At 44.8% G+C, this 66,375-nt stretch overlaps 2 protein-coding genes across 4 annotated transcripts; one reads left to right on the plus strand and one right to left on the minus strand.

The window, feature by feature from the left end:
• The first annotated feature begins 18,957 nt into the window (after positions 1-18,957).
• On the plus strand, positions 18,958-36,697 carry LOC136486851 (putative disease resistance protein At3g14460). Of its 3 annotated transcripts, none has more exons than XM_066483889.1 (6): positions 18,958-19,406; positions 25,803-26,909; positions 31,623-31,673; positions 31,788-34,778; positions 34,956-35,074; positions 36,143-36,696. In XM_066483889.1, exons 1-6 carry the CDS (start codon positions 19,086-19,088, stop codon positions 36,549-36,551), a joined length of 4,998 nt encoding a protein of 1,665 aa, XP_066339986.1. In that variant the 5' UTR covers positions 18,958-19,085; the 3' UTR covers positions 36,552-36,696. The 3 variants fall into 3 exon arrangements, with proteins under 3 accessions (XP_066339986.1, XP_066339985.1, XP_066339987.1); XM_066483890.1 differs by adding an exon at positions 25,459-25,535 and having other exon boundaries at positions 19,375-19,406; positions 31,623-34,778; positions 36,143-36,697; XM_066483888.1 differs by having other exon boundaries at positions 31,623-34,778; positions 36,143-36,697.
• Positions 36,698-37,441: 744 nt separating this feature from the next.
• LOC136485036 (uncharacterized) lies at positions 37,442-38,529 on the minus strand. Its single transcript, XM_066481982.1, has 3 exons — positions 38,055-38,529; positions 37,841-37,940; positions 37,442-37,741 (listed from the first exon to the last, which is right to left on the minus strand). Exons 1-3 carry the CDS (start codon positions 38,387-38,389, stop codon positions 37,718-37,720), a joined length of 459 nt encoding a protein of 152 aa, XP_066338079.1. The 5' UTR covers positions 38,390-38,529; the 3' UTR covers positions 37,442-37,717.
• Positions 38,530-66,375: the final 27,846 nt, after the last annotated feature.

The following is a 66,375-nucleotide window of genomic DNA, read 5'->3' on the forward strand; positions in this document are numbered from 1 at the left end:
GAGCATCATGGCTCTCCCCACCGTGCTCATTGACCCGACCACTCTCACCTTGGCCCTCGCTAAGACCATGGCCCGCCCTAGCACTGGTGCTCCCACGTCCGGACCTCAGATTCATCTATAAGAGATAGGAACCAACCACTTAGGACAACCTCCCAGGTCAGAAGCAAGGGATTAGAGAATGACAAGACATTTATTAAAGCATTCTTTTTGTTATCATATCAATTTACTAATCCAATTATACGTGTAGGGGGATTTAGTTTTTAGCAAAATTCCATTATCATGATGCATGCATCGGCCTTTATGTTCACTCAAGCCGGAATATAGCGGCATTCGTAAGATTTCGGCACATCGCACACTCACTTTCCATATGCTAAGCGATTTCTTACGCAACGTAAGTCAGTGTACCTGCAGAAAACTAATTAGATAAAACCAGTGCCGCTATCCTAGATAAACCATATTGCTAGGGCTTATACTTATTTACATAACTTTAGCATCCTACTTTTCGCAAAACTTTTGTTGGTCCAATTTTTAAGTTTTTTTAAAAGAGTGATGAAACTCGTAACCCATTATTGGCTCTGGTACCAACTGTGGCAGAACTGCCAGAAATAACATACTTACGGAGGCGCTCGTTTCCCACCATACACTAAGCACCCCGAAAGCAAGCTACAACGGGCGGTATCCGTCGGGCACACCCCGTCCACATTTTCCCCCAAGGATCCAATAATGAGAACGAGTTACAATACTTAATACATTTCATACATCTAGGGTTCTTAGAAATTTATTATTACATTGCCAAATGTCAGAGTGCGGAATATTAAACAGCGGAATAACAATAAACATCTAGCGATAAGGATGAGGATCCGTCTGTGCCCACCAGAAGAATCCTTCACACAATGATACTCCTTAAGCATTACCTGCAACAGGGGCAATAAACCCTGAGTACACAATGTACTCGCAAGACTTATCCGACTAGTGGGAATAGTTTCCCAACTCCAAGGGATATGCAAAGCTTTATGGTTTGCTAGTTTCCTTTTTGCATAAAGCAATACTAATAGTGAGTCCTTATTTATGTTATTATTTACAGCCATATTAATTCATTATCTAGCCATTCTATGTAAGCACCTATTCTACTTTCAAGCAAAGGTTGAGCAATCAGTTCTATTTCATCATCTTCCAGCTTTTAGTTCTTACTACGATGCTAAACCATAGACAAGCCGTACCGGATCGCCCAGCGATTCGTGAATCAATGCCCCTAGCTGGGTACTCCAAAAACACACACCCCACTTAAACCTCAGGCACAAGGAGGACCAACCAATCACCCTCCTATCCTGGGGTCTAGGTCCCCGTCCAAACTTGGACTCCAAGCCCCCACTCCTAAGTCCCGGACTTAGTGCGGTGCAAGGACCTCCACCATCCCTGCCTCCAATCAGTCGGTCCGGAAAGAGCCAGAACCCACGATAAGAGAGCAACAAGTCTTCCCTGTGCCCATACCCAAGTATGTGCTCAGGATAATAAATATGTGACTTACCTAGAGCCTTATGCAACGGCCGGTCCTTAACCGACACAGACAGGGAAAAAGTGTAACCAACCTATGCCTTGTTGGCCGCGTGCAGCCACGAGCGCTTGCATGCGTGAGTGCAACATTGGTGGTGCGGGTGCGTGCCAGGGCGTGGCAATAGTGGGGCTAGTGCTCGCGCCAGGGGTAGGCTAGAGCCACGCGCCAAGCCGAACCGAAGCCTGGTGACCGCGGCCAAACGCAGCCACCGTTCCGGAACATGTCGTGCACGCTTTTTAAAGTTGCTTGAAATTCCAACACGATGATCCAATTGCTAAACCAACAATTTTACGTTCGAGACGATGTATCAAGCTACTAAAACTAACCTTAAGACCATGCCATCCCCTGTAAAAATTGTCGAACTTAGCTTCGTCGAACCATCTACCGACTTACGAAAATTGACTAAGTTCTTATCGGTTTCGCGTCGAATTCGATTTTGAAGTTATCAACTATGCTAGTTAGTGACTCCTGCTCTCGACCGCAAGTATTTCATCACCTCCTATGAAGTTGGTACTACAAACTTTATTAAAGTGCCGGATATGCGTTCTATAGCTTTTTTGTTCAATAAAAATTCATCTAGAACCCTAAGTGACACAACGCGACATGAAATATAACATTCGTTTTGCATTTCTGATGAACGTTTCAAGTGACATGAATTTATTTACACTCTATAATTCATACATTATCATGTAAACATGATGCATATGAAATGTAGCAAAAATTATACAATGTAACACCGAGGGTGTTACAGCCGGTCCAAATACCTAACGACAGGGCAGAAGAGAGATTCAATCTCCGACCAGAAGGCCTGGCCTAGAAGGAATGTCACTCGTTTCGGACCTCGGCCCGCCTCTCCGACCGGAAGGCCTGGCCAAGGAGGAACGTCACTCACTTCTGACCCCGGCCCGCCTCTCCGACCGGAAGGCCTGGTCAAGGAGGAACATCGCTCGCTTCTGACTCTGGCCCGCCTCTCCGACCGGGGATGCACCGAACCTCTGCTTACAGCTCTTTTCTGACCAGCACGGTCAGAGCCGACTAGGAAACAACTGAACGGGGACGCCCGCTCGGTAAGGACCCAGAGCAGGCGGAGCAATTAAGGTAGGGCGCTTAAGTCAACCGCAATACCAAAGATCGTACCCTGTACACCTGCAGTACAGTACCGACATGGCATATCAGAAGGGTGCCCTGCAACCTTCCAGGCATGTCAGAACCCAAGCAGTGTTGTGGGCGCCGACGTTTGTCCTACAGTGTTGTAGGCGCCATCAATTCCCATACCAGGTGAACACGATAAAAAACCCCCACATGCCTCTAGGCATCAACAGTGTTGTGGGCGTCGTCATTTGCCATACATGGTGAATGCGGTAAAACCTCCCACATCCGTTTGACATCAACAATGTTATGGGCGCCTACAATCACCTTGTACCCGACGGCGTGGGCAACAAGACTTACTAACATGCATACTCTCTCTCTCTCTCACTTGTAAGGCCGCCCCCTTCATCTATTAAAGGGGATGCGCTCTCAGACAACCAACGATCAATCTCACAGAGCACACGCTCAAATACTTAGCACACATAGGAGCTCCCGTCACTCTCGGCCCTTCAGTCCAGAGTCCGACTGGGCCGCTTGCACCTCCACCTTTCTCCCTTCCGTTGGTAACCCCACAGCAAACTTCGAACACCTGGGCTTAGGAATAAAGTCATCGACCGACTCAAACTGGACGTAGAGCATGTTGCCTGAACCAGTATAAACCCTGTGTCATTGAGTGCTAGGTCACATCGGATCACAACGTACGGCAAAACTACAAATATTTATGTGTTGGTCACTTTCTGCACCGACAATAATCCACTTGTTTAGGTCAGTATTTAATGATTTTATTTGAGAAAACTAGGCCATTTATTATTTTCCAAATAGCCCAACCCACACCAGCTAACACATAATTTTGTGGCGGTAGTCACTGCTCTCTCCTGCTATCCCCAGCCACATTTCCTGGAAATTTTTAAGAGAAGTAGGAGAAGTGTTCCAACCCAAATCGCTCACCCAACATCAAGCTAGCTATAACACTGCAACTGGACATCTAAAGTGTAGGTGGTCCACTGTTTCCTCCTTGCCATAACATTTTACATACCTAGAGCCATCCCAATTTCTTCCTCGAAGCAACTGGACATCAAAAGTGTAGGTGGTCCACTGTTTCCTCTTTGCCACAACATTTTCCATACCTAGAGGCATCCCAATTTCTTCGTCGAAGCAACTGGAGATCTAAAGTGTAGGAGGTCCAATGTTTAATCTTTGCCACAACATTTTCCATACCTAGAGCCATCCAAATTTCTTCGTCGAAGCAACTAGACATCTGAAGTGTAGGTGGTCCACTGTTTCCTATTTGCCACAACAATTTCCATACCTAGAGCCATCCGAATTTCTTCGTCAAAGCAACTGGACATCTAAAGTGTTGGTGGTCCACTGTTTCACCTTTGCCACAACATTTTCCATACCTAGAGCCATCCCAATTTCTTCGTTGAAGCAACTAGACATCTAAAGTGTAGGTGGTCCACTATTTCCTCTTTACCGCAACATTTTCCATACATAGAGCCATCCCAATTTCTTCGTCGACAGGATCCTATCATGTCATGCTATCTAAAGGAAAATTTGCGCTCTCAGTGGAATTCTCATTAACCAGATATCCATCATGCACATATCAATAACACCCCCTCCCGGTTTATATGTATCTATGCAGACTACTCTTTGACGTGGAAATGGCGGATTTCACAAATTTCCATGTTACAAAATCCTTTTATGAGATTAGATTGATCTCTTCCAATTTTTCCATCATGCCACCCCATTGCCCATTCCACCCTTTCTCTCTTATCTCCACAAAATTCCTTCTGTAGTGGCCAGCTTCCACCACAGCTTCCTTGCGAGAACTGCGAGCCGCCTTTGCTATTACTCCATACACTACTACACAAATCTTATAGGAGATGGCCGCCTCTGTGAAAAGGTCACAGTAAATCACAAACTACCAAGGCGGTTGATATGCCCGCCTAGGTTAATCAATAAAAAAACAAAAAAAATCCAGCGAGTCCGTCGATGAGGCCCGTTGAGCCCATCGCCGAGCCCGTTGAGCCCATCCGCGCGTGCGTTGTCGCTGCCCACCGGATTTGCGTGTGCGCCACCACCGCTCGCCGGATCCAGATGTCCCTGAGTTGGATCCGCCTCACTAGTGCCTAATCTGCCATGCTCGAGCAGGATCCGTCGCTCCCATGCCGGATCCGCCGCTTCCGTGGCGCTCCCGTGCCGGATCCGCTGCTTCCATGCCACAGCCCGCCGTAGGAGGCCCCGTAGCCTCACCCGCGCTGCACCTCGCCGGGGGGGCCGCACCGCTTCGCCGGGGATCCCGCTCGCCGAGCCACCGCCAGGGCTCCAACGCTTGTCGGACCTCCAAATCTGCGCTCGCCGGGGCTCGGGAGAGGGAGGCACAGGAGAGGGAGGGAGAGGTGCCGCCGCTTAGGCTTGGGCTCCACGGGAGAGGGAGGTAGAGGCACCGCCGCTCGGGCTATTGAGAGGAAGGGGAGGTGCTGTGTGAGATTCAGAGAGAGAGATGAGTGAAATGGCTTCGCCTGGGCCTCTTGGACCTCGGTCTTTTTTTTCTGAGGTGGGCTTTTCAGGAGGCCCGCCTCTGAAAATGGCCTTCATTTTTGGAGGCGGGCCTCCGTAAATCGATTTTAGGAGGTGGTTATTTTTTGACCGCCTTCACAAATTGATTTTACGAGACGGGCAATCGTGACCGCCTCCGTAAATGAAAACGTCCATCTCCGAAAATCCCCAGGCATTTTATGATACGGTTGGATTTATGACCGCCTCGGTTAATAAAAGTGCACCGCCTCGCAAAATCATTTGTGTAATAGTGATACACGCATCTTCGTGATATTGTATCCGGCAGGGGCCCGGGTCATCGAGTTACTATTATTTTGATTAAGAGACAAAGAAGGAAAGAACTTAAACTCCGGTGTACCTAACCATACAGGCAACTAACGATCTCTAGCCTTGGCGATTTGACGAGTTCTTTTTGAGCGCGTGCACCATTATTCTGCTGGCAGGTACGCAGCTATTGTGCTCACAAACGCATACAAGGTTTACGGTCGAATCTACTGTACCATCTGGAAAACTAGCTATGTGCTATTATTCCAGCTTATTAACTAGGAAGTTGCTAGTTGCGTGTGACAAGTAGTCTCCCCCGATCAACATCACAATAAGTTGATTGGAGCTCTATATATAGAGCAATCAAATAGAGCCATTATACCTCTTAGTGTGATCACATTCAGGATAAATAACCGTACTATTAAGAGGAGTGAAATGCGTATCGAAATGCGGTTGTCAAAGTGCCACTAGATGCTCTAACTCATTGCATATGCATTTAGGATCTAGTGGAATGCTAACACCCTTGAAAACATTTGTGAAAATATGCTAACACATGTGCACAAGGTGATACACTTGGTGGTTGGCACATTGGAGCAAGGGTGAAGAAGTTAGAAGTGAAAACGAGTTGGTCGCGAAGACGCTGGCGTCGGTCAACTGACCGGACGCTGGGTATGAAAGCACCGGACGCTGGCAGCGTGCATCCAGTCGAACTGGTCGGTCGGCACAGTACCTAGGGTATTGCACCGGACGCTGGTCTGTGTCCGGTCAAGGTGGACCGGACGCGTCTGGTCGAAGAAATACGCCTCGGGGAGCTTACTGGAAACGACCGGACGCTGAGGCTCCAGCGTCCGGTCAGTTTTGCCGGTGCGTCCGGTCAGTTTCGTAGCCGTTGGAATCTGACAAACATCGTTTGAAGCAAGTGATGCGTGGCGTCCATCAGGTGACCGGACGCTGAGTCCAGGGTCCGGTTAGTATGACCAGAGCGTCCGGTCAGAGCGCGTTTTGCCCAGTGAAGGGGTATAACGGCTCTATTTGATTGGAGCTCTATATATAGCCCCATGGCAGGCTCAAGGGTAATTCTTTGCACATTTTCATTGACATAGCAACCTTGTGAGCTTAGCCAAAGCCCTCCCACTCATCTCCATCATTAATCCATCATCATTGAGAGATTGGGAGAGAATCCAAGTGCATTGCTTGAGTGATTGCATCTAGAGGCACTTGGCATTCGTGTTGTGCTACGGATTTTGCTTGTTTCTCTTGGTGGTTGCCACCACGTAGACAGTTGGAGCAGCGGTGGAGGATTGGCACGAGTTGGTGATTGTTCGTGGCCATCTTCGGTGATTGTAAGGGGAGTTGTACCTTCCCCGGTGGAGCGCCGAGAGAAGATCAAGGATGATGATGTCTCTCATAGATTCTTGATGTGCTTACCTCCAAGATTTGAGATGTTGAGATTACTCATCATAAGAGGAGGATTGAAGGACATTACCCCCAACCAAGTACTAGGTGATGTCATGACACAAGAGACATACTGTGTGGAAAGGGAGGGGGATGACAAGGATGACAAGAAGGAAGAAGAGGACAAGAAGAAGAAGAATATAGCATTCAAGACTAGCTCATCATCATCAAAGAACAAGGGCAAGTCCAAGAAAGAATCAAGTGATGATGAAGATCTTAGTGATATTGATGATGAAGCTATGGCTCTCTTTGTGCGCAAAATGGGTAAGTTCATGAAGAAGAAGGGCTATGGTGCAAGGAAGAGAAGAGATCACATCAAGAGCAAAGAATATGTGAGAAGATGCTACAATTGCAAGAGCCCCGATCATGTTGTAGCTAATTGTCCTTACAATAGTGACAATGATGAAGATGAGAAGAACAAACACAAGAAGGACAAGAAAGAAAAGAAGGAGAAGAAGGAGAAGAGAATGGCCTTCCAAAAGAAGAAGAAGGGTAGAGGCTATGTGGTCACATGGGATAGTGATGGCTCTTCGGATAGTGATAGCTCTAGTGATAATGACAAGAAATCCATCAAGAGAGCACTAGCAAGCATCGCCATTAACAACAAGTCCTCCATCTTCGACACTCCATCGATGTGCCTCATGGCAAAACCTACCAAGGTAAAATATGATGTGAGTGATGATGATGAATGTGAAAGTGATGCTTGTAGGAGTGATGATGATGAGGAGGAGTACTCCAAGGAGGAGCTCATGGACATGTGCGAGCAAGTGCATACTTGCTTTGAGATGAAGAGAAAGGAGTGCAAGGAATTGAACAAGAAAGTTAAATTTCTTGAGCAATCCCTTGATGAGCTCAATGCCACTCATGAGAGGCTAATGGAAGCCCATGAGAAGCTTGGCAAAGCTCACTCTAAGCTTGAAAAGGCTCACTTCTCTCTCATTGAGCAAGTCAAAGTAGAGGAAGCCAAGAAGGAGCAAGTGATCATATCATGTGATGTGGGACTAACATGTGATCTTATTGATGAATCTATTTTTATTGCTCCTACTAACACTTCTTGTAGCACTACCACTTCCACTCCATCTATAGATGATGCATCACTTATAGTGGAAAATAAGAACCTCAAGAAGGAGGTGAATGAGCTTACTCATGCCTTAGGCAATGCCTATGGTGGAGAAGCCCACTTGCTAAAGTGCTTAGATAGCCAAAGGTTTTCTCTCAACAAAGAGGGATTAGGCTATACCCCCAAGAAAGGCAAGGCGGCCTTTGTCACTCCCAAAGCTAGGTTTGTGAAGGGCAATAGTCGGTTTTGCAATAGATGCAAGCAAGTTGGGCATATAGAGCACAATTGCAAGACTAACAAGAACAAGCTACCTAATATATCCTCAATCAAATTTGATTCTTGTTACATGCTTTATAAGGGTGCCAATGGTGTGAAGGCTAAGTTCATTGGTACACCAATTGTGGGCCCAAAGAAGAAGGCCATTTGGGTACCAAAGACCTTGGTGACTAACCTACAAGGACCCAAGCAAGTTTGGGTACCTAAAAAGAATTGATCTTCTTTTGTAAGTAAATTATAAAGCCGGAGGAAGGCATTGGGTGCTTGATAGTGGGTGCACACAACACATGATCGGTGATCCAAGAATGTTCAATTCAATCAATGAAAGCAAGAGCAATGGGATTGATAGTATCACATTTGGTGACAATGGCAAAGGCAAGGTCAAAGGGCTTGGTAAGATTGCAATATCCAATGATTTGAGCATTTCTAATGTGCTACTAGTAGAGAGCTTGAACTTCAACCTATTGTCGGTAGCTCAATTGTGTGATCTTGGTTTCAAGTGCATATTTAGTGTGGATGATGTAGAGATCATAAGTGTAGATGGCTCTAACTTGATATTCAAAGGATATAGATATGAGAATCTATACTTAGTTGATTTTAATGCTAGAGAAGCTCAATTGTCAACTTGTTTGATCACTAAGTCTAGCATGGGTTGGTTATGGCATAGAAGGCTTGGTCATGTTGGAATGAAACAATTAAACAAGTTGATTAAGCATGACTTAGTTAGAGGCTTGAAAGATGTCACTTTTGAGAAAGATAAGCTATGTAGTTCATGTCAAGCCGGAAAGCAAGTTGGTAACACACATCCTAAGAAGAGCATGATGAGCACATCTAAGGCATTTGAGTTGATGCACATGGACTTGTTTGGACCAACCACATACACTAGCATTAGAGGAAACAAATATGGATTTGTGATTGTGGGTGATTTCACTAGATACATATGGGTATTCTTTCTTGTTGACAAGAGTGATGTGTTTGCAATATTCAAATCATTTGTCAAGGGCATTCACAATGAATTTGAAACAACCATCAAGAAAGTTAGAAGTGATAATGGTAATGAATTCAAGAACACTAGAATTGATGAGTTATGTGATGAATTTGGAATTAGACATCAATTCTCGGCCAAGTACACTCCTCAATCAAATGGGCTAGTTGAAAGAAAGAATAGAACCTTGATTGATATGGCAAGATCAATGTTGAGTGAGTACAATGTGAGTCATTCATTTTGGGCTGAAGCAATCAACACGGCTTGCTATTATAGCAACCGACTCTATTGTCACCTCATGATGGAGAAGACACCTTATGAGCTGTTGAATGGAAGAAAGCCAAACATTGCATACTTTCGGGTTTTTGGTTGTAAATGCTACATATTGAAGAAAGGCACTAGATTAAGCAAGTTTGAAAAGAAATGTGATGAAGTTTTCTTGCTTGGTTACTCCACTACTAGCAAAGCTTATAGAGTTTGGAATTTGGCTAGTGGTACTCTTGAGGAGGTTCATGATGTAGAGTTTGATGAAACTAATGGTTCCCAAGAGGAAGATGAGAATCTAGATGATGTGAGAGGCACTCCATTGATCAATACAATGAAGCACATGGACATTGGTAATATAAGGCCTAGAGAGGTGATAGATGTTGAAGATGACAAGAATCAAGTACTCTCTAACTTAAAAGTGCAAGCTAGTGGTTCTCATGATCAAATCCAAGCAAGTACTAGTCATGACAAAGTGCAAAATCAACAAGTGGCTAGTTCATCATCTCAACCAAGTGATCAATCTAATGCAAGCAATCAAGTGCAAGTGCTCCAACCAACCAATGTTGCAAGAGATCATCCTTTGGATACTATCATTGGTGATATTTCAAGAGGTGTGCAAACTAGATCAAGATTGGCTTCATTTTGTGAGCACTTCTCATTTGTGTCATCCATTGAACCAAAGAAAATAGATGAAGCTTTGAGGGATGTTGATTGGGTCAATGCTATGCATAAAGAGCTAAACAACTTTACAAGAAACCAAGTATGGGAGTTGGTAGAGAGGCCTAAGGATCATAATGTGATTGGAACCAAGTGGGTCTTTCGGAACAAGCAAGATCAAGATGGGATAGTAATAAGGAACAAAGCAAGATTAGTGGCTCAAGGTTACACTCAAGTTGAAGGTCTTGACTTTGGAGAAACATATGCCCTGGTTGCAAGATTGGAAGCAATTAGGATCTTGTTAGCCTATGCTTGTGCCCACAACATCAAGTTGTACCAAATGGATTTGAAAAGTGCATTTCTCAATGGGTACATCAATGAGCTTGTGTATGTTGAGCAACCTCCCGGTTTTGAAGATGCAAAGAAACCCAGCCATGTTTACAAGTTGAGAAAGGCTTTGTATGGATTGAAACAAGCACCTAGAGCATGGTATGAGAGATTGAGGGATTTCCTACTCTCTAAGGGATTCAAGATGGGAAAGGTTGACACCACTCTCTTCACCAAGAAGCTTGGCAATGACTTGTTTGTAATGCAAATCTATGTTGATGATATCATCTTTGGATCAACAAATCAAGAATTTTGTGAGGAGTTTGGCAAAATGATGGCAAGTGAGTTTGAGATGTCCATGATTGGAGAGCTTAGCTACTTCCTTGGTCTTCAAATCAAGCAAATAAAGAATGGCACATTTATGAGTCAAGGCAAGTACATCAAGGACATGCTCAAGAAGTTTAAAATGGATGAGAGTAAAGCTATTAGTACACCAATGGGGACAAGTGGAAGCTTGGATAGTGATGCTAGTGGCAACATGGTGGATCAAAAGATGTATCGGTCTATGATTGGAAGCCTACTCTATGTGACCGCATCAAGGCCGGATGTGATGTTTAGTGTATGCATGTGTGCTAGATTTCAAGCTTCACCAAGAGAAAGTCATTTGAAGGCAACTAAGAGAATATTGAGGTACTTGAAGCATACACTACATGTTGGATTATGGTATCCCAAAGGAGCAAGATTTGAGTTGATTGGATATTCAGATTCCGATTATGCGGGATGCAAAGTTGAGAGAAAGAGCACATCGGGCACATGTCAACTATTGGGTAGATCACTTGTGTCTTGGTCATCAAAGAAGCAAAATAGTGTAGCACTTTCAACCGCCGAAGCGGAGTACATTTCGGCCGGTAGTTGTTGTGCTCAATTACTTTGGATGAAAGCTACCTTGAGTGACTTTGGAATTAAATTCAAGTAAGTGCCATTGCTATGTGACAATGAAAGTGCCGTAAAGCTCACCAACAACCTGGTTCAACACTCAAGAACAAAGCATATAGATGTCCGTCATCACTTCATAAGAGATCACCAACAAAAAGGGGACATTTGCATAGAGAGTGTGGGCACCGAAGATCAACTTGCCGACATATTCACCAAGCCACTTGATGAGAAAAGGTTTTGCAAGCTAAGGAATGAATTGAACATACTTGACTTCTCCAATATGTGTTGAGGCACCCCCAATTATATGACATGCCTTTCCTTCAAGCAATCCAAGGTAAAAGTTGATTAGCATGGCATACATTCTTGTTAAGGACTTGTTTAGTGCATCTAGACATATTTCACATTTGAATAGGCTCATTCATGAAAATCAAATGAATTGGATGCTTGTATGGTACCACTATTGCTTGCATGTTTGAAATGATCTAGTGGTAGCATATGACATGTTTGTGGGCTTGTAAACCTAGTGTTTGATTTAGAAAATGAGCTATAAGTGTTTAACTCAACATGGTACAAGATAACCCTTATTTAGATGTGTGAAGAAGCTTGTCCTTGGATTAAACCGAGTTAAATATCGTTTGCAAGTAATCTAGATTGAACCGAATTGGGAAAGTGATCCTCATGTCATATGGTTTCACCCCAACCTATCTATAATTTGAGCTCACCTTTTGTGATAATTGTTGACAAAGGGGGAGAGAAACAAAGATATGAGTGATAGGGGAGAAATAGATAGTGAAAAGATAAGATAACAAAGGGAGAGAAAATATATGACAAAGGAAGGGGATCAATTAAAATTTTGAGCATACAAATAGGGGGAGCAAGCTCATAAACTTGTATGGTGTATTTGAATGAGCATTACATATGTTTGCTTGCATGGCATAAGTTTTAATCTCAAATATCCATGCTTGTGTGGTGTATGCTAGTTGTAAGTTTGAATGTTGAAATGATAAACTAGCATGCATAGACTAAGTAACTAGACTTATGCTCACATTATGAAAACTAGACCCTTACTTTTAATATTGATCTCATGGGGTATTCTAGTTTTTTTGTGTATGTCTAGTTACTAATGGTGCTAAGGATGGTAAAATGGTGCACTCCGAATTGGTATCACGCTTCAAAGGTCCATCTCTTATACCTTAGCATCATTTGGTAGAAATTGACTCCTATATTTCCTATCTAAGCATATGTGCAAGCTTCAATCCAAACTCTTAGCACATATGTAGGGGGAGCAATTGCTACCATTTAGAATTCATGAAACTTGTCCATATCCTTTACACATGGTAAATATGCTTGGGCAAGCAACATGGATTCAAATGAACTTTAATTCATATCTTTGTATAAGGCTTGTCATCAATTACCAAAAGGGGGGAGATTAAAAGCTCTAGTTTGGTTTTGGATAATTGATGAAACCCTAAGTGCTAACCTAGCTTATCAAGATGATTATGAGATAGGTAGCACTACTCCAAGTGATGAAGCAATGGCAAAGATCATGACAATGGTGATGGAATGGTGATGGTCAAATGCTTAAACTTGGAAAAGAAGAAAGAGAAAAACAAAAGGCTCAAGGCAAAGGTATAAGATGTAGGAGCCATTTTGTTTTAGTGATCAAGACACTTACTGAGTGTGATCACATTTAGGATAAATAACCGTACTATTAAGAGGAGTGAAATGCGTATCGAAATGCGGTTGTCAAAGTGCCACTAGATGCTCTAACTCATTGCATATGCATTTAGGATCTAGTGGAATGCTAACACCCTTGAAAACATTTGTGAAAATATGCTAACACATGTGCACAAGGTGATACACTTGGTGGTTGGCACATTGGAGCAAGGGTGAAGAAGTTAGAAGTGAAAACGAGTTGGTCGTGAAGACGCTGGCGTCGGTCAACTGACCGGACGCTGGGTATGAAAGCACCGGACGCTGGCAGCGTGCATCCGGTCGAACTGGTCGGTCGGCACAGTACCTAGGGTATTGCACCGGACACTGGTCTGTGTCCGGTCAAGGTGGACCGGACGCGTCCGGTCAGTTTCGTAGTCGTTGGAATCTGACAAACATCGTTTGAAGCAAGTGATGCGTGGCGTCCATCGGGTGACCGGACGCTGAGTCCAGGGTCCGGTCAGTATGACCAGAGCGTCCGGTCAGAGCGCGTTTTGCCCAGTGAAGAGGTATAATGGCTCTATTTGATTGGAGCTCTATATATAGCCCCATGGCAGGCTCAAGGGTAATTCTTTGCACATTTTCATTGACATAGCAACCTTGTGAGCTTAGCCAAAGCCCTCCCACTCATCTCCATCATTGATCCATCATCATTGAGAGATTGGGAGAGAATCCAAGTGCATTGCTTGAGTGATTGCATCTAGAGGCACTTGGCATTCGTGTTGTGCTGCGGATTTTGCTTGTTTCTCTTGGTGGTTGCCACCACGTAGACAGTTGGAGCAGCGGTGGAGGATTGGCACGAGTTGGTGATTGTTCGTGGCCATCTTCGGTGATTGTAAGGGGAGTTGTACCTTCCCCGGTGGAGCGCCGAAAGGTAACTCTAGTAAATTGCTCATGTCATTGAGTTACCTCACTTGTGGGTCGGTTCTTGTAGGGTCCTATCGTAGGGACGAGGTTTGTGAAACACCTCTTAGCCGTCGAACCACCAAGTGTTGGTCAACACAACGGGGACATAGCGTGTTGCCAAGCACGTGAACCTCGGGAGAAAATCAAGTGTCTCTTGTCTTTGGCATTCTCCCGGTGATTGGCTATACTTTCATCTTGTGATTGGTTCATCCCCTACACGGCGGTATAATCACCCTACTCACTTATTTACATTCTTGCAAACTAGTTGATACAAGCTCTTTAGTGTAATTAGATTTGAGAGCTTGCTTAATTATTTTCATTCATCTAGTTGAGCTCTTTAGAGTAGCAAGTTTGAGAGCTCTTAGTGAGTAGTTACATAGCAAGTTTGTGTGCCTAAGTAATCATTGCAACTAGAATTATTGGATAGGTGGCTTGCAACCCTTGTAGAGCTAGAGCAAGTTTGCATTACGCTATTTGTCATACTAATCAAATTGCTCTAGTTAATTTATAGATTTTTAAATAGGCTATTCACCCCTCCCCCCTCTAGCCATATTAGGACCTTTCAGAGGCTTGAGACCCACACATTCCACCTTCCTTGTGGCGAGATGACCTTGACGTTGCAGGACATGAAGGCTATTTTAGGCCTTTGGTTGGGGGACTTCCAGTGACAGGGATAGTTGACAACGATCACTGGAGGGAGCTGGTGGCTCAGTTTACTGGCTTTCTTCCACCGGACGACGAGGCTTCCAAGAAAAATAAGTGAGAAATTCAAGCCTATTTAATATTTACATCGCTTTCCTACAGCCATCGGGTCTTATTTTCTTTGGTAAATTTCTGGAAAACTTCTGGTGTTTCATCGTCCTAGATCACGGAGCGCTTTGATTACTTGGACCCACAGGCTGAGGAGGCTCAGATCGACAGGTTCACTCGAGTGTGGCTCTGGCACTTTCTTGGTGCTTTCCTCTTTCCAGACGCCTCAGACAACACCATTAGCTGGATCTTCCTTGACATACTACGCCAGCTGTGGGAGAACATAGCGGCGTACAGCTAGGGCAGTGCTGTCCTGGCATGGACGTATCGACAGCTATGCATTGCCTGCCGTCGCACCTCAGGGTATGCGAACCTTGGGGGTTGCTCGTACCTACTCTAGGTTTGGTGTTGGGAACGATGGCCCGTTGGGAGGCCCCTTAATATGGGTTTACCGGTAAGTACTTGGGTTCATTATATTCTTCGATATGGTTACATATGATGAGTTTATTAATGGCTAATTCATTATCGTGTTCAATGCAGCAATGGAACAGGCAGAATACACTCCCTACAGCTCTATTTATCTGGACGGAATCAGAGTTAGTTAGAGGGAATGCGAGGCGCAAGTATAGGGAGTACACGGACGGTCTCGACGTCCTGACACAGCACCAGGTTACGCTCTTTTTACTATCATACTTGTGTCTTGTTTGATCTACACTATATCACAGCCTAACTCAATTACGAAATGTTCAGGTGCATTGGTGTCCTTGGGATGCTCCGGAGTTCCAGAACTATCTCAGTCCTGTCACTAGGGATGAGTCAGAGGAGTATCGCTGCAACGTCCCTCTTATTTTCTTCCACGTGGTTGAGATTCACTTCCCCGTCAGGGTCTGCAGACAGTTTGGAAGAATGACAGGCTGCCTACCACCGCTTTACTCCACCAACCAAGTATTGCACGGGTGCATTATCAATTAATAACAGAGCTACAATCCAGAGGTGTGTGTGGTAGAACTAACATCGTTTTGTTGCAGGTATGACTGCAGGAAGAGGTACAAGACCAAGGATTGGCGCGTGACACATAGCGCGCACATCCACTTGTGGGAGACCAGGGAACGGCAGCAGGTCCATGCGGGTCCTCCACACGACCAGCACACCTTCGACGAGTACCTGCGCTGGCTTCATAGGTCTACGAGGACATATATCAAGCCCCCGTACACGGAGGAGGCGATTGACAAGGACTCGGAGGAAGATATGATCGAAGATGTGTACGACGTTGCCACTAGAGAGGACACACAGCTACAGAGAACCCCGCTACAAAGATACGTGGTAAGATACTTGAATGGTACAATTTGTTATCCATTTGGTATTAATTATGTATACTAAAACTGTTCAACCGCGTTTCTAAACCCAGGCGACACAATTATCGAGGCTGTCCAATGAAGCAGCGTACCGGCTTCACGAGTCTAGAGGGCAGGGGCCAGGCGTTCTCGAGACTTTTGTGGAGGTAAACATAAACTAGTCCGTTCCAAAATTGTTTCTTTAGTGTATATGCGTTTGTGAAATGCGCTAACTTTAACATCTATTTATGTAGAAGGTGAAGAAGAGCTGCAGGAAGCTAGCTCAAAAGTTGAGCTGCATGGACACTCCTTATGAGGAACCACCACTCCCAGCGCGGTCGAGTGGTACATCTTTAGCCTCTTTGAGGACGCCAGCCGGCTCTTCTCAGCCGGTGACAGGTGCCACTTCCGCAGTACGTACACCACCACATTATAGCGCTGGGAAGGACCCTGCAATCGAGGACGACGAGGACGACGATGACGATGACGACGAGTGGGAAGATTGGCCGTAGGACGAGATCGGCATGTCTCAGCTAGGTGGTGCCCCGCTTGGCACCCAAGGAACATCACAGGTACTAACAAAGGTAGTTTCTTTAAATACGTAGGCTACATGAACTAACGATCACAAAGAATTCTAAGTAATCGTGCATATCACATACTTGCAGGGTACGAGCCATACGCACCGGTGACGCGACCACATCGACGTTGGCTACACTCCCAATGTGTTGCCAACAAATCCGAAGAGACAGAGGCGTCCGATGAATCCTTACACTTCTGGGTCTTAGTTTGTTAGGTCCAACTATTATTGGGGTCCGAAACTTACATGCTTATTTGGTTATGTTATGTCGAACTTAAGTCAAACTTATGTGGCAGCTTGTCAACTTATGTTATTTGCTTCATATTCGTTTCAATGCGTCGCGACATCACTACTTGCGAGATTAAGTAGCAACTAGTTCAAAAAACGGCAGTCCCGGGGTATCTCGACACCGGTGGCCGGCGTCTTACGCGAGGGGTCGAGGAAGCCGGGGTCCATGGTCGCGTCGCCGCCGATCCTACAATATGGGGCTAAAAAGCCAAATAAATAAGTTCCCTTAAAAAATATTCGTTTCAATCCGATCTAATTTTTCGTAATCGATTAGTTAACATGGTGGTTAATCGTATTATGAAAGACGGAAAAAATATCAATTGTCTTATCAATTTCTCTATTCAGCCTTGAAAAAATTTAACAAAATATATAAACAAATTCACTTTTCATTTTACGTCAAACAATACTTACAATAACTCCCACCATCGGCGCGACGCGTTCCGATTAAACCGTCCAGATACCGCCGGGTTGGCGGCGGGCGCGGCGGGCAGGCTTGCTGCTCGGGCTGGCATGACTGGCCGCGGGGTTTTATTTGGCCCAGACGCGCCATGACCCCTGGCGCGGCACTGCCGCACCAAGATCGCTGGCGCGGCAGACCCTGCCCCGTCAACGGTCAGCGCTCCTGGTCGCCGCCACGTCAGCCCTGTGCCGCGCCACCATGCATGGCGCGGCACAGGCATTTGGCCGCGCCAGGGCAATAGGCGCGACCAAAAATGTTAGTTTTAAAAAAAAATCAGAGGTGTTAGATTTAAAATTAGTTTTCAAGAAGTGTTAAAATTAAAAAAAAATCTCAATGGATCACCGGAGGTTTGCCACAGCTATGCGATGGAGAGAGAAAGAGAGCACTGAAGCTCTCCGATGCATACACTACATGGAGCACTACAGTTTAGGTGTCGGCCCAATAGTCTATTACAGCCCAAGGATCCAACGGCTAGTTGAGTTGGTTGGGGCTATATATAGCCCCATGTCTGCCCTTTTAGATTTGTTCTAGTTTGAGGAAGCTATATAGTTGAGTTGAGGTTCATCTATTTATGCTCTAGTCACCATATGGGCTTAAGAAAAAATTAGGCAACTAGCAAAAGAGCCGGGATTAGTGCTTAGGATAGTTAGAGGCCACTTTGTGCTTGCTCTAGACCTAATGTTTAGTGAGGTTTGCATGTTTCCAAGCTATTGGTGCTTGCGTGCACCAAGAGTGGTATATACAGGGCTTATAATCTTACAAAATTACACCAACCATATTTTGGTGTGACCGCTAATGTTGTATAGGGATGAGAGGCCCTCGGTGATTCAGCCAAAAGCTCTCCACAGTGAATATGTTGGGAATAGGACGCGAGAGGCCACACGGAAACCCACTTGCACACGCGGAAAACCTGTGAGCTATCCACAGAGTTATCTAATCTAGAACTTAGCCATTACTAGAGGCTCCAACGAGGATTAGGAGAAAACATGAGCTTTCTGATACCTTTGGGATATGTATCATTGAGTGGGAGTTTGTTTTTCTAACTTATTATGCATCTGTATTTACTTGCATTACTTGTTGTGTGCTTTACCTTTCTAGTCTAGTTTTACTAGGTTTGTTAATACGATTGGAATCTAGTGTACAAGACTCTTTGACGTTAGAGATAATAATACTTAGAAAAATCTAGTGCACGTCTAGATACAATTTGTATTGGTTTTTATGTCAGTCACGGTCCCTTCGAAGGGACAATTGCATCAACAAACAGAGCAAGTAGCATTATTTGTGTGCTAAATTCCTCATGGTTTCAAGTCCCTGTCCAGAATCCAGGCAGCTGCGTTTTTTCAAGCATGGAAGTTTCTGGTTTCTGACTAGTGACTAGTGGTCTCCCTCGATCAACATCACAATAGGTGACCTTTTGCTAAGTTGGAGGGAAAAAAAAGATAATATCAACGTGCAGTGAAGCTGGCCATATGTTGATCGATCCAGTCACATAGCTTTTCCAATCTTGTTTCTCCTTCTCACTATTTGCTGTTATAACAGCAAAAGCCCACCCACCTTCAGCCGCGCGCTCACCCAAGGACACCGTTTCCACCCACAATATTGAGAGGTTCAGGCTGCAGCATGAGCCATGGTTGGCGTCGGGGAGATGCTGGCCGGGGCCGTCATAAAGGAAGTTGTCAGCAAGCTGCATGCGCTGCTCCAGGCTTCTGTCCATGGTCCTCTCAAGAGGATTCAGGGCTTCAAGGAAGACCTCGAGGTCATGAACATGACGCTCCAGTCCATCGGGGCGGTCATCGCGGATGCAGAGAAGCGGTCTATCAACGACGAGAGCGCGCGATTGTGGCTGAAACGCCTCAAGGAGGTGGCCTACGAGATCACTGATATGTTTGATGACTTCCAACCCGACAGGCCGCCAGGAAAGCTGCAGAGCACTCAAAAGTGGTACAAGGTATATTCTGGAAAGATGTTCTGGATTCATTTGATTTTTATGTTTTGGCTCGCCACTACATAGTCGAATACTGAAAATGTACTCAAGTAATCTAAGGATCAGTTCGGAAAGATAAATTGACATGTCTACCTACCATTAATATCTATCGCTAACCCAAATGCTTCATTTGCTTTACCTGATAAAGGCTTGTTCGGTTAGCTCCAATCCGATAGGTGTAGAAGGGGATTGGAGAGATTTTATCCCATACAAATCAAAATCTCCCTCAATCCACTCTAATCCCATCGGATAAAAAGTTAACTGAACAAGTCCTAATATATTTAAGAATTTCTAGGGATACCTTATATATTTTAAGGAGGATAGAGTGCACAGCCCAAAATGACCGCGCGCATAGTGATTTTTTTTTTACGGTTGGTGCAGAGAGATCATAGCGCTGAGATGCAAACGGTGAGTAGATTTTTGGCAGTGGGTGTTAAGGAATATAATTAATTAGGGTTTAGCACTGGAGTGGTCCGAGATAGCCCAAACTCACGTGCCATATTTATCACGAGAATGGGCCAGGCCCTATTTGGAACCATTTGTCTATTTAATCTGCTCAGAAATTTTCGGTAAGCTACGGTCTGAAAAATATGCAGTCTAGAGAATTTCGGTATTTGGTGATCCCGATTACTGCCCATAGTTCTCTATATGGAGGACGAAAATGACATCTACGTTCCTGAGGTTGATGACAGCTTATTTGTTGACTGAATATAAGCTAAAATCCTAATTGATTTGAGTTTATTGAATGTATAATGAGCTTGTGCACCCTGAGCATTGTTTGTAAAGATCTTTGAGACTGGTTTGACTAATTTTGAAATTTATTTCTAAAAATCTTATTTTCATATTAAAGGGATTGTGACGCCTAATAAGAGGGGGTGAATTAAGTCACCTAGAAACTAAAGCCCAAAAACCACTTAGAAAAAACTACACAAGTTCTTTATAGATGTGCACTCATTTTTTAAGTGTTGCTATCTCTAATGAAAAAGATTTTTAATCCTATCAACTAACCTAGCAAGCTAGACTAGGAAGATAAGCACACACCAAGGAATACAAAAAGTAAATGCAAAATCATAAATGAGTTAGAGAACTCAAACACCCACGTGACATTATTATTCTTGAGGTATCAGAAAGCTCACACTTAACATAAATCCCCGTTGAAGCCTCTTGCAAGGGCCAAGCTCCATGGTTAGGTAACTCGGCAGGTAGCTCAGTCTTCCCTACACTCAAGTGTGTCTCCACGAAGCTTCTGTCAGACTGCTCCCCGCCATCTTCACTATGGAGAGAGCTTTTGGCCAAACGGCCAAGAGCCACTCGTCCCCATACACCACCGATAGCTACACCACAAACACGGTTGGTGTGATCTCGCAAGATTACAAACCCCATGGTTTACCACTCTTGGTGCGCACAAGCGCTGATAGCAAGGAGGTATGCAAACCTCACTGAACACTTGGCCTAAACCTAGAGCAAGCACTAAACTGACCTTCAACTAGCCTAAGTACTAATCCTAGCTCTTTAGCTAATCACCTAATCTTCTCTTATGGTTAGAGCACAATTGTGTGAGCTTCAACTCAAATATAGCTTCAACAAGCTCTAACACGCTCCAAATGGCCAGGTATTTGGATTGCAAAAGAAGTGAGCACTTGATAGATTCAGTGACCACACTGGACAAATCTGATGTCGTGCCACGTGGACTAGTCATTGCCGATCATTGGAAATTTCATTTCTCCAGTGGATTCTCTTGTGCCCCACTAGACAAATCCAGTGTGTTGTCCAAAGAATTAGGACCTCTCAGGAATGCACCTATACTCTCTGGGCTCTAGTGCATACATCTTTGTACTCTATCTCTGGTGCTAAACTCTGGTCACACTAGAAGTACATTATGCACAGCTTCCAACACTGCCACATGGCCCCACCGAAATTCTATGGTGCAAGTGTTTGAGCATTTCCGTGCTCACAGGAAACTCCAGTGCACTTCTTCATTCTACTCTAAGAGCATTTCTTCATGTCCAATTGTATTTTCTTCATTTCTATGGTGTCTTGAGTTTCTTACTTTTCTCTTAGGGCAATGTCGCTCTTTGATCTTCATTTGAGGTGTTGATTCCTCGATCTTCACCTTATCCCAACTTAAGTCCATTTCTTGCATCCTTAGACTAAGTACAATGTATACTATTGTTATGGTCAGCAACAGCTATAGACGTCGTCAAAGGGGCTAATTAGGCAGGAGAGATTTGGGGGATCAATCTGGAAAGCCTAACTTAGGCGGGCGAGAGTCTAGGAGAGAATTATGCTTGTAATCCCTTTACAATCAATGGTGATGAAGTAAACAAGCAATTACAGACAATCAAATTCTCACCTCCTTTCTCTATTACCTAACCATCAACACAGCCACCCGAAAACCAATAGCCGAATGGTCGATGACCTCCCACAGCCATCCTATCTGGTCACTTCCCCAAGGACATGACAACTTGGTATCAGCTTCCAATGATCCTGCCATGAGTTTCGGCAATGTCGATCAACTCAAGCAGCTCCTGGTAGCCCAGGAGGAGACTCTACGCAAGGAAGCCCAGGAAGAGTTCAAGATGATCACCTTCGGCATCAGCGAGCTCAACTCCATCGTCAAGACATTCCATACGGGATTGACTGATGTCACAGACAAGGTCTCTGACATCTTGGGGCGCCTTACCAAGTTGGGGGGGGGGGGGGCGGGGCAGTCCAGCGCCACCAGCGCGGCAACGTCACCTTCGGTGGCGCTTCCCGTCGGCCCTTCTACGCCACCATTGCCAACATCCTCATCACCTCTCCTAGGGCCAAAGGGATCCTCGGCAGTAAAGGCGTCGTCACCAATGGCAACCTGCTACTGCCCAAGGGACCTTCGCCCAAGACGTGCTTCATCTTGGTGAACAAACCCGACGACGATCGTTTGCGCTGGAAGATGGAGGGACTCGTCCCCCGCTACATCAAGATGGATTTTCCACACTACGACAGTATGGTGATCCCCTGCCATGGCTCGATCATTGTGAGCAATTCTTCACTACTCAGCAGATCGAGGAGCACCACAAGGTATGGCTCGCTCGATTTCATCAGAATGGGGACGCCTACCACTGGTATGCCCACCTGGTGCCCGGCTACGGGACACCATCGTGGTTTGTCTTTCGTGATCTATGCAGCATCGCCCTCGGCGAACTTTGGCACCTACGGCAAACGGGCTTCGTCAACGAGTACTAGGGTCGCTTCCTAGTGCTCCTCAGCTGCAACGATCCATTGACGGACAAGCAGGACTAGCAAATGTTCACCTTGGGCCTCCTCACTAGGTCTAATGCATATGCAATAAATTCATCCACCTAGTGGCACTTAGAAACCAAAATTGAACAATGGAGTTCCCCCATAATAGTATGGCTATCTATTGGACTCAGTGTTTGCCCATGTCTTAACATTGAGAGCAAGGGTTTCGCGTCGAATCCTGGCTAAGGAGGCGTCGGACCGTGTGCTGGCTAGGTCCGACGGCTAACCAAAGTGCAGGGGTGCGACGCAGCGGCATCGTACTATGCCAACTGGTGGCGTCGGACCAAACACAAGCACTGTTCCTTCACGCTAGTGAGAGCGAGGCTTGCGCAGACGCGACATGTGGCAGCGTCGGACTGCTAGCTAGATCCGATGGTTGGCGTCAGACCTTGGTCCGATGGTTCTAACCGTCTCTGGACCTTACTAGACCGCGTCAGACTCACCCTGTGCTGGGTTCTACAATGCGTCCGACGGCTGGGTCCGACGATGCAGGTCAGCGCATGGTAGTGAGCCGTTGGGCACGCAACGGTCAGGCGATTTGAACGGGACACGTGGCACTGCGGCAGTGGCCACCCAGACCGTCGGACCCTGCATCAGACGGTCCAACGGCCCCACGCTGCTGAGTCTAACGGTCACTTATGTAACCTAACGGCTCTATTTCGAGGGGACACCTATTTAAGGTGTTTGGCCGGCTTGAGCTCACTCTCTTGGCCATTTCTATTGAGAATACATCCTAGTGAGCCTAGCCATTCCTCTCTCACTCATCTAGCTTGATTGATTCATCATTTGGTGAGATTGGAGAGCATCTAAGTGCATTGCTTTGAGTGATTATATCTAGAGACACTTAGTGATTGTGTTTCGCTGTGGATTTCGCTTGTTACTCTTGGTGGTTGCCACCACCTAGATGGCTTGGAGCAGTGAGGATCGTCTAGCAGAGGAAGGTGCTTGTCTCCGGCTCTGATCGTGGTGATTGTGAGGGGTTCTTGACATTTCCTCAGCAGAGAGCCAAAAGGTATTCTAGTGAATTGCTCGTAGCTTGCGGATCTCCATCTTGTGTTGGTTGTGCGACACCCGATTATGGGTTAGGCGTGTGATTCATATTAGCGCGTGAACCTCCAAGTGGGTAAATCGCCACAATGAGGACTAGCTTGTCGGCGAGCAAGTGCACCTCGGTGAAAAATCATTGTGTCATCTTGTCTCCGAGGAATTCATTTGGTGTTCATTGTGATTGATTGATCATCTCTTACCATGGCGGTATAACCCTCACTATCCCTCTTGTATTTACATTCTAGCATAGCTAAGCTCTTTAGTGTAACTAGTTTTGAGAGCTAGCTTGTGTTTTGTTAGTTTGGTTAGTGAGACTCTTTAGTTAGTCTTTGAGAGCTCACTAACTTAGAGAGTAGTGACTTAGCCCTTGTGTGAAATAGAGATCATAGCAACTAGAATTGTTGATAGGTGGTTTGCATTTTTAGTAGGCTAGCGCACCACTCGTTTCGCTTCTTAATTGTCTAATCTCTTGGCTTAAGTGTTATTGTAGAAATTTTTATAGGCTATTCACCCCCTCTAGCTATTAGGAACTTTCAATATGTCATGGCCTTGCGTCTAGATACCTTTGGGGTTAGTTGTATGTATATTTATACCATGCATTAGGATGTTCCTTACTCGTATTTATTAGGTGTGCGTACAAGAATTTGAATTAATTATAGGAGACCTGCAATTGACTTTGAGATCTAAATACCGCTTGAAAAAGATACCAACATGAAGTGACTACCACATTGTAGGTGATATTTGGAGGACTATGATTTAGACTTTGGCACACAAAAGAATAAATTAGTACTTGTGTTGTGTTCCTATGCTAATAAATCATGTAGCTTGTTCATGGGTTAGAGTGAAGCATAAGCAACTGACCATAAGAACATATTAATTGTTTAGTTTTAACTATTTTCTATGATAATAGTACTATTGTAGTATATTTAATAGCCAGGATATTGTAATCACCACTGCCATATGTATCTAGGGAGGAATCTAGCCGTCCAAGTCTATGTACTCTATCTATAACACCCGAGAGGTTTAGTGCAAATATCTCACGCATTGTACCCAATATACTACGATGTCATGAGTTTAGGTTTCAATCATGAACCATAAGGTCTCGACACTAGACTATGCCTACTACCACCACCTCTGGAACATCACCATCAATGTCTCTAAAGGATGACATGTGACCGCTTATTATTGATATGTCTGAGTATCCCTTCTACCTCCACTGTTCGTTCAGCTCATCATCATGCCACCAATCATCTGTAGAAAGCTAGTGATTATGTCCACCACAACCTCTGCTGTTTCAGTAAAAAGACCCGTCATCCGCTTGAGCTACTTGTCAATTTCTATTCCAGCCATAGCATCGCTGCAATGCGATGTTGCTATGACTATGGGGAGTTAGCCTTTGACTTTTTCTCTAGTCTGACCATCTACAATGCTCCCAATATGACTATAAGGGATGTTTTAATACCAACTTCACCTATAGTCCGACTATTTGTGATAATACTCCTATTATGATTGTGGGTCATGTTAGAGTATATCTAGCAGTTAGGATGCAGTATATGTCTGTAGGGAGACACGGTGTTGTGCCCCAAGTCTCCATACTCTCTCTCTATATATTATACAAATATCTCACACATTATACAGAATCTATTTTGGCTTTCAAATACAAAACTATCTTAATGAAAAATTGTAGGGTGCTGGTTCTTGTGGGGTCACCATCATCCCCAATTCCCCACCCTCTTCCACAACACACACATGGACCCTAAAATGGTATGGCATATAGTACACTGAAAAACATGTTTCATCATGCATTTTTAAGTATATAATTTATATTTAATGTTTTATATCTCAAATCTCCATGGGCAAAGTCATCTTTGTTTTTGACCAACTTTGGTGTTAAATCTAGATATTCACTGAGGCATGCATATTTGACAAAAATATATTGTACCGTGTCTATACATTTTTGACCCTTGGTTGTGTCTAATGCTTTCACTCCAAAATAGACATCTGGAATTGATGAATTAATTGTTTCAACAGATAATGCTTAGTCCTGACATGGCCAACCGCATGAAGAGGATGAATAAAAAGTTAAATGAAATAAGGAAGCAAAATAAATTTGGGACTGGGTTGATACCTGAACCCAAAACAGAGTACACTGATGGGGAAACAATATCAGGGCCATCAGATGTGATTGTTGGTCGTAGAGTTGAGAAAGAATCTGTCATTAATATACTGCTTAGCTCCAATACATATGCTCAAGAAATTAATAACTGTACCATTATTCATGGGCTTGCTGGTGTTGGCAAGACAGAACTAGCAAAATTGGTGTTCAATGATGAAAGAATCAAGGAGGCATTTCCTCAAAGGGCCTGGGTTTACTTGCGCCAAAATTGTGACGAAAAAGATATTTGCAGACATATAATCTCAGTAATTGAACAAAGACCTTGCGAGCTTGAGATTCTTGAATCCATATACCAGCATCTCAAAAAGGTGCTCACGAGTAGATGTCTCATTGTATTGGATAATCTTTGGAATTCATCCTTGGAGAGATTGCAGGGTATACTAGGCAGGAATGTCTCGATCTTAGTTACTTCACGCAAATCTATTCAGTTGAATACGAGAAAAGCAATAATGTTCCCCTTGGAACCTTTGTCAGACAAACTCAGCTTTGATTTAGCTAAGAAAGTTGCATCCTCATCATATTTCCGTGAAGGTGACATTCCAGATATTGCACTGGATGAAATTGTAGCAAAGTGCAGAGGTGTACCTTTCGCTCTGAAGACTATTGCATCCCGATTGAAACCAGGAACCGAAGAAGAACTATTGAGTTTAATAAAAGATATCTTTCCACCCACATCAGATTATGGACAAGATGCTATTGAGAAAACTGTTCTTGGATCCCTCAGGCTGACATACCACTTAATGACTCCACGACTAAGGCTATGCTTTGCCTACTGTGCAATTTTTGCTAAAGGCTGTGAGATTGATCGTGAAGAATTATGCCACCAATGGATTGCTCTTGGGCTAATTGTAAACCCACGGAAGAATCAGGGTATAATTGAAAACCCAACTAAAAGGCTTGCAGAGGAAACGATTCACGAATTATTGGACATGTCATTTCTTCAAGATTCAGGGCCATCTTCGGTGAGTTATTGTCTTTCACTTACTCAAATTTGTAGCTCTACGTAATAGTTTCATGCTTGCTTCCATAGAGTTGACATAACCATAAGTTAATGGTACCTAGTACTTTACTTCAATTTTTTCATGTACTTCTATATAAAGAGAGACCGACCCATACACGAACTACCCCTCACTATCACTTCATTATCATCAATATACTATTCAGACTATGAATTAAAAAGAGACATTGCTTACTCCATTTGGTAGGCTCTCCTTTGTATTTATTATGATTGAACAGTTAAAATTAGCGTATTTCGTCAGTGCAGAAAATGGTGTTTTCTTGTCTTCATTGTGAATTGCTTTGTGGGTTGATTTCTGGATCAGAGCTCTTTAATATTCTGATTTGAGTTTTTATGTTATTCTGAATACAAACCATGCTCTCTAGTTTAATTATTTGCAACAACTAATTTATGAAATTGGTTTGAGTTTTTGACCAACCCAATTGTATGGAAATATTGTCCACTGCCAATATACAATTTTAGATGATGGAATCGAAATAACACAAGCTCTACCTTCTATATGATGCTTTACCCATAATAACTTGCCACTAGAGATCTAAAGTCATTAGCATAATCTATTGCTAAACATACATCCAAGTCTAGCAAAGACCTCCATTGTAGCATCTCCAAAGCGTGGCATAAGTTCCCAATCATCCATGTTTTGTTAAACCCCCCGAAATCAGTACATTTGAATACTTGCATATATTTTTGTAGGAAACAGCTAGGATGGGTTTTACCTACCCCCTATTGATTATAATTATATATTTGAAGTACTTGTGAATACTTGCATATGTTCCGACAATCATAATTTTTCCATTTTTGATTGAAGAGGATTTAATGGATTTTACCTACACTAGCACTACTAGCTAAGCTACACAAGCTAAGCAAGAGAGCAACTAGTTGCTACACAAGCCAACTAGCTACAAGAGCAACAACACTAGCACAAGTATGAACAAATATCATGAGCTAGTGTTAGGAAATGGCAAACCAACAAGAAAGACTGTTGACACGATGATTTTTATCCCAAGGTTTGGTGGCTTGCCAATCACTTAATCCCCATTGAGGAAAGCCCAAAGTTGACGCTGATCCTCTTGCTAGTAGCAAGCCGCAAGCTCGCACTCACCACCAGAGGTGTGCTCCAACGTGGGCTCTAGCACTTGATCTGACGAACCACTCGGCGCTCTTCGCACCTCACTTCTACTAGAGTGCTCTTCACGATCTCCCACAGGACGAGCACAACAACCCTCACAATACGATATCCTCTAGAGCACCACACAATCTCCGTGCGTGCTACACGAAGTCCACAAGCCTTCAACCCATCTAGGAGGTGGCAACCTCCAAGAGTAATAAGCACCACCATCTTGCAACACGAACACCTAGTGCCACTCAAAAGAAACCTTGCAATGAAATGCATTAGGAAATGCTCTCACTTTCGGATGTAATCTCCACTAAGCACAAGTGAGTTGGAGAGCTAGAACACTCCACAAATGCTGGACACAGAGTCCCTAAGGTGTTCAACCACTAAAATGGTCTGCCACCCCTCTATATGTAAAGGGGGACGCCCAACTCGCTGTTACACCCTCAACAACCACTTCATTGTACCTGGCAGTCCAACTAGCCCTCCTACGATTAGACCGATTGAGCCTAACAGCTAGTTGCCATAAAGCGCAAATGACCACATGCAACTAGGCCTAAGACCCGCACTCCAACCGGCCCACGCCATGGTCACACGCGAGCCAAAAACCACTCCACTAGTAAAGTTTGGCCCAATCTAATGGGCCACCAACAAAACATGTGCTTCTCCTCCTATTGAACTGTAGCCTTTCCCACGCTCTTCAGTCCAATGCCAGTCCAACCATTATCCTCTACGGTTCGACCGCCAGGAGCCACCAAGTGGGCCATGGCTCTGAATAGTACTGTTGTCGACAGAATATCGTCGGCAGCCCTCCGAGGGGTATCCCACGAAGGTAGATTGATCGGCAGAGGAGCGCGAGATCAAGAACAAGAAGGCAACAGAGACACACGAGTTAGACAGGTTCAGGCCGTCAGTATGACATAATACCCTACTCCTGTGGTCTGTTGGTTTGTATTAGCTATCGTATGATATGCCGTGATTTTAGAGGGGGTCCCTGCCCGCCTTATATAGTCCGGGAGGCAGGGTTACAAGCCGGTTAGATCTGAGAGATAACCGGAAAGTAATAACTGATTACAGGAATCTTGGGATCATACATATCCTAACATATCTCGTAGTATCTTCAGGATATCTTCCCGATGTCTTGCGGAAGGCGACGAGCAGAGTCGTGCCCCGCAAGGCTTCTTCTTGTGGGCTGAGCCACCCCTAGGGGCGCAGCCTATGTGGTCTGCCGTGGGTATCCGGGGTCATACACCCCACAACTGTGCACTTCAGTTTGTGTGTAGCGTCCAAGCCTAACACCGGAGCAAGCACTCCTCACTCTGGCCCACTGTCCAACGTCATATGTGGCCGGATAGACCATGAAGTTGACAGAACAGCCCACAAAGCCCATGTGCACAACCACTTTCTTCAATCCTATTATCCAACGCCTTCGACCAAGTCACGAATACAGCGAACATCTCTAAGCACCAAGCTTACATTCGCTATATTATGTTCTTAGTCTTCACGAACATCCTTTGTACCATGCTCCAAACATCAAACCATGTCTTCGGAGAAGACACTTGTTCCCATTCAATTTTTGGCTTACTTAAATGTGAATACTGGTATGAAACACACGCTGGTTACAAACTTGAGTTCATCAATCACTAGAACCCCAAATCACTAAATTGGGGACTAGATGCATTCAAAGGTGTAGTCAAAGCATTTACCTGCGCATGACTGTGCCCCGAACTCTAACTCGTACCCACACCCGTGAAGCCTTGTGGGTAAGATTTCATATACTAGTGCTAAAGACATACTCGAATGATAATAGTGTTATAGGAATTGCCACAATTTCTCAAGCAACATTTCTCAAACAAGAATACTTCATCCCTGCAACATTCCACCAATTGATGATGTCCAGTTTTGTTGTTCTTGCCAACATTTCCTCTTCCAATTAGACATCTAACTCTATGGTCACATAATTAGGTGGGGAAGCAGGTTCAAAAGACAAGTATTTGTCAAATATATGAAAGACAGCTGCATCGCCTTCACTTTGAATAGTATTGCTTGCACGAGCCCCAACACCATCTGTTGCACCAAAGTCCACCCTAGAACCTTGACCAAATCTATCTAGGACCATAGATTTCACTAATCATGGCATAGAAGTAGTGATGCCAATGGGGAAGTAATGCATTCAGCTATACCCATACCTAGGGATGAAGACGAGATGTGTATGTTCCGATCCATTGTTGAAGCCCTATATAGATAGTCTACATATGAATCCAAATATTTAATATCTATATTGTATCCAAATCCGAATACTCAAAATCAGATTTATGATATGTTATGAGATAGATATCAATATTCGACATCATCCTTATTTGGTTCTAAGATCAGAAAAAAAATGAAATACAATGCAGTATATATATGAGATAGAATGCTGGATCACTGATATCCGTCTGTATCTCCCTCAAAAAAAAAAGTCTGTATGGTCACCCAACCCATTCCCCTAAATTATCCTTAATCATCGAACCCAATGGGTATGATGGATAAGATAAACTCAGCCTTTTGCCAAAGCCTCCTCTCTCCCCTGTTCCGCAATGCTCTTTCCCTCTTCTCCCACCGCCGCATCAATGTTGGCCATGGGTCCGTGTCGGCCGCCAAGGAGTCGCAGGAGCGCTCGGTTTACCTCCGCTCCGCGAACTCGCACCGCCGAGGATGACGTGCGGGGATGGGGACCGGAAACACGCCTCCACGCGCCGCCGCCGCCGCCGCTTCGAGCTCCGCCGGCTAACTACCTCGGGAAGGGCGGGGATGCCTGGGTGATGCCCCTGCCACGGCAAAGCACACACATCAACAGCTCTTGCATATTTAAATTGAGGGAAGGTAAGCAAGCTGGAGTCACCACGCACGCAACTTTCTCTCAGCTACAATCCTTGAGAGTCATGGTCGACACCTTCTCAATGCCCCCAATCTTTGAGTATGTCATGAAGGACTTCATTTATGACGTTCAGAAGTATGGGGTTGTGGTACATACGAGAACCTACAGAGTAGAATAACAACAATTGCAAGATTAGTTAATGTACATGTAGTGCAACACACAAAACAAACAGGGAACAAAAAAGGAAATTTTTCATTAATCTCTTTCCTCAAAAGAAAGCCTTTTAGCTTGCAATCCTCAACAATATAGTGTGCATTTACTCCCATCTAGCCTTATCTTCATTGCTTCTCGTGAATCACATATACATTTTAGCATACATGACATATCGGCTCATAGGCCTTTTTTTTACATATACAGCCCAACATTATGTGCTCTTTAGGGATCCGTCAGGCAGTTTATGATTGCATATTGATTGAGTATAAATTCATACTACTTACTTCATCTGTTCTATTGTATTACATGATACATTATAGTAGGCTTTGTGCATCTCAATATGTCGAGCTCGGGAGTGAACTAAAGATATTTGTATCAACTCGATGTAATTATCTTGTTTCAAATAAAAACATGCTTCATAAAAAAATACAAGCCAGTGATTCCATTAAGCTCTTGAGTTACTTTTTCAGGTGACGATAAGGAGTTCTGGAGCTCCAGCCAAACTTAAGATGCATGACTTGGTACACGACCTTGCTAAGTTAGTTTGTGATGATGAATTAGTAATTTTCAATGAGGAGAATATGTCATCTACACGTGATTCACCTCGCTATGCCATGGTTTTTGCTTGTGTGAAGGAGAACTTGCATAAGAATAATCAGCTTGCTGGGTTAAGGGCTCTGCATATTAAAGATTGTCCTACAGTGAAGTTCAAATGGTACAATTCCTCATTCGCCAAACGCCTGCGGGTCCTGGATATTAGTGGGCATCATATTGAGAAGCTTCCTTCCTCTATTGGAAATCTGATGCAGCTGAGGTACCTTAACGCTTCAGGAATACAATTCAAAGAGCTCCCCAAAGCCATCGGCACTCTGTCTAAACTACAGTATCTCAATCTACATGGCAGTAGCATTTCCGGACTACCAGACTCAGTCTCCAAATTGGGTCAGTTGATGCATCTTGACATATCAGACTGTAAGAATCTGCAGGCATTGCCCAGCTCATTTTGCCAACTCAAGTGCCTGTGTTTTTTGTCACTAAAGAACTGCTGTCAACTATGTTCATTACCTGATGATCTTGCCGGACTCAAGGATTTGGAGAAGCTCAATTTGTCAGGCTGCTCCTGTCTTTGCAAGTTACCAGAATCTCTTGGTAAGCTGAAGAAGTTAAAACAATTGGATCTATCAGGCTGTCTGAAACTCACCAAGCTACCAGATTCTTTCGTTAGACTTACTGGTCTCCAATACCTCGACATCTCAAGCTGTTCTGAATTAAACATACCTGTTGATGGTCTTAACAAGCTTGTGGGTTTGAACTACGTAGATATGTCATCTTGTCCGAAACTTGTAGGACTGCCTGAAGAATTTTGTGACCTTGAACATCTCCATACACTGAATCTTTCTGACTGTAGTCAATTGGGAAATTTACCAGAGAGGCTGGGCCAAATGAAAAGCATCAGGTTCATTTTGCTGGATGGTTGTGCAGAATCGGTGAGGAAACCCATTCTGCAACATAGGCTGGGTGCTGGCCTGCAGTCGTTACCTGCATTTGTCATTGAAGCGCAGGTTGGCAGCATCCGAAGCAACATTACCCAGCTGGAGCAGGAGAAGTTCTCTGAGCTGGAACTGTACCGCCTCGAGAATGTGCGAGCAGTTGAGGAGGCCGAAGCACTAAAGATGCCGGCCAGATCTGGATTACGTAGTTTGGGGCTGATGTGGACATTGAATGTTGGCCGATTCGTTGAGGATGAGGCACTGCTTCAGGTGCTTGAGCCACCTGAAGATCTTCAAAAGTTTAGGGTACAGGGTTACATGGGCAAAAGGTTCCCTAAATGGAACGTAGAAATCGGTTCCTTCCGCCGGGGTCAGCTCGACGAACTCGGGTTGATGCATTTTCCAATGTGCAACAGTTTGCCACAGCTCGGGCAGCTTGCAAATCTCAAGAAGCTGCACCTATGCCGGATGCCCAAAATCAGGAGACTAGGCAGAGAATTAGGTGATGACACCGGAGTACTCAAGAACTTGCAAAGTTTCACTTTGGAATACATGGAGAACCTGGAAGAATGGTGCACTACCATGTTAATGGCATCAGCTAGTAGCCAGCACCAGCACAAACCGGAAGGGTTGTTCATGTTCCCCTCGCTTCAGGAGCTTAACATATACCACTGCCCTCGGTTAACAATGATTCCATGTCCTCCAAGAAGCATAGACTGGGAAGTAAGAGCAAGTAGTAGAGCATCGCAACAGCTTCTTGAGAAGGATGAGGCTATGCAGTCATTGGCAGAGTACATGGGTTTGCGGTGTCCCTTTGGCTACACTACCGAATTGCATGTCAATGGCTCCAGCAGCAATGGATGGAAGTTTAATGCTTCCCTCATCACTCTCAGGGATCTGGGGACAAGTGATTGCTGCGGTTTGATTGACACATTGCTAGCCAAAGGCAATAACATGCAGTGTTTAATTAATCTAGAGGTTTCAGGCATTGAAGATACAAGAAGCTTGCTGGAACAAGTTGAGACAGTTGCGCATTACACAAGGTCTAGCCTCGCCAAATCATGGCCAGATTGGTTCCTACAGCAACCTATTGTAAACAGTGGAGCATCACCCCATTTTCTTGTAACAGGTTTTGCAAGCTGTGCACTTGATGGCTGGATTGACAAAGTGACCTCCTTTCTTGGCAACCTCATACGGATCAACATGGAGGACCTGCCTATGTGCGACCGCCTGCCACCACTAGGACAGCTGCCAGGGCTGCAGGAGCTTCGGTTGAAAGGGATGCCTAAGATCACAAGGATAGATGACAGGGACTTGTGCGGCGGGAGTGACCGTTCATCATCATCTGTGTTGTTCTTCCCAAGGTTGACAAAGTTTGTTCTGAATGATATGCCGAACCTTGAGGAGTGGGTCATTACGGTGTCAGGTAGTACAAGTACTGGTCACTGTGGCAGGGACAGGGAGGAGTTCATGTTCCCTAAGCTGGTAAAGCTGACGATTTGGAACTGCCCCCAGTTGAAGCTGAAGCCTGGCCTCCCAAGAGCGGAGGAGTGGGACATAAATAATAGCGATCCGGTAATAGCGTCATCCTATGACAAAAACAGAAACAGTGGAGGTGGCGAGCTTGCTACAATGCTACAAGTGTTGTCATGCAAAGTTCCTCCCAGTAACTGGAAATTGCTTCACCATCTCCCCGGGATACAGAACTTGGCGATCATTAGCTGCCATGGGATGGAAGCTTTACCAGAGAGCATTCAGAGCCTTTCCTCCCTCCAGTCCTTGACGGTAAGTAAATGTCATGGCCTGAAACACCTGCCTGAATGGTTGGGGGACCTGACATGCCTTCACAGCTTGATGGTTGTGAGCTGTCCCCTGGAGTTCTTACCGGGGGGAATGAGGCGCCTCTCTTTCCTTCGGTCCCTCACTTTGAGCTGTTGTGATAGACTGGCAGCATTGCCAGGGTGGATGGGTGATCTCAAGTCACTCGTGAAGATCACAATTGAAGGATGCAAGAGCCTTAAATCCTTGCCTCAGCTTTGTAGTCTGCAAGATCTATTCATTGACTGTAATGATGAACTACATGGGTGGAGTGAATCAGGGGTCAACAAAGCTATGTTTGCGGGAATCAAACGACAGGTATGTTCCATGCATTGCATTGTATCTCCACGAATTTAATGTTCCCGACGACAAACAAGTTTATGATGACTTTTCGCTCACATTATTCTTGTTTTCTAACCAAGGCATGCATAGGTATTATTCATTGGCTATATTCCTCTACTTTGCGTTGAAACAAACAACACATGCTTTTTTTAGGGTTTCTGGCTGGAGAGTCATGGTCAGAGCAACAGCTACATCTTACCAGCAAGATCGTTACACATCGTTCATGGACGCGATGACAGATATTGGAGGATGCATTCTCATCCTCACTCAAGGTTTGATTTTGAGAAATTAATGGCCTGAATAATTTGTAAATTAGGTTATTGTTCAAAATGTTAAGCATGAAGTTTTAAAGAAAGAAAACTTAGCCTGCAAAATGAACAAATACTAGGAAATCAGGATCAGATTTGGCAAGAAGAATTGTTGCGCTATGTAAAAAATGTGGTACCTCTAAAAGTTCATTGCCAGACATCACAGGTATAATGCAATATCAAATCACTAGTGGTGCCACACTTTTCATTTTTACCACCATGCCAAATCTATTTTCTATTTCCAGGGAAGTAACTAGAAAACGTGGCATAGTTCAGAGTGTTGGCACTCCCTCCATCCCAAATGATAAGTCATTTTAATTTTTTTGGAGAGTCAAAGCATCTCAAGTTTGACCAAAATTTATATAATAAAATAATTGCATTTATGATATCAACTAAGTATCATTAGATTCTTCATTAATTATGTTTTCATATTAATACCTATTTAATGTCATAAGTCTTTGTAATTCTCTTTATAATTTTGGTCAAACTTGAGGTGCTTTGACTCTACAAGAAAGTTGGAATGACTTACAATTTGAAATTTGAAATTTGAAGGGGGGGGGGGGGGGGGGGGGGGGGTGTAGTAGTTACTTGCATAATGCAACAATAAATCACTAGTTGCTATATAATGTTTATTACCACTGATAAATGAGCTAACACAAATATAAACCGCAATGAAAATAATGAATCTATCGCAGCAGCTTTAGACAGTTGAAATAGCAGCAGCTCATCATTGAAAATATCTATTCTTTTGTTGCAATAGTAATAACCTGCTTTCGCAATTAAACCAAAGTAATATAGATGGACTCGACACTCATGGAAATAAATTAAATTATTGACATGTCAACAGTCCCCACTCCCCACAATACTATTAATTGATGCAATATCACATATCTATTACAGGAATCTGTCTTCTTAGATTTAATGTTTTTCATAGCAATAGCAACAGTATAAATTGCTTAAAGTGTTTTCTGTACTCTTTCCTGTTATTAGATATAGACGCATGACTTTGCTTGTTTGGTTTGCACATTACAGGTTTGAATCATCGATGGAACTCTTAGAAGTCTGGTGGCTTGACATTGAGGGCAGTCTCCCTCAAGGGGCCCTCCCCACAAATACTAGCTACGATGTATACCTTGTTTACAAGCTGGCAGATGAGCACGATGGCCTCAGATGGGGCGAGTCATGCGTCCTAGTCGATGGTGTACCGACGTTTGGTGCCATTGTTTCCTTTGTGGACCAAGACGCTGTGCGCGTGGATCGCGTGGCTTACCCGGTTACGCGCTCTGAAGGATGGATGGAGCTCAGGCTCGGTGAGTTCAGCCTGCGTGATGATACTAGCACGGTAAAAGTGCACTTGTCTGAGAAAACGAACACCTATGCCAAGAAAGGGCTCATCATTGAAGGCATGGAGATTAGAGCAAATAGCATGCCTATTACCTAGGCACCAATTATTAGTCATATAAACCTGATCTTTTATTTAATAGATACACTGAAAAGAGTGTCTCATATGTGATATCTTTATCAAGGAAACTTTTAATTGCTACTATAAAAGATGGTGAGAATTTGACACAAAACGACCTCTGAAAAATACATGTAACATGTTTGCTATCAATTTTCATTTTTTTGGGGGAGTTTAATATGCCGGAGGTCCATTAACTTATACGAGGGTTTCAGTTAGGTCCATAAACTTGAATTTTTTATTTTTGGGTTCATAAATTTTTAAGTTATCACCACGTCTCTGAATCGCATCGTCAGGAGCTTGGCTAGGCTGTGTGTTTTAGGGGGAACATGGCCAAGTGGATTGATCCAGAGGAGAAACATATGGCCCGTTCGGTATGGATTCCCCTAGATCCGGCTCTTACCGTCACAACTGCTGTAGATCCACTGTTGACGAATCTGTGAGGGAGAGGAAAGAGAGGAAATCAGCGTCAGTGAACAGTATCGCTACAGTGAAACTGCAGTGGGAGGCAGTTGCCAGAATCTCAACCAAAGAGGGGTTAAAGTTTACTAGTGTCATCGAGTGTTATACAGAAGTGTCACGTTGAGTGTTTGGACAGTAATAATAAAATAAATTATATAAGTCCTCAATAATCCACGAAACAAATTTATTAAACCTAATTAATCTGTCATTAGCATATGTTTACTGTATCATCATATTGTCAAATCATGGACTAATTAGGCTTAAAAAATTCATCTTACAAATTAGTCTCAATCTGTGTATTTAGTTTCGTAATTAGTCTATATTTAATATTACATGTATACGATGTGACAGATGCTAAAGTTTAGGAGGGAGAAATAAACACAGCTGAGCAAAGACAATTATTGCAGGAGATCTCTGCACATGATTTATATTAGCCAAGAAACAAAGACAATTATTGCAATGAAAGCTGAGACCACCACCACACTTCAGAATAAGTTACCTATTACAGGTGACACTACTACTACTAGAGAATCACTTCAATAGTTTCTCGAAGGACAGACTCCTGCTGGCTGCGACGCCATACCAGCTAAGCTACTATACTAAAATAGGCTAATGAAATACGAACTCCCTCCCAGCAATCCTCCATTTATTCCGTTCATGACGAGCTCGATTGAAGTCCAATGTTCCTAAAGATCCTTGACGTCGTCATACTGCAAAGAGAGTTGGATTAGTAAGCATCAAGGATTTAATAACACAACACAGAAGGAGATGAATGCAGTGCCAGTTTAATATATATATAATCTACCAACCTCGGCGTGAGAGTGGGACTCGTGGTTCTGCCGCAGATCATCGTTCGGCTCGGATGAGCTCGCTTGAGAGTGGACGGTGTCTACGACGATTCTACCAAACCTGCACTCGATCGATCGAGACGCAAAATCCACAAGACAAAAAATCAGTATGGTGAAGTGGCGCAAGTGAGTGACGCAATTAATTAATATAACGCGAATTCAGTAACATGCATACGGATGGTCGTCGTCGTCGAACTCGATGTGGCCGTCGAAGCCGGCGCGTGCGCCACCGCCGTCGTGGGAGTGGCCACCACTTGCTGCTCTCTTCCTGCCGTTGTCGAAGATGCTGTTCAGGTACGCCGACTCCTCTTCGGTGGCCGGGTGGACCGAGAAGCCGGAGCCGGAGCCGGCGCCTTGCGCCTGGTACTTCTCCGACCAGCTGTCCAGCCACCGCGCCTCCTCGTCGGTGGGGTACTGCACGCTGATCCTGATGTCCGGCTCCTCCGCTGCTGCTAGCAGCAGCAGCAGGAGGGACATGGCGACGAGAGACAGGTGGTGAAGCCGGGCCATCTCGATCGCTGCTGCTGCTGCGAGGACGGGTAGCAGCAGCAGCAGCAGGCTGATGATCAACTCAAGTGTGGAGTGTGGACTGAGCCGTCCGAGCTAGCTGTCTATATATGCGTGGAGTAGAGGAGGGAGATGAGACGATGGTCCAGGAGCTTTGTACGCTGTGTGCCGCCGTCTCATGCTCTTTGTGCCTTTTAAATGCTATTTGTACTTGCCTTATGTTGTATTTCTGTTGTATTTCATATTTTTCATTTTTTTCCCCTCAACTTTTCTGTTGAAAAGGAACAAAGAGATCGGGAGACAGGGACAGCACTGCATGCTGATTTGCTTAATGTAGCCGTTGCGCAGGCTGCGCAGAGAGGAGCGTGATTCTCTGGTGGTTTTCACATGGTTGTACTATACTGGGATTGACTGACCATATCGAATCTTACAGTATATGCACGGAGTATTAAATATAGACGAAAATAAAAACTAATTATACAGTTGGGTTGAAAATCGCGAGACGAATGTTTTAAAACTAATTAGTCCATGATTAGACATAAGTGCTACAGTAACTAACATGCGCTAATGATGGATTAATTAGGCTTAATAAATTCATCTCGCAGTTTCCAGACGAGCTATATAATTAATTTTTTTATTAGTATCCGAAAATCTCTTTCAACATTCTCGAAACATCCGATGTGACATCCAAAACTTTTCATTTCATAAACTAAACACACCTGCAAAGCATTGATACTGAAACCTACGTTTGAAATTCCTGCGTGCTTGTTGCCAGTAAACAACACAGACGTACGTGTCATTTAGTCGGTGTGGGTCAGAAGCAATAATACGTTAGTTTTGCATGATTGCAGAAAATGTTCTTATTTGTGTCTGGCTTTCGATGGAAACTTGTCCACCTCGGAGCTTGTTTGGATGCAAAGAAACTACTGAGAGAAACTTATCCTTCTCCTTGTTTTTGTAGAGTAAAAGTTTAAGATGCTCCAAACTTTTGCAATTGGTAGAAAACTTTGAACCGCTTGATTCGAATTCAAGTCAAAGGATGATACAAAGGGAAGTATGAGCAAGCCTTGTTTAGTTTCTTCCCCTAAAGCTTATTTCATATCACATTGGATGTTTGGACACATGCATGGAGTATTAAATATAGACTAAAAAATAACTAAGTGTACAGATTGCAACTAATTTACTAGACGAATTTTTTAGACCTAATTAATCTATGATTTAACAATGCGATGCTATAGTAAACATATACTAATAACGAAATAATTAGGCTTAGTAAATTTATCTCGTGGATTATTAAAGAATTTTGTAATTTATTTTATTATTGTCTATCGAAACCTGATGTAGCAACTGATGTGACATTAGACTTTACTCCCTGGAGCAGTGAGGCTGTGGAGGCCTGAAGCGGGACAGCGACCTCAGCTCTCTCAGCTCTCTGCACGACAGAATCAGAGTTCAGAGCTGTACTGTCTGATCAACTGCTGTACTGTAGTCTGTTTAGTTGCCAAAATTTTGTAAAATTTTTCAAGATTCTCCGTTACATTGAATCTTTGGACGCATGCTCGAAGCATTAAATATAAATAAAAAATAAAACTAATTACACAGTTTAGACGAAATTCACGAGATGAATCTTTTAAGCCTAATTAGACTATGATTGGACATTAATTACCAAATAACAACGAAAGTGCTACAGCCTGTTCATTAGGGATGAAAAGATAGGATACAGATGGATATCATCGATATTACATTTGTTTTCATATTTCTGTCCGGATTCGGATTCGAATATAAATAGTGTCAACTATGTCGAATAGGATACGATTAGATAGCGACATCATAAATATGCGATTTGAGTATTCGGATACGGATACGGTATCGGATGTTGAATATCCGGACTCGGATATGGATAGATCTCGACCCCTCTAAACAGATTCGGTTTCGAATACGGTCGGAAAATATCCGTACTGTTTTCATCCTGCTGTCCATCACATGCAAGACTCTGCATCACGAGATTGGGATAGCGCTGAACAGCTGACCAGCCAGCCATTGAGGACTTGGTGTTCTGAAAGTCTGAACATACAAGACGTCGACACGACGATATCTCTTGTAAGGAATTTTTGCAGCAATAGATGTCTCCCAATACACATACTAATGTAGTAATTTAAGCTCGGTGCTTGTGGTTTTAGGATATTACTCATTCTTCAGTTGATTGAATTCTTCCAGGCTTTCATTCTTTGCCCTTTCTTTTGCTTTCCATTGGCCGTGTTTGCTCTCGTGCTTCAATAAAACTTAGCATCATTATGTCTTTATTACACAAACGAATCTAAAGGGATGGCTTTCAAGAACACACCAAACATTGGCGGTCTCGTGCGAAATCTGCCTTCTACCTGCCAAACAACCGCAACACCTTGCTTAAAAAAGACGCTACTAGCGCCTAGACGTCGAGGCCACGCTGTACGCGAAAGAAGCCTATGCTATCTGTTTTCATGCGCCCCACCGCATGGACCCCACATTGCGTACCGCCCTACCATCGTGCTCGCTCCATGTCGCATAACCACCATGTCCACACGCAGGAACCCACGTGGGTCCTAGTCACCTGCCCATGCCTGTGGATGTGTTTGCTGGCCTCGGGCGCCCACACAGTAACCCACAGTGGCACCGCAGCAACTGCGGCAGTTGGGTCACATTGCAACATGTGTAACACCAGATCTACGTTTACAACGTCCAGATGAAACACTTGCAACATACGTCCAAAAACAACTTAAACAATTGCAAAACACAAAAAAAAACTTGAGAATACGTGTGTAGCCATTACAAAACATATGCAACATCCACATCTACTTTTGCAACATCTAAATGAAATACTTGCAACATACTTATGAAACAGATATAAAATTTAGAACATATACTTGAAACATTCATGTATAGTCATTGCAACTTATGCAATATCCCGATCTATGTTTGCATCATCGATATAAAACACTTGCAACATACCTTTGAAACATCTGAAACACTTGAAACATACATTTACAACATGTGCTTTCATCGCAATGTCACCTCGCGGCTTGGACGAATGGAGGCTCGTCGTTACAGAGCTCGACGTCGTTGCAGAGGTCGGGAGCGGCACGTGGAGTCGCAACTGTGAGGAAAATGGACCTTAGGCCCATTTACTTTGGATTTTGGTGTTTGATGACCAACACAACCAAATTGGACTAATGAATTTGCAAGTGATTGTTTTATAGTTCAATAGGGTGCAAGGCGTGCCTTGGATAAAGGTGACGTGATAATCCGATGATCAACATCGTAAGCAAGACCCTAGGAGCACAAGAGAAGACCCAAGATATCAAGTAAAGTCCAAGCACGAAGATAGGAACCAAGCCGGACGCAAGATCACGAAGAAATGAGCACATAGAGTTGACCGGACGCTGGTAGCACAGTGATCGGACGCCCCGATCAAGAGGCTCGACATCAGCAGCGACCGGACGCTGAATAAGCAAATCAACCGGACGCAAGACAGCAGAGTCCGGTCGAGTATAGAAAGGTTCCAGAGCGGCGAAATTACAACCGGACGCGTCCGATCAGCACGACCTAAGCGTCTGATCAGTAGCAGAAAAGCAGGATTTCGTCCCCAACGGCTACTTTCTCAGTGGGGCTTATAAATACCACCCCAACCCGCCAAATGAAGATAGTAGAGCTGAGGAAACATATCTAGGGTGTTGATACACCATTTTAGTGATCTCCACATGCATAGTGCTTAGTGACTCATTAGGTGATTAGCGTAGGTGCTTTGCGAAGTGCTTAGGTTGATTAGACCACCGCTTATGCGTTTGCTCTTGGTTTAGGCCTAGTGTTTAGTGAGGTTTGCATACCTCTTACCACTTGGTGCTTGCGCGCACCATTGTTGTACATCAAAGAAGCTTGTAGTCTTGCGAGATCACACCAACCGTGGTTGTGGTGTGGCCGCAACCGTGTACCGGAGGGAACAAGGCCCACGGCGTTTTGGCCGAAAGCTTGATAGTGAAGACGGTGGGGAGCATCCGGAAGTTTGGCCCTTGCGAGGGGCTCCAACGAGGACTAGGAGAAAGCTTACGTGCTTCTCGATACCTTGATAAAAATACCAGAGTCATCGACGGGAGTTTGCATATCTCTACCTTGCTCTTTAGTTTCTGCATTTACATTGATTGTATTACTCATTTTATGGTAGAGATAGCAACACACTAGCAAAACCGTAGTTGCACATTTAGATAGTTTACCTTTTTGCATCGGTTTTGCTAAGGTTAGAAAAAGAGGCCATAGTTTAAGAAGTAGATTTTTAAGTTACCTAATTCACCCCCCCCCCTCTTAGGTGTCACGGCCCTCTTCAAGTGGTATCAGAGCCGGTTGGCTCAATTTGGACCTTTGGCTTAACCACCATTGAACCGACGCTATTTAGAGTGGTTGGGATAGATACCTGAAGGGTCGAGATGGCGGACTAGAGGGGGGGTGAATAGTCATTTCTAAAATTAATCGCATCGGCTAACCGAAATAAGTGCGGAATTATAACTATCGGTCTAGCCAAGACTACACCCCTCTATCTATGTTCTCTAGCACCTTCCAAAGATACTAAATAAGCAACAAAGGTGCCAGGCTAGCTAGAGCTCGCCTAACCAATTCTAGAAGCAAGGTCATACAAACCTATGCCACTAGTACTTTAAGCAACAAGGGAGCTCCTTATACAAACTAGTAAGCAAAAGCACAAAGCTATCTAAGCTTACTAGCAATGCTCAATAACAAGGCAACCAATGCCAAATTAGGGAGCGCAATTACTTTGCCACACAAACTAAGCAATGTGGCTAACAAGGTTACACAAAACTAAATTAGCCACGTAAGGGAGCTACTTCTATGTTATACAAGCAAGAAGGTAACTAGTAAGCTACACAAGCTAACTAATTACAAGAGCAACTACACAAGCACAATGTATATGAAAGTAATTACAAGCTTATGTGACGAGGATGCAAACCAACGGGAAGAACAAGGTTGGTATGGTGATTTTTCTCCTGAGGTTCACGTGCTTGCCAACACGCTAGTCCCCGTTGCGTCGACCACTCACTTGGTGGTTCGGTGGCTAATTGGCATCACCTACCAAGCCCGCACGTCAGGCACCGCAAGAACCTACCTCAAAAGTGAGAGTAGCTCAATGACACACTCAACTAGAGTTGCTCTTCGTGGCTCCCGTGGGGCGAGCACAATGCCCCTCACAAAGCTCTTCTCCGAAGCACCGCACAAGCTTCTTGCGGGCTTCAACGGAGACCACCACCAAGCCGTCTAGGAGATGGCAACCTCCAAGAGTAACAAGCACCACCGGCTTGCAACTCGATCACCTAGTGCCACTTGATGCAACCTCATGATACAATCATACTAGAATCACTCTCTCACACAATCGGATGATCACTATCAAGCATATGTGAGATGGAGGGCTCCCAAGCACTACTACACAGGCCACCAAGGCTCTAGTGTGCTCAGCTGCCGGCCCAAGGCTGAGACCCCTTCTATTCATAGCCTCACGGGCTAAAATAGCCATTACCCCTTCACTGGGCAAAACTCAGGACGATCGGATGCTCCGGTCGTATTGACCAGATGCAGGACCTCAGCGTCTGGTCAACGGATGCTCGCCACGGGTCGCCTCCATTCAACCTTAGTCACTTGATCTCAACGATCAAGTGATGATCGGACGTAGCTTCTCAAACTGACCGGACACAACACCCTCAGCGTTCGGTCGTTTCCAGCAAGTCGGTCACGATCGGATGCAGCGTCAGCGTCCGGTCCTTCTCCAACTTTTCTATGTCGCCTACATCACCATACGTCAGCCTAACCGGACACACCCTGTCAGCATTCGGTCACTTCCAGCGCCAGCGTCCGGTCAAAGATCGACGCCTGCACGCTCTCGACCACCCCTGACTAGACACAGGACCCCAGCGTCCGATCACCACGTGACCAGCATCTGATCCACTCTATGAGACCCTGTCTTTTCTGTATAGGGCGTCGGTGGCACCGTCAAACTGTCCGTACTCTACGGGCGGACACTTCGCCGATGGAGTTTGAACCCTTCTCACCTCCGTTCCATTGCCGAGTTGATCCACATCAACTCCAACTTTATCTCCTTTATAAATGTGCCAACACCACCAAGTGTACACCACTATATGTATGTGTGTTAGCATTTTCACAATCATTTTCCAAAGGATTAGCCACTCAACTTGCCACGCCACTCAATCCTAGCAATGATGCAAAGTTAGATCACTCAAGTGGCACTAGATGACCGATATGCAAACAAGTTTGCCCCTCTTGATAGTACGACCATCTATCCTAAACCTGGTCACAAACTTCTCTACACACCTATGACCGGTGAAATGAAATGCCCTAGGTTATATCTTTGCCTTGCGCATTCTATTCCATCTCCTCCAATATCGATGCAACACATGCACCAACACGATCAACAATGATATGATCCACTCCATATCATCACGTGATCATATTGGTTCATCGATCTTGACTTCACTTGCTTTTCACCATTGCCTTCGTCCATCGGCTTCAAGTCTTGCTCAAGCTTCACCGCCACGCGGTCCATCGCTCCAAAGCCTCCGACTTGTCCTTCACGCTTGCAGCCGGTCCATCAAGCCAAGTCATATCTTGATCTTCTCCACCTTGATCACATGACTCAATGACATGTCTCATTTGCAATGAGCTCCTTCATCATCACATGTGTGAGCTTTGCAACATCTCCAAGCTATTTTCACCTTCATGGCATATGTTGCTCACATACATGTACATGTGGACTAATCATCTATGTATCTCACATAAACACAATTAGTCCACCTAGGTTGTCACTCAATTACCAAAACCACACAAGGACCTTTCAATCTCCCCTTTTTGGTAATTGATGACAACTCTACAAAGATATGGAAATTAAGCTCTTTTGGATTCATATTGCTTGCCCAAGTAATTTTACCATGTGAAAATATTTTTTGGACAAGTACCACAAACCCGAGATAGTAGTATTAGCTCCCCCTACATATGTGCTAGAGTGGTTGATTTTAAGCTTGCACATATGCATAGATTAAAATTATGGGAGAATAATTACTACTAAATGATGCTAAGGTGTATAGAATAAACCTTTGAAGCGTGTACCGATTGGAGTTGCACCTTTAAGTTCATCCTTAGCACCATGGTTAGCTAGATATCACTTGGAAATGAAAGCACTAGATACCTCGTGAGATCAACATTAAAAGCAAGGTACTAGCATTACTTGAAAAGCAAACCAAGTGTCTAGCTATCATCCTATGCATGCTAGTTATCAAATCATCAAACAAATTCTACAACTAGCATACACCACACAAGCATGCATATTGAATTTAAAACTTATGCAATGCAATCAAGCACATGAATATGCACATATCAAATGCAATCAATCAAAGTTCATGAGCTTGCTCCCCCTACTTGTGTGCTTCTCTTGTTCAAAAATTTTGATCCATCTCTTTTCTTCAATGTTGCTCCCTTTTTGTCCATGTCCATGTCGAACCTCTACTTCTTTGAGCTTTTATATCTTATCTCTCCACCTTGTACAATCTTAATCTCAAAGCTTTCATATCTTTGTACAATCTCTCCCCCTTTATCATCAATTTCCATAAAAGGTGAGCTTCTCATTGACGCAAAGGTATACGTTTGGGGTAGATGGTTGAGGCTTGAATCTTGCATTTTTTATGGACATCATTTGATTGGTGGAATGACACCACTTGAAGATACCACTTGTAACTTATACCACTTGTATCTTGTGTAGGGCTTCTTGAGATACCACACATAGGATCTTTGATCTTGATATCAATTTGTGGTACACCTCCCCCTATGTGATAGCATGGGTCATCCATTTGATACACTTAAGCTCTTGTAGGTGAGGGATGCATTCTTCATTTGATGATCACTTAAAGTTGAGGATCACTTGTGGAACCATCGTCTTGCATGATTGATGCCATGTGTAGATGTGATACCACTTGAAAGAATCTTTTAGTATGGAACCACTTGTTGGATTTATCAATAAGAACCATTTCTTGAACATTTGCTATCTTCATGAGTACCACTTATAGGATATCACTTGTGAGTTGATCTAGACATCACTTGTAGATTCTTGATGAAATACTTGAGTCTAGATACCACTTGTAACAAACAAACTAGATATCCATTTGCATTGTTGTCTTGTGCTTGTACTCTTATCACTATTGAAAGCATCTAGGCCCCTAGTTGGGTTTCGGTGATTAATGACAATACAAGATTACTATGACTAACATATGTTTTGCAGAGGCAATTAAGTTAGGTCATGGTAATGGAGATCAATTGGGCAATCAAGGTGGTCATGCCCCTACAATGGAAATCATTTCGGTTTTCAAAGGATGGACGACAAGGTTAATGATGACTAGTTCTAAGTGTCGATTGGAGTTGGAGTGACACTTAGAGTAGTTTAGGACTTTGTTTTTCCTTTGGCCGTACTATTAAGGGGGGTATGGACGGGTAGCTTGACCTAGATGAGTCTAGTGAGTTAGGTATGGTGCACACTTGTTAAAACTAGCACTAGGTAGCTCCACAACAGCCCTATGATCCTATGGAGCAAACTTCATTCACATATATTCGAGAGTTGGAAGTGAATGGAGGGTCAAATGCTGACCGGACGCTGGCCGTAGGGTCCGGTCAGTTCATTTGATCAAGGAGATTGCGTTCGGTGCGATCGGACGCTGAGTGGTCAAGTGACCGGATGCTGAGAGGCAGTGTCCGGTCGACTCTAGTAAGGTTCCAGAGAAGGAATTATGCGACCGGACGCGACCGGTCAATACTAACCGGACCCTGAGGATCCAGCGTCCGGTCGAGTACAATAAGCATCCAGTGAGGGTTTAATGTGACCGGACGTGTCTAGTCAGTGGTGATCAGACCCTGCCAGCGTCCAGTCAACACTTAAACACTGGTATGCGGGTTGAACTGACCGGAGCATCCGGTCAACATGATCGGAGCGTCCGGTCACCCCGCAGAGGCACATAACGGTTCGTTTTTTAGGCTGTCTTATAAATAGAAGCTCCACTCGTCTGTGGAGTCACTTTTGCTCATTCCAATAGCTGAGAAACATGTTTGTGAGTGCCAAGAAGAGCAAGGTCCTAGTGAGGTGATTGAGATTCGTGAATCCAAGAGCGTAGCCTCATTAGTGAATCAAGAGTAGCAAAATGTGCATCCACCATTCTCATTAGGCTTTGAGTGGTCAAGTGAGAGTTTGTGCTGGTTACTCTTGGTGATCGCCATCACCTAGACGGCTTGGTGGTGATTGGGAGCTTGGTGATCACCCGGCGGAGCTTGTGGGTGACCCAACACAAGTTGTGAGCGGTTTTGGGTGATTCGCCGCGATAGAGTGTCGAAGAATCAACCCATAGAGAGCACTTGATCCTTGCGCAGATCAAGGGGGAGCTACACCCTTGCGCGGGTGCTCCAACGAGGACTAGTGGGGAGTGGCGACTCTCCGATACCTCGACAAAACATCGCCGCATTCCTCTCTCTCTCTCTCTCTATTTACTTTGAGCATTTACTTTGAGCAATTCAATTCTTGTTTTTACATTCATAGAATTGTCATGCTAGAGTAAGTTTGGAACATAGGTTGCTAGTCCTTTTGTGTGTTAGATTGATAGAAACACTTTTCTAGGCACAAGAGGTTAATTGGGCTAACCGTAGGATTTAATTATTGCAAGAAAATTTAGAATTAGCCCAATTCACCCCCCTCTTGGGCATCTTGATCCTTTCAATTGGTATCAGAGCCTCGTGCTCACATTTTTAAGCTTAATCACTTAGAGCAAGATGTCTCACGGGGATGGACCTCCTCCTATCTTTGAGGGAGATGACTTTCCATATTGGAAAATTCACATGGAGGCGTACTTAGAAGCTCTAGATGTTGGTATACTTAGAGCCGCCACACAAGGCTTCCCAAAACCTCAGGATGCTACACACTTACAAGGCAATGAGGTTAATTATGAAAAGTGGAATGCAAAGGCTCGAAACACCATCTTTAGAGGCCTTTGCAAAGATGTGTTCAACCACATAAGGAATCACAAAGACGCCCATGCACTATGGTCGGACGTTTGTGCGCTCCATGAGGGAACCAAGAGTGAGCGTGAGGAACGCTATCACCTTGTGATTAAAAAGCTAAATTCATTTGAGATGCTTCCCAAAGAATGTGCTAATGAGATGTATTCGTATTTGAATGTTCTTGTAGAGGAAGTCAATGGGCTTGGACTTACTCAAATGTCACCATCCGACGTTGTGAGAAAGATCTTGAGTGTCCTCCCTATTGACAAATATGGGCATATTGTGACCGTGCTACACCAAGGTGATCTTTCTACCGCTACACCGACACAAATCTTAGGAAAGATCAATGTTCATGAGATGTACATGCACATCACGCCACAAGATGGCTCATCCTCTACCAAGAAGAAAGAGAAGGATGTAGCATTCAAAGCTAGCCAAGACAAGGGCAACGCAAGACTTGAGTATGAGAGCTCAAGTGATGAAGAAGATCAAGATGAAGATCTTGCTCTCATGGTGAAGAAAGCCGCCAAAATGCTAAAGAAGCTAAACAAGAGTGGAATCAAGTTTGACGGTAAGAAGAAGTTCTTCACAAGCTCTAGAAGACAGCCAATCTCCGAAATGGATTGCTTCAATTGTGGTGAACTTGGTCATCTAGCACATCAATGCCCCAAGCCCAAGAAAGACAAGTTCAAGAACAAGAACAAGAGCAAGAAAGATGACTCAAGTAACAAAGATGAAGATAAGAAGAAGAAGAATAAGCCATACAAGAAGAGAGATGGCAAAAAGAGGGACTTCCACAAGAAGAAGAAGAGTGGAAAGGCCTACATCGTCGGTGATTGGCTCATGTACATTGATTCATCTAGTGGATCATCCGACAATGATAGTGAAAATGAGAAGGTGGCCTCCATCGCTATTGATCTCTCATCTTCACCGCCACCATCGCTATCATCCTCTACACACCTATGCCTTATGGCCAAGGGTGAACGCAAGGTAACTAATAATGATGATAGTAGTGATGATGAGCAAGCTAGTGATGATGATAGTGATAGCGATGATGATGATCACCTTCATATGATGATCTTGTCAAAATACTAAGACAATACACTAAGATCATTAGAAAGAGTAGAGCTAAAAATGAAAAGCTTGATGCTAAAAATGATTCACTCTTAGCAAAATGTGATACATTGGAAAAGGCTAATGTTGAGCTTAAAGAAACAAATGATGCTATATTATCCAAACTCAAGAAGCTCAAATCTTCTAAGAAAGAGCTTAAAGATAAACATGATAAACTTGAGTGAGTGCACAATGAGCTCATCACTAGCCACAACAAGCTAAAAGATGAATATGCAACTTTAAAGATCAATTATGACACTCTTATTATTGCTCAAGAATTTTTACCAAATGAGCCACATGATGCTACTAACCATGTTGTTAAGATTGATATAGCTACATCATGTGATGATTTAATTGATGAGAGCATTGAGCAAGGATCTAGTGGCAAAGGCAAGAAAGTGGTTGAGTGCAATGACTATGATGAATATGTCAACCTCAAGAATGCAAATGAAAAGCTCATGAAAGATCTTGAAGAGATGAAAAGCCACAACACCATTGTGCTAGAAACTCTTGATCATGATGAAGAGTTGATCCTTGAGAATGAGAAGCTTAAAGAAGAGAACAAGAAGCTCAAGGAAGAGAAGAACAATGATGTTCTCAAGGAAGAGAACAAGAAGCTCAAGATGGAGAAAGAGTATCTCAAGGTGGGATTGAGCAAGTTTGCAAGAGGCAAGCATCTCTAAAGTGAGCTACTCATGAACACCATCATGAAGATGGATAGAAGTGGCATTGGATATGTGGCAAGTGTAGAGAAGAAGAAGGCTCAAGTTCAACAATAACAATCAAAGCCAAAGCCAAAGCCAAAAAGATGTTTTGAGTGTGGACAAGAAGGTCACTTTGCTCATGAGTGCCAAACTCCACCGCCACAACCCTTGCCCAAGCATGCTAGACCCTTTGCCTTCAATGCTCACTACATGCTTAGAAAGGATTCTAGTGGAAAGATGAAAGTCATGTTCTTAGGACCCCCTAACAAGAATAGGCCTAAGAAGATTTGGGTGGCTAAGTCACTTGTTGAGAAGGTGAAGGGCCCTCAACAAGTTTGGGTTCCTAAAGCTTGAATCTCTTGTGTGTAGGTGAACTATAAGACCAGTGGAAGTCATTGGGTTATTGATAGTGGTTGCACTCAACATATAACCGGTGATCCTCGTATGTTCACCTTACTAGATGAAGAGGTAGATGGACAAGAGAAAATAACATTTGGAGATAACTCAAAGGACAAAGTTAAAGGATTGGGCAAAGTGGCAATATCAAATGATTATTCAATCTCCAATATGCTTTATGTTGCTTCATTGAGTTTCAACTTGCTATCCGTTAGACAATTATGTGATCTTGGCTTCCAATGCTTGTTCACCGAGAAGGAGGTTGTTGTATCCAAGGTAGATGATAATCAAGTGATATTCAATGGATTTAGATACAACAACTTATATCTAGTGGATTTCACCTCCGAAGATGCAAATTTGAAGACTTGCCTATTCACCAAAACAACACTTGGGTGGCTATGGCATAGAAGACTTGCTCATATTGGTATGAGTTTACTCAAGAAGTTAATGAAGAATGATTTGGTGAGAGGGTTGAAGGATGTGAAGTTTGAAAAGGACAAGCTTTGTAGTGCATGTCAAGCCGGCAAGCAAGTTGCAAATACTCATCCAACCAAAGCTTTCATGTCAACCACAAGAGTGCTAGAACTCCTACACATGGATTTATTTGGACCAACAACATACAAGAGTTTGGGAGGGAATCTCTATTTTCTTGTGATTGTTGATGACTATTCAAGGTATACATGGGTATTCTTCCTTCATGACAAATCTGAAGTTGCATCTTGCTTCAAGAAGTTTGCCAAGAGAGCTCAAAATGAATTTGAAGTGAAGCTCAAGAAAATAAGAAGTGGCAATAGAAAATAATTTGACAATACAAACATTGAAGCTTATTGTGATGAAATTGGGATCAAGCATGAAGTCTCCACAACTTATACTCCTCAACAAAATGGTATAGTTGAGAGGAAGAACCGGACTTTGATCACTCTTGCAAGGACAATGCTAGATGAGTACAACACCCCCAAAGCTCTATGGGCGGAAGCAATCAACACCGCATGCTATGCATCAAACCGCCTATTCCTTCAAAAGTTCCTTGGCAAGACACCTTATAAGTTGCTCAATGGAAAGAAGCCAGACGTCTCCTTCTTTAGGGTGTTTGGTTGCAAATGCTACATCTACAAGAAGCGGCAACACCTAGGGAAGTTCCAAAGACGTTGTGATATTGGTTTTCTTGTTGGTTACTCATCAAAGTCCAAAGCATATAGAGTATTTAATTATGCCACCGGCTTGGTTGAAGAAACATATGATGTGGAATTTGATGAATCTAACGGCTCCCAAGGAGCACATGAGAATCTTGATGATGTAGGTGATGAACCATTGAGGGAGGCTATGAAGAATATTCCGGTGGGAGACATCAAGCCCAAAGATGATAAAGATGATGTACAAGTCATTGATCAACCTTCTTCATCAAGTGTGCCACAAGATGGTGAAAAAGATGGGAGAGTAGAAAATGAAGATACTCATATCTCCCATGAGCAAATGGTGGTACAAGCATAAGATGTTGATGCTCCAGAACCTCCTCCTCAAGTGGTCAATAGAAGAAATACACCTCTCCTACAAGATCATCCACAAGATCTCATCATGGGGAGTCCATCAAAGGGTGTAATGACTCGATCTCAAAAACTTACTTTATTTATTGCTCATCACTCTTTTGTCTCTTGCTATGAGCCTACCAAGGTAGAAGAAGCTCTTAAAGATCCGGATTGGATAAATGCCATGCATGAAGAGTTGAACAACTTCACTCGTAATAAAGTGGGTGTTCCATAACAAGCAAGATGATCAAGGTGTCGTTGTGAGGAACAAGGCAAGACTAGTTGCAAAGGGGTTCTCCCAAGTTGAAGGTTTGGATTTTGGAGAGACCTTTGCACCAGTTGCAAGATTAGAAGCCATCCGTATCCTACTTGCATATGCATCACATCATGAAATGAAACTATATCAAATGGATGTGAAAAGTGCATTTTTAAATGGCTTTATTAATGAACTAGTCTATGTTGATCAACCTCCCGGGTTTGAAGACCCTAGATATCCTAATCATGTTTATAGGTTGTCCAAGGCACTATATGGGCTTAAGCAAGCCCCAAGAGCTTGGTTTGAGCGCCTTCAGGACTTCCTCATTGAGAAGGGCTTCACCATTAGGAAGGTCGACACCATACTATTCACCAAGAAGCTTGATGGGCATATCTTCATTTGTCAAGTATATGTTGATGATATCATCTTTGGATCATCAAATGAAGACTCATGCAAAGAATTTGGTGAATTGATGTCAAAGAAGTTCGAGATGTCCATGATTAGTGAGCTTATATTCTTTCTTGGTTTTTAAGTCAAGCAAATGAAAGAAGGCATCTTCATCTCTCAAGAGAAATACACAAAAGATCTTCTCAAGAGATTCAAGATGGATGAATGTAAGCCAATCAAGACACCAATGCCCACCAATGGACATCTCGACCTAGATGAGGGAGGTAACCCGGTTGATCAAACTCTCTACCGTTCCATAATTGGTAGCTTGTTATATTTAACCGCATCTAGGGCCGACATCATGTTTAGTGTGTGTATGTGTGCTAGATTTTAAGCTAATCCTAAGGAAACACATTTAATTGCCGTAAAAAGAATCCTTAGGTATCTTAAGCACACACCAAGCATTGGCCTTTGGTATCCCAAAGGAGCTATATTTGAATTAGTTGGCTATTCCGATTCGGATTATGCCGGTTGCAAAGTTGATAGAAAGAGCACATCCAAAGGGTGCCATTTTCTTGGTAGATCACTTGTGTATTGGTCCTCCAAGAAATAAAATAGTGTGTCTTTGTCCACCATCGAAGTGGAATACATTGCCGTGGATGCTTGTTGTGCACAAATATTATACATGAAACAAACTTTGCTAGACTATGGTGTAGTTCTAGAAAAGGTACCTCTTTTGTGCGACAATGAAAGTGCGGTAAAACTTGCAAATAATCCGGTTCAACACTCTCGCACCAAGCACATAGATATCCGCCATCACTTTCTAAGAGATCATGTTGCTAAAATGATATATCACTAGTAAGGTCTTGATCGTGCTCGTGCATTCTCGTTGCAACTCGCCCGTGACCTAGCCACTCATCACTGCGCCAATTTCACAGGGCCGTCGATTTACTGCTCATCGCCAACCCTAACCCTAGATTCGGTGGTTCCTCGTGTGTCACTTCTCTTTTCATCGGATCACCGCTTTGTCAGATAGCAAGCCAGTCGATTCAATTTTGTACCTACATTGCTTGCTCTCATAGGATTTCGCATCTATTAGATATATCGTATTTACTTGTATATCCATCTATTCCATCATGCAGCGAGTCGGTGCCATTGAGGTGACAAGTGCAGTTGTCAGTTAACTCGGAGCCAAGCTCGCGAGTACGGATCGAGGCCAAGCCTCAAAAGTGTCAGTGGATAGTTGTTCTTGTTAGCGGTAGTGATTCTTGTCAGATCAGATGACTCGCACCAAGAAGGTTGGTGGTGGTCCAGGAGATGATGATCGGAGGCCTCCGCCTCGCTTGCCCGTAGGAACTAAAGGCAAGGCGACGAAGCAGGTTGCATTAAAAAAGCGCAAGTACCCTGATGCAGAGACAGCGAGAGCAGTAGCAGTAGCTGAGGCCACAGAGCGTGCCGAGAGAGGAGGTGCCCACAGTGGAGTTGTCATTGCAGATCATCTAGCACCAGACGCGTAGGGCAGACTTAAGGAGATTGAGCGTCTTCATAGTAGTCCATCTGGGACTGTCATGATGGTAGGACGACGTCTTCCCATTGTGGATCCTCAGCCTTAGGGAGAGTCTTAGCAGGAGTCACAGCAGCAACCCCCACCAGCAGAGCCTCAGCCAGCTCAGGAGACATAGGAGGGACAACAGTCACAGCAGCCTCAGGAGGATGAGGAGGGCCAGCAGGCCAAGGAGACCGAGCAGGCACCCTAGCCACTGCTACACCGCTCTGGTTGTACCTAGGTTCCAGTGTCACCGAGGCCACCGACACAGCGGAGGGGATCATGTCCACCACCTCATCCATAGGGTCTGCCTCCAGTGACCCACCTTGACTTGAGGGCCGCCACGGCCAAGCAGGTTCAGCAGCTTCAGTAGCTTCGCTTTATAGAGTTTGATGTGTGGTTTTCACCCAGGAGGGATGAGAGAGCTTTAGAGGGATTCTATACACCACTCCAGGAAGACTTCTACAATGCATATCTAAACAGTGGAACAGTTTTTAGATCTCAGCGGGTTTGCAGCATTGAGGCTATAGTCACAGCAGCTGGAGGGCATATTCGCCCCTACCTTGCATATCTGTCGGGGCTAACAGATTTGATTGGACGGACTGGAGTATATGTTCCATCCTGGGTTCGTCAGTTTTATGCTTCTCTCTATATTGACCCACATCATAGATATATTCACTTTGCATTCAGAGGCAGAGACTATAGGATGATGAGTCAGAGGGCCAAGGAGATACTGAGGTTACAGGAGCAGCCTGTCAGGTTACATGAGGTATGTTATGGATAGCAATAGCCTCCTAGGCGTCCTCATGATGGTTTGGTGCCCCCTATAGATCTTGTGCGCCATTGCTTCAAGGAGCCCTTTGGTGAGGGGTCGAGAAGGAACCCCAGTGATCTTACCCATACAGCTCGAGTGCTAGAGGCTATCATCAGGAGGACACTACTTCCTAGGATGGGATACAGAGAGGGCTTGACTCGCCTCTAGCTTTGGGTCCTCAATGCCCTGATGCAGCAGACAGTGTTCGATATTTGGGATCTTCTTCTATCTGAGATGGAGGACACGATAGCTGAGGGCTTCAAGGGTCGCAGGTAGCTTCCTTATGCACATTGGATCACATTCCTTATGCTCAAGGCTGTGCATGTTAGGACTCCTGAGATGGTTGCAGAGTACAGAGATGCCACCACAGAGTTTCTAGCTTATAACATGACATAGAGGATCAGGCATAGCACACCACAGACACCCACTCAGCCTCGCTGTCGTCCAGATGTACTAGAGTCAGCAGCTTAGCAGGACGAGATTATTAGAGGCATAGCCGCTACTGAGGAGGAGCAGCTTAAGGCTCAGGAGGAGAGGAGCGAGTCCAGTGATAGTTCGGATTATGACTACCTGCCTATTCCTCAGATGCCTCCACGCAGACACGATGCAGATGTCGGTAGTTCTAGCTCAGCTCCACCTACCTCACAGATAGACCTCGCTTTGATTGCTATTCTTGAGCGGATGCAGTAGGATCAGGCACGACAGGCTCAGGAGACCGCTGCCAACTTTGCACAGTTTCAGGCTCGTCAGGACGAGTTCTAGCGACAACAGCAGATCCTCCAGCAGCAGCAGCAGCAGATGCATCAGGAGCAGTTACTCATGCAGCAGCAGCTTATGGGATTTATGCAGCATGTAGTAACAGCACTTGGGGCCCCACAGCCATAGCCTTCACCCCAGCTTGCTCAGCCTACCACCACTACGGCGACTCCAGCAGTACAGCCCAATGGGCTTCAGAGTCAGGGACAGCCTCCAGCTTCATTTGCTTCTCCCACAGTACAGGTGTCCCAGTGGTTATCCTCGCCAGTAGTAGCCCCGCAGTTCACACCATATCATACGAGCTTCTCATCGGATCAGTCACCCTCGCTATTTGTACCTAACATGTCAGTCTCCAGGAGTCTTGGAGCATCTTTCAGCGAGTTGACAGGGATGCCTACACCGTCGCATATGTATGCCCTAGGTCCTTCTTCAGCGGCTCCTGTCGCCATGACTACTCAGAGGCTCCCTTCTTCTGTCGCATCTTTAGATCCTACGACAGATATGCCAGCAGCATCACAAGCAGCACCTGCCCCAGCTTAGACCCAGACCACTTCAGAGACACTTCCAGCCATAGAGGGTCAGTCAGTACAGAGCTCAGGGTCAGATGATGATGGTGCCTAGTTCCAGCTTGCTCCTCGTACCTCAGTGCCCGGCTCGTCCGCTGCAGCCCCGCCGACCGACCCTTAGGTTTTGGTGTTTGACGCCAAAGGGGAGAGGGTTCGAGTATGTAGACTTAGGGGGAGCGACATTTAGGGGGAGCTAGTTATCTATTATTAGCTTATTATCTATTACATTTGGAGTTTCTATGTGTGTGATACATTATGCATCCATGTTTACTATTATATCTATGTGGTAGTGATATCTACGTGATTGTGATATATGACATGTGTGCTCTCTACTTTGAATTCCTTTATATGTCATATCACTTGTGCTATGCTCATTTGCTTTGCTTCCGCGTTTATACTCCGATGCAAATGAGCTTTATTACTTGTACTCATGCTTATTTCATATCTTTTGAGTACATCGTGTTGGCTTGGGTCATATATCGCCATCACCTAGACGGCTTGGTGGTGATTGGGAGCTTGGTGATCACCCGGCGGAGCTTGTGGGTGACCCAACACAAGTTGTGAGCGGTTTTGGGTGATTCGCCACGACGGAGTGTCGAAGAATCAACCCATAGAGAGCACTTGATCCTTGCGCGGATCAAAGGGGAGCTACACCCTTGCGCGGGTGCTCCAACGAGGACTAGTGGGGAGTGGCGACTCTCCGATACCTCGGCAAAACATCGCCGCGTTCCTCTCTCTCTATTTACTTTGAGCATTTACTTTGAGCAATTCAATTCTCGTTTTTACATTCATAGAATTGCCATGCTAGAATAAGTTTGGAACATAGGTTGCAAGTCCTTTTGTGTGTTAGATTAATAGAAACGCTTTTCTAGGCACAAGGGGTTAATTGGGCTAACCGTATGATTTAATTATTGCAAGAAAATTTAGAATTAGCCCAATTCACCCCCCTCTTGGGCATCTTGATCCTTTCAACTATCATGAGCTCCTATGGTTGACTTGAATTAAATTGATTTGCCTAAGCTTTCAAGTCTGGCTTGAACCAATGACAAACTTGTTCATACCTCTTGCAAGGGTTATCTTGCCAATGTTGTACTTGTCACTTGTTAGCAATCCAAATTAAGTCAAGTAATTGGGTTGACTAGCTCATGAACAAATTCATATACTAACCACTAGATCAAGTAATCATTCAAGCAATAATGGTAGGCTATGAATTTAAATATTTCATTTGTTATGCATGATCCTATGAAGCATGTACTATATGCACTAACCGCATACTAGTAAGGGATGAAATGATCATGCACATTACAATGATACCTTTGCTATGTTGGAGTAGAGGATAGTCACAGATTCCAATTCATTACCCCAATAGCAATGTGAAGTCTAATTATAAGCTTGGTGAAGACCAATAGACACCATTTTGAATTCCACTCTTCACCCATATGAAATGAATACCACTTATAATCAAGTGCACTTTCTTGTTGTGGTTGGCTTGCTTCATCTTTTGATCTTTGCTTGCATGAGAGAACTATTTGGAATACCACTTGAAATATCATGACTAGCTTTCTTTTGGGTGTTGCTTGCTTTTCTTGATCAACCCTTTTTATTGCTTCAACTAAGCATCTCAAATGTCCCTCGGATCACCACTTCCATGTTAGCCTTCTAAGTACCATACTTGGTTTACCTACACATAGGCGGCAAGCCCCTACACTAGGGAGAAGTGACCTCTTTCCAAAGAACCATTCTTAATACCCACTTGAAATAGCTTGATTGATTGATCCAAGTGATGGACTTAACTTAATGAGTAACCTTGATTCCTTCTTTAAGTCCTTTTCTTTCTACCAAATGATCTCTAATTATATCTAGAACTTAAACTTCATCTTCAACTTGAGTTTGATCTTGATCTTCATCTTGAGTACCAAAAGTCTGCAAAGTACACTCCACAATCAAATGGCCTTGTACACTTTGCTTGTCATGCTTCTAGATCATCTCAAAACCAAACTTAGGTACCTCAAACACTTGTAACCATATTTCCAACTTGAGGACCTTTCAATCAAAGTGACTCTAGATCAATCCAGCATTTGTCACTTTTCTGGCAGATTTTGTACCCTTCAAAGAAATAAGCATATTTCCCAAAGTATAAATTCAAATACCACGAAATTTGGTAAAGGAGTGCATTACTAATTTATATAGCAGCTGTAAAATTTTGAAATTCATTTGACTTCTAGATTGCTACTAGATTTCAATTCTTCCACCACCACTACATGCTGAAAACTGCCGCACTATAGCTGACAAGAACCACTCCAAAACCAAAGCATTTCTCATCCAATTTTCATAAAATTTCTACAGCATCTCATGCCATAAGTCTAGAGCATGTACACCAATTTTTATACCAATCCAATAAGTTTTGTTTACTCAAACATGGCTAAGATCACAGCTTACTCAGATTTTCAATATAGGACATATTTCAATTACTTGAGCTATACTTCATCAAATATGAATCAAACTTGAAACTAACTCATTTGAATACTTTCACAAGATATAAATCCATTCAATACACTTACTAAATGTCATCTTATGAACTTATCCAACACAAATCAATCCAAACTTAGACTACTAACCAATTATCCATTCAATCATCTCATAGCAAGCAACATTGCATATTTATCCAATTCAATCAACTCATATGCACCCAAATGAAATGATCAACAAGAGATATACCTTGGTTAGCTCATGATCATCCAACTAGCAAGCTTCAACTCAATTATTTGCAAGTCATCAAATATATCCAATGAATTACCAACAACTTGAATTATAGCACTTGTATGTTGATAGCACTTTGGACTTCACTCAATTTTCACTTGGCATTGGGTTTGGATGTGCACTAGGATTCATATCTTGACTCAACATATGATGATCAATATAAAATCAATTGAATCAAGTCTCCAATGTGTAACAACCCGGGTTTTTGGAGAAGCCAAAAATACGAACTTTTTAAAATTTTTCCTACAATATGTGAAGCATGTAGATGCTAGGTCAAACAAAGAACAATTTATAAATAAATTGTTGCATACATATAGTGATGCTTGTAGGAGCTTGCCAGAGTTCCTTACTTGGTTTAGGGTTTTGTGTTGGAGAGCACAAGTCCGTAGCAAATCCTTTTGACTCCTTCTGGAATCTCTCATGAATCCTTCTACCTCTCTCTCTCTCTAAATTCATCTCTTTAGTTTCGAACCCCTTGACCTAATTTCTATAGTCAACCAACTATCTTTATCAACTCAATGCCCGTAAATTGCCAACCCTTGACTGGACCCCACATAGAAGCCCTTGGTTTATTTAGAAGGTAGAAAATAGAAATAGAAAGGAATAGAACAGGGAGGAGAAAAAGGAAATGGCCAAACCAGCCCAAGCAATAGAGTCGGCCCAGCTCGCCTCCTTGGCCTGTGACCACCTCACCTCCTAGCCGGCCTCTCCCACTTGCGCTGGAGGCCCAACCCATCACCCCTTCTCTTGGCCCAACCGGCGCAACAGCCTAGCCTGGCCCAGCTTCTCCCCTCCGGCCCACGCGCGTGCACGGCTTGCTCTCTCCGCTGGCCCAGCTGAGGCAGCGGCCCTACTCCCTTTGGCCCAGCCTGGCCAGCAGCCGAAGCCCCCACTTCAACCCTAGGGCGCACACGCCCTGGCCTCCAGACACCGCCACCGCTCGCTCTGACACACGCGCATGTGCCCTGCACGCGCACCGCACGCAAGCTCGCGATCCCACGTGCCTCGGCTTCCGCACCGCTTGATGCACGTCGCATGTCTCTACCTGTGCATGGATGTCGAGGATGGACGACACCTCAGGAACCCTAGCCACTCGCCCTATAAATACCACAGCAGTCGGCACCCTCGACCACTCCCTGTAGCCGCCGCCGCCCTGCCTGCCTCTGCCTCCGTCGCCCGCGAGCGCTACTCCGAGCCTCGCCACCGGGAGCGCCTCTAGCCCGGCAGCGACAGCGCCACTGTGCAGCCCTCCTCGTTGAACTCCGCAGTCATGGCCTCAGCCAGCCATCGTGGCCACACTGTTGGTGCCTCGCCGCGCCACACCGCAGCCAGCCACGACGTTCGGAGCCCGCGCACGTGTCGCGTGCGTCGAGGACAGCAACGCCGAGCTAGAGCTGTACTACGCCAATGGACATGCCCCAGCGGCCACGAATGTCACGCCGTCCTCACCATGACGCGTCCGTGAGGACCACCGATGGAGCCGCGACCACGTTGAGCTTCGCCCCGTCCCCAAGCACCGCGTCCATGATGAACCGCCGAAGCTGCGTCCACGCCCAATGTCGTCCTCGCCGATTCGAGCGGCAACCACGATGCCTCGCCTCAGCGTCCATGCTTCGTCGCCCTCTGTGCCTCGTCCTTGGCCGCGGCCACGCCGAGCCCGATGGTGAGCACTAGACTCCCTATAGCTGCTGCCTTCCCCTTCCCTCTCCCTGCACCACTTGCTATACTGCGTAGCCATGCTAGGCCACCGCCGCATGCCACGGTCCCGCCACTGCCGCCCGCACGCTCGCCACGGCCGCTACCTCGAGCCTGTGTCCCTAGCCACTGATGTTGATCCCCTTTGCGCCACCTCTACCTCACCGCCTTCGTGCCTCCACCAGCTCGCCGTGCCTTGTCCTCATCGGGTGCCAGGCCACCGAGCTGGAACTCCGTTGACTGCCATGGACGCGACCTCGAGACGATGGCTCCTGCGCTGCTCTATTTCTTCCCCATAGCACGACGTCACGACGTAGGAGCCCCACCTCACCGTCAGGGTGGACCTCGTCAGCGACGCACCGACGCCCCTACTTCAACCTGACCACACCGACGCCGTCTACTTCGAGCTTAACCGCGAGCACGACGTCGAGCTATATCACAAGCCTTCGACGACCGCACCATGATGTGCTCGGTGGAGCACAGCAGCCCCACCATCCATGACCATGAGCACCAGGCTGCCTTCCCACTCCGCTCTAGCCAATGCTCAACTGGCAGCCCTGCCTCACCAACCTCGACGAGCCGTGACCTTGCCCCAGCCACCATCACAGCAAGGGTAAGCCTCCTCCTAGCCAAGCTCGTTCCCTGCTTTTGACCGGTGAACCTGACCGTTTCCCGCTATGAGTCCGAGGCCATAGCCATGCATACCACCCCGTCGTGCTAGAGCCGTGGAACCTAGATGCCGTGACCATCCTCTACTTCGCTAATGGCGAGCCTTGAACCGAACCCCGATGAGCAGCCACAACAACATAGCTACGTTGCCGGCATCGAGCCCGACCCGCGTCAAGCGACCCGCCGTCCGCAAGCCCTCGACGAGACAACCAAAAGACAAACCTTTCCAACACTTGCCTGCTGCCGGCCCAAGGCCGATGACCCCTCCATGTGTTCGGCCTTTGTGCTATGGATTTTCTGTAGGGACCTTGTCAGCTCGCCGCCGGTGGGAGACTCCATCGGGAAACAGAGGAGCAAGAGGAAAGGGGGGAGTAGCAGCGTGGTGCACTGGTTTCACGTGAGCCATAGACCGAGGGAGAAAGAAATGGACCTGGACCACCATGAACCGATCCTTCGGTCCACTGGACCCTGCCTGACGGTGCACTATGAGCCACGCTCGTGGACCCGAGCCCAGTAGGAGCCCAGCGCCGCCACGTGGACCGCCTAACCAGCCGACACATGTCCAGGCCGGGCCAGCCCAAATCGGCCCATATCCAGCCCTTGACCCGGCCCTCTGGTGCCCACTTGAGCCGGTCAGTGTTGACCGTTGACCGGTCAATGTTGACTAACAACATGGTCCCGCCTGTCAGTGATTGCAAGCGCTAGCCCAGTCCCATGCTGCCACGTATCGAGCCCTGGATTATCCTTTTTTTCTTTTTCAAGAAAAGGATTTAACCTTTGGAAATTCATAGAAAATTCATACGACCTCAGAAAAATGTGAAACCAGTTCCCACATTTTTCTAAAATCAAGCTCTACGCCATGGACATATTCTCGCCTGCCCAATTTATGCCGCACAATATGAGACCGAGACCTGCCTCTCCTTTAGACCAGTAGGAAGGCCCCACCGTCTTGCTGGACGCTTTCTTCACTAACCCTTGCTATGTTTGACAGTAGTAGGCACATCTTAGCTAGTCGCTGCCATGCTCCGCCAGCCAAAGCCAGCCTTTGGCCCACCATAGCCACTTGTAGCCAGCCGCAGCTAGCCACAGCGAGCCGTAGCAAGCCACAGCTAGCCACAGCAGGCCGTGGCTGGCCTCAGCTGGCCAGAAGAAGCCATAGCCCTCCAAGACAAGTTACAACAGCCCTTGGGCCTCCAGATCTTTGCCGCGAAGTCGAAGCCTAGTCGAACGCCATTCCCGACACCGATGAAAGCCCCTTCCTGCTCATTCTTATACCCATTCATATACTTACAATACGTGATCTTGTTCTATTTATATTTGTCTGCGTCGTGCCCTTGTGCAGGTCTACCCATTTCCCCCCAGCTATGGAATGTGCTACTCCATAGTCATGTCGAGTTGTTGCATCTTTCGGTCGTGTATGGTTCTTATCGCGGTGTTGTTGCCTGTGTGCCGAGCCTTCGAGCCGGCTGAGGGATCGTACCTCGTTCGGACACTACAATCGTGGGATCCATCTTGCCATGACTGTGATGCCGAGTGTAACTTGACCCCTCGCTTTTTAGTTGACTTCATAGTATCATGAGTGTTAGCTCCTGTCTTCGGCCCTAGGACATGGTCGCAACGGATTCGATATCGATATCAATATCGATGCAGATATCACCCGCTCACATCGAGCCTTTCGCGACCTAGCCTGTGGGAGATGACCTGGGAGATAACAATCATGGAACGATGGAGGCCAACTCGTTGGTATAGCTTGTGGCCGCGAGTTCGCCTCACCATGATCATGGAGCTATGCCTCTCTCTTTCATTTGCTTCTTCGTGCTTAAGCCCTTGTGTGTTTGTACCCCGTTCGACCATCGTGTTTCTTCGATTCTCGCGGTGACCACCGCACCATTATGAATCAGAGAGATGACTTAGTGCTAGTGCACCTAGGTCGGGTACCCTATGGGTGGTTTGCGCACTTGTATTCTTTAGTGAGTCGCTCCTTTCGATGCCCTATCTTCTGTCGTGGCGTGTGTGCTGGAAGGAGTAGGCCTCCGTTCTCTACTGTTATTGAACTATTAGCCCGCTCTGTTTGATCCCACCTTATCCATGGTGATTGGATCAAAGACCGGACTATCTCTTTTTAGTTAGCAAAGCAATGGTTTATGTCGTACCTCGGACCCATGCGTGTCGACCCGATCGGCCGTCTAAACCATCTTTCCTAAAGATGTGTTTGAGAACATGACATGGATGTGCCTAGCTAACCCTAGCTTCTTGTGTTTTGCTGAGCAACTCTTTTCTCGGCTCCCGACGTTATTATGTCGTGTGGATCGAGAGGACCCGTTGCTGTCCAATCTCTTTGCGCTACTGCATTCTACCATAGTGGACGAGCCGAAGTACATTGGAGCCAAGTCACAATAGTGTTATTCGTTCTTGTCTGCTTCTTGTATCCAATGGTGACTTGCGGGATAAGACTATAAGAGCCGAACGCCGTCGTTCTTCCTTCATTGGGCCCAAATTCCAATCCTCGTCAATTCAATGACACCGGATCGAAAGATCGTGAGCCATGGTGTTTGCTCTGGATAAGCTCTGGCTTAAACCATCTATCCTAAAGCCATACTGGCTTGGCCATGACTTAAGCTTGTGCTTAGCAAACCACCACTTGTGATACTTTGGCCCAAGGAAAGTGGACAACCGCCGAGAGGGCCAAGCCATGTATCTCTTATTGTCTCACTGGCGTTATTGGATTTCCTACGTCTCGTCATCTTTTCGAGTGTTGAGTGCTCTCTTGCCTTGTGTGTCGCTTCGCGGAGTAGCTGATGATCGGACCAAGAGAACGTGGACGACGACAAGGACTGTGGAATAGAGTCAATGCAGGAGGAGGTGACCCCGCTAATGGAACACCAACGAATGTAGAATTGTACCACTACTACCTCTACATCGCAGGTGTCATGGCAGCACCCTCTTTTAGAGAATCCTATTAGACATTGCATAATATCTAGAACTGCTAGCACTTTATAATTATTCCTTTGATAGTACTTTGATGCATGCTACTACCTAAGACATTATTACCCTGATGCAACCCACTCTACCATGTCACCCTGCTTTGCGCATTCGCTCACTTATATATGCTTACTTGCCTGCTTGCTTGCATATTACACCACTATACTTATTATTAACTCCACTTTGCATTATATCGGGGATATGATGCTGGTGGTGAACCCCCTGGGAATGGTTTGGCTATGGGTGCCGGACTTGGTGGTGTGTGAGCGTGCTGCGTGTGTCTTGGGTGCGTGGAGAGTGAGGGTTGTGTCGACCGAGTTGGAATAACAATGAGCCTGGGGTGAGTCTTGCTATGTGGTGCTACTTGGGCACTTGGATATGGAATACATGTGGCGGGTAAATGGTAAATGGAGGTGTCCTTGGGCGTGAACCTCGGAGAGGTGGAGCCCGGGGTAGAGGTGCTGTGGTGGCACGTAAAATGGAAACCCTGATGAAGACATTCTGGCTTGGTCAATCCCTAAGGACTTACTAGTACTCAGACTCACCGGGAATCCTTTACATCCCACTCGCCCTATATGGTGCGGGACGATCGGACTACTTGGTAGAGCGATGCCACTACTGCTAGGCGAACGTGTCCAAGGAGGTATGGGGCGCGTGGTTTTTTCCCACACCCTTCCGAGACTTCAGGAGGCCTTGTGGACCCGGCTCTTGACATCCGGAGAGCCCCGGCTCTGTCTACGACTCACAGTATCAGCCATCCTAGACTAGACTTGGGATGTTCTAGGGCTAAGAGGTAGGGTGGCATCGTTCTAGGCTAGCAAGCGACCAAAATTCTACCTAGGAGATACATGTCTCCAAGGATGGCTAATCTTGTGGGTATGTAAAACCTCTGCAGAGTGTATGGTTGATCGATTGATACATATGCCGACTTGTCGGCTATGGACCTTTCCTAGGTTTTGCTTAAACTAGATAAGAGATGAGTCCTTCTTTCCTCCCTCCAGGGTTTGGGGTATTTTCCGGTCGTGAGCCTTGGGGGTTGTGGGCCATTGAGACGAGGCCGAGAGGGAGTTAGCCTGTCGACCTGAGTGTGTGAGATGAGATGTGGTGTGGTGGTGTGGAGATGGTTTGGGATGGAAGGTTGGAGGATGGATATGGATGGTTTGGTAGTGAATGTGTTAAAAATTGGATATTATTATTATATTACTATTGTTATTTACTTCTCATGCGCTAAGAATGCAAACCACAGCCAAATATTAGGATCGCCAGATCCCTTGTTTATCTTTTTCCACTAAAGCTCATTGGTACTGACCATGGCCTGCACACATCTGGCGGTGTGCAGATTTCCTGTTTCTCAGAGATGCTGACTTTAGAAGGATTAGGAGGTCTTGTGCCTACGCTCAAGTTTGGTTCGGAGATGGAATCTACGCTGCACTACGCCAACTCTGATGATGCCCGTGAAGGAGGAGCCTTCACTCGATAGTCTTCCGCTAGATTAACTCTGTAATAGGTGTGTTCCCCAGTGATGTAATATCTTGTATTCTTGTAATCTTACGATGTATGACTGTGGCATCGACTGAAATATCATAATATGATGGAATCAGTTCTTGGTTTTATCATATTAAAATTCATTCTGTGGATTTTCCCTTCAAGGAAAATTGAGGATGTTTCAGTTGGTATCAGAGCCATACTTGACCTTAGGACGAGACCTTTAGTACCAAACACTAGTTTAGAAGCCA

The sequence above is a fragment of the Miscanthus floridulus genome, chromosome 10 (genome assembly GCF_019320115.1).
Source record: "Miscanthus floridulus cultivar M001 chromosome 10, ASM1932011v1, whole genome shotgun sequence".
Classification (NCBI taxonomy): Eukaryota; Viridiplantae; Streptophyta; class Magnoliopsida; order Poales; family Poaceae; genus Miscanthus; species Miscanthus floridulus.

Excerpts from the sequence above, each read along its gene's own strand:
- LOC136486851 (XM_066483888.1), top strand. The coding sequence starts at position 19,086 with ATGGTTGGCGTCGGGGAGATGCTGGCCGGGGCCGTCATAAAGGAAGTT. Across the intron at positions 26,910-31,622 it reads AAGATTCAGGGCCATCTTCG|GTGACGATAAGGAGTTCTGG; the intron begins GTGAGTTATTGT and ends TTACTTTTTCAG. Across the intron at positions 35,075-36,142 it reads CATTCTCATCCTCACTCAAG|GTTTGAATCATCGATGGAAC; the intron begins GTTTGATTTTGA and ends TGCACATTACAG.
- LOC136485036 (XM_066481982.1), bottom strand. The coding sequence starts at position 38,389 with ATGGCCCGGCTTCACCACCTGTCTCTCGTCGCCATGTCCCTCCTGCTG. Across the intron at positions 37,941-38,054 it reads TTCGACGACGACGACCATCC|GTTTGGTAGAATCGTCGTAG; the intron begins GTATGCATGTTA and ends GATCGAGTGCAG. Across the intron at positions 37,742-37,840 it reads AGTCCCACTCTCACGCCGAG|TATGACGACGTCAAGGATCT; the intron begins GTTGGTAGATTA and ends CTCTCTTTGCAG.